Source organism: Choloepus didactylus, chromosome 1, assembly GCF_015220235.1.
Source record: "Choloepus didactylus isolate mChoDid1 chromosome 1, mChoDid1.pri, whole genome shotgun sequence".
NCBI lineage: Eukaryota > Metazoa > Chordata > Mammalia > Pilosa > Megalonychidae > Choloepus > Choloepus didactylus.
In genome coordinates this window covers 68,149,758-68,221,846 of record NC_051307.1, presented here as the reverse complement: position 1 = coordinate 68,221,846, position 72,089 = coordinate 68,149,758, and positions in this window count along the sequence as shown.

The following is a 72,089-nucleotide window of genomic DNA, read 5'->3' as shown; positions in this document are numbered from 1 at the left end:
TTTCTGTTGTTTTTGGCCTCGTGGCATTTGCTGAACTTGATAGGGTTCTTTTAGGGTTTGTAGACCAATTGAAGTCCTTATCTCTAATTTATCAGATCTACAGCTTCGTGGAGTACACTTTCTCTAACTAACCAGCAGGTGGCGTCCACGAGCCACCTGTTCTCCACAAGCCAGTTCTCCCCTGCTTAGCCTTTTTGGTGAGTGGGGGAGTGAGTCTTGTGGGGTCCAATTGGTGTACCAAGCTTGCGTGTGTAGTTGGTGTTGCCTGCCCTGTATATGGGGCGTGTTTCTGGGCAGTCAGGGAGGGGGGGTGGCTCTAACTATCAAACCTCCCTGGTGATCCTAGAGTTTTAAAGCTGCTGCAATAGTCTAATCCTTCAGTTCAGTCCTGCCACAGTTTGTCTCTGTCACTGACCCACAAATCCTTGGTATTGGCGTATGGCTCCTGAGACTTGCAAGTGGGCCCCTCTTCCAGGCCGTGCACCCCGGGTCCTCTGTTGAGGGATGACTGTGCTATGTCACAGGTGAGTGCCGTCCCCCCAGGGCAGTTCTGGGCTGCTGGGCTGTGTAGGGAGGCTCCCAGTCTGCTGAAATGATGGCTGAATGGGTCTTTGTTAATTCACACTGCTCTACCTTCCCAACTCTGGGACAATCAGCTGAGGTTGCAGGGAAGGGTAATGTCCATGCCCAGTTTTGTGGTGTGTGCCTGTTATTTGAAGCACTTCCATCACACTGGGTTGTCTGGGGCTGTTCTGGGCTATGGGGCTGGCGATGGGCAGGAGTGTTTCCTGTCCACCAGGATGATGGCTGTGAGCGGACACCCCCCTTTTCTTGGGAAGTTGTGGTGTTTAGTGAATTTTCTCAGCCACTGGATTATTGCGTTTTGTCTCAGAGCTCTCCTAGTTCTGCTCTTGACTTGACCTGCCCAAATAGTAAGTCTTTGAAGGTTTCTGTATTGGGCTGCTTAGAGTAATTGTTTTAGAAAAAGAAAAAAGGATTAAAACAAAACAAAACAAAACAAAAAAAACGGGCCCTCCTCAGAGATCTAATGGGTTATTGAAATGCTAAGAGACAAAGCAACCAGGGCCTTTAAGGAAAGGTCCACAGGGCAGAGAGATCAGCTTTTCTTCGGGATTTGCATATGCGCCTCAGGGCCCTTCCCCTTTCTATGTTCACCAGAACTCCAAAAATCCTCCGCTTTTATTTTGGAGTTTTTCGTGTTGTTTTTTTTCTATGCCTGTCTCCTCTCTGTTGGGCTGGCTGCTCTCAGATTCTCTGGTGTCTGGTCTCAGTCTATCTATGGTTGGAGTTTGTATCAGTAGAATGAGTTTCCAATAAGGGCTGCCACTGCAGTTCTCCCTTCTCCTTCCCGGAGCTGACAGCCCCTCCTCCCCCGGGACTGAGCCTGGCAGGGAGGGGCGCGGGTCCCCTGGCCGCAAAAACTTACAGATTTCAGTGATCTCAGCAGTTCCACGTTTTCATGAGTGTTGTATGAAGTATGCCCAAAGTCAGATTGCTCTGTGGTGTCCAGTCCACGCAGTTCCTGGCTTTCTACCTACTTTCCTGGAGGAGTAACTAAAACATACAGCTCACCAGTCTGCCATCTTGCCCCGCCTCAGCCTCGGTCCATGTTTGCTTTAAGCTAACTAATCCTTGACTCCCACAGGAAGTCTACTAATCTCCACCCCTAGAACTCAATAAAAACACAAGCCTGCAGGTCCCTCTCACTCTGCCCGTGAACTCCTCTCCTGCTGGCTGAGCCACCAGAAGCAATCACGCTTTCAAGCAACCCCCTCATGGCACCCTTCTCTCTTTGGGACCTGTAAGTAACAAACTATCTTTTCTCATGCACTATTTCCTTGGTTTACAGTTGTGTTGGAACTGACCACCACCTGGACCCAAACTTAAAATCCAACTTAACTAATCTGGAACACGCTATTTGAGAAATACTTCCCATTCTGCTCTGCTTCCCATTCATGACCTTTACCTATATAAGGAGCCCAGAAGGATTGGTGGTTACTTTCTATAGTGAATTGGACTTTGCAATTAGCCTGAGAACATAAATCATTGCTTATATTGACTCTCCTTGGTTATTTGATTTGGGTCATTTGATATTTGTTTTTTAAAAAAATTGCACTGATGTTTTCAGGACAATCCCAATTTAACATATTCTTAGGACTGATCTAGGAAGTGCTGCAATGAATAGTTCCTCTGCTTCTTCTTCTTAAATCTGATAAAATCTTCCTCCTATAACTTAGAAATTCCTCAGATTTTCTGATAGATGACTTTCATTCCACTAGCCTTTTTGTGTTTTAACATGTTTATTAGACCTTGGGTAGGTAGAGAGGTAGATTAGACTCTTGGCTGTCCATGTTGAGTTGAAAGAACAAATCTGAAATTTAGAGCACATTGGCAAGCTTTGTATAAATATGTTATGAAAGGGCTAATATCAGAAGTAGGTAAATAAAAATAAAGATTCTTTTATTAATCTAATTAAGAAATAATAATGACCTGAGCAAAAGCAGGAGTATTAGGGATATGAAAGTATGGGTGCATTTGGGAGACATATGGAAGGAACCCAGCAGGGTAAGATGATTGGTAGAAAAACAATGAGGAAAAGAGGAATCAAGATTTACTTTCAAGTTACCTAGAAGAGTAGTCTACAAGTGAAATAATCTAGACATAGAGTACAGAGTTGTGATAGAGCATTAGTGGTATAACTAGTTCAGTCAAGAAATGTATGGATAAACTTTTGCAATTTCTTGAGTTACATGTGACTTTAGACTATAGGTATTGCTATACAGAAGGTAGTTGAATATATGGTAAACTCTAATACAGTGATTACAAGATGGATGAGTTTTTAGCAAACAGAAACATGCAAGGATCCTATCTGGGCTAGAGAGTTGAATATTGGCCTATGAACTATATTAAGCTCATATGCATTATGATTAATTAGTTAGGATTCTATAGGATGCTTCTGAAATATTCACAGGTATGAAATGTTAGCACTGAAAGAAATAGCAGAACACTTACTGAGATGAGGCTGAAATTTATTTCCTTGACTTAAATTATAAAATAATTTTGCCTGTTGAACTTTATGTAAATGGCAACCTACTTTTTATAATCAGTTGTGTCTGATTTCTTTCACTCAAGGATGTACTTGTGAGATTCATCCATGTGGTTGCAACTAGTTTGAATGTATTTATTTCATTATTATATAGTATAACAACACAATAATCCATTTTATTGTTGGTGGATTTGGGGGTAATTTCCGATTGTTGATATCATGAATAGTACTGTTATGAAAGTTTTTGTATTTGTCATTTGAAGAATGTTTGTACACGTTTCTTCTAAATGAAGAATTGTTGAGTCACTGAAGAAATATGTATTCATCTTTAGTTTGTACTTCTCGTTTTCCAATGTGGCTATACCATTTACTAGTATCAACAATGTTGAAGATTTCCAAGTGCTCCTCATCCTCATCAGAGTGCTGTATCATCATGGCTAATTATTCCACATTACTGAGGCAAGGCCATTCTGAATATTTTCCCCAAAGCTTCTTGTATTATGAGGTTTTCCATACTGACTTGTAGGAATAGGTACTATTTATGAGATCTTAAAAGTTTGAATACTCTTCCCCTTCATAGTTTCGGGTGGTTCTTTTCCTTGCTTCAGTTAGTTCCCAGCATGTCTGCCCAGTATACTGCTGAATCCTCAAAAAGGACCCTATGTCGGACATGACTCCCAGAAGTGTAAATCTTCCTGGCAACATGGGACATGACTCCCTGGGATGAGCCTGGAGCCGGAATCGTGAGATTGAGAAAGACTTCTTGACCAAAAAGGGGAAAAGAAATGAAACAAAATTAAGTTTCAGTGACTGCGAGAATTCAAATGGAGTTGAGAGGTCACTCTGGAAGTTATTCTTATGCATTATATAGGTATCCCTTTTTAGTTTTTAGTGTATTAGAATAGGTAAAAGGAAATACCTGAACCTGTTGAACTGCAATCCAGTAGCCTTGATTCTTGAAGATAAGTATATAACTAACTATACAGCTTATATGGTGTGACTGTGTGATTGTGAAAACCTTATGGCTCACAGTCCCTTTATCCAGTGTATGGACAGATGATTAGGAAAATGGGAAAAACAATTAAATGATTAATAGGGGGGTGTTCCAGTTTGCTAATGTTGCCATTATGCAAAACACCAGAAATGGATTGGCTTTTACAAAGGGGGTTTATTTAGCTACAAATTTACAGTTCTATGGCCTTATAAGAATTCGAACTAAGGCATCAACAAGCAAATACCTTCACTGAACAATGGCCAGTGGTGCCTGGAGCACCTCTGTCAGCTGGAAAGGTGCATGGCTGGCATCTGCTATTCCTTTGCTCCCGGATTGCATTTCAAAATGGCTTTCTCCAAAATGTCTCTGTGTTTCTCTTAGCTCCTCTGGGGCAAACCTTGGGCTTCAGCTCTTAGCTTAGCATTTCCAAATGTCCTTTTGTCTGCTTCTGCAACCATCTCTAAGCATCAGCAAGTGTCTCTAAGCATCAGTGTCAGCTAGTGTCTAGGACTTGGCTTAGCATATCCCAGAGTGTTTTTCATCTCTCTGTTCTCTGTGTAAGCTCCCTTTAGAGGACTACAGTAAAGTAATAAAGACCTACCATTAATGGGTGGGGTCAAATCTCCATGGAAATATTCAATCAAGAGGTCACACCCTAATCAGTAAGATTAATAAATCTGCCCCCACAAGATTGCATTAAAGAATATGACTTTTTCTGGGGGACATTATATATAGAAACTGGCATGGGTGTACAGGATGTTTTAGGTGTTCTTGTTTACTCTTATTTTTATTTTTATTACTTTTTTTGAGTAATGAAAATGTTCAAAAATTGTGGTGATGAATGCACAACTATATAATGATACTGTGAACAACTGATTGGACACTTTGGATGATTATATGGTATGTGAATATATCTCAAAATTGCATTTAAAAAAAGGACCTTATGCAGATCTCCAGAGTTCTCTCTGTTTTCAGGTCTCTTCTCTCTTGTATTGTGCCCTGAGAACTCTAGCCATCTAGTTGCCTTGATATCCCAGGGCAATTGATTCTGACCCCTTCTCAATTTAGAAAGTCTGCCGGGCTCCACCTTGGTACCCTCCCCACCTTGTACCACCACCTGGGAACTTTTCCAAGGCAGTAAGCTGGGACTCTATAGGGCTCACCTTATTTGCTTCCTGTGTCTCAGAGATTACTGTAATTTGTTTCATGTGGACAACTATTGTTTCATACAATTTTTCTATTTCTTTAGTTGTTACAAGCAAGGCGGTAAATCCAGCCCTGCAGTTCCTTTTGGTCAGAAGCAAATATTTGATGTATTGTGTATTAAGTGTCAATCATTTCAATATATTTTCTTTTCTTACATGTGATTTTTTTCCCTTTGATCCACGATTATTTCAAAGTAATTGCTGAAAGTTTCAGTTTGATATTTGCTAGTGTATTTTTAAATTATTGCTTGGATCTTTCCATTTTTTGTTGATTGTGTTGTTCTGTAGGTTAAATTTTTATATATTTTTAATTATTTTTGCAAAAATTTTTGAAAGAGGTGTATTAATGTCTCTTAATGTGACTGTGAGTTGGTCTATTTCTTCTTAAATTGTTTTCAATTTTTGTATTATGTATTTTGAAAACTAGGTTATTGGGCTGAATATGTATTTAGAATCTTCCTAATGGGTTAAGCCCTCAATCATCTTTAAATATACCTCTTTATCTGTAGTAATGTTTCTTTTCTTACATTTTACTGTTTTCAGTACTCTATATTGGCTATTATTCTATGTAGTATTATAGTAATTGCATCAACTCATGTTTAGTTATTTTTTGCATGGAATTTTTATATTTTATTTTTAATCTTTCTGTTTAATGTATTTATTTTGTGTCTCTGTCAAGTGCACATACTTTCTCAGTATAGTCTAAAAATATGTCTTTAAATTTAATTATTTATTCCAATTACATTTAATATTTCTATATGTCATATGTATTAGTTTATATCTTCATGTTACTATTTGTTTTCTAATTGTCATTATATCATTGTTCCTTTCATCTGCTTTCTTTGTTTAATTTGGATTATTGTAGTTTTTATATTTTTTCCTTTAATAACTTGTTGACTATTCATTACTTTTTTGAGTGGGTACTTTAAAGATTATGATTTGAATGCTTGACTTAGTCCCGTATTATGAAAATGTTTACTTTTACCAGACCATGATAATGCTAGAACTTTAGAGCCTTTAAAAACTATTTACCTCCTCCATCCCTTTTCCTATAATTAAGACAGGTTGTGTATATTTTAAAGAATGCAAGACATTGCAGTCTTTATTTTGGACAGTCAATATTCATTTATATTTACTCACTATTTACCTTTCCCATTGTATTCATTCTTCCCTGTGTTTCACTGTTGATGGGGATCAGTTTTTATGCTTGAAGAATTCCTTTGGCCTTTTTTTTTTAGTGCAAATCAGCTAGGGAAAATCTCTCTCTGTTTTTTTATTTTCTGAATGTTTTTAATTGCCCATTTTTTGAAAGATATGTTTTGCTGGGTATGGAATTCTAGATTAGTGTCTTTAAGTAGGTAATTTTTATAGTTTATTCTAATTTTCTAGTTGTTCTCAGATGGAGTATTGGTTGTTTTGCCTCAAGCTACTCCATCATACATGTACCTGTTAAGTTTGAGAGCATGATTTTATCTTCTATTTATACTTTTAATGGAAGAAAGGAAGTCTCTACTCTTCGAAATATAACCCACTATCATTCTTTTCATTATTCTTTTCCTCTGCTGGCAAAACTATTATTTTTGTTTTCTGGGCACATTGTTTTATTGCTACTATTGAAATGATTTTTTTCTTTTAGTTATAATTTCCATCTGGTTACTGTTCTATATAATGAATGATAATGATTTTTGTAGTTTTTATTTTGTGTCTGGCAATGTTTCTAGAGCAATTTATTAATTTTGTAGATTTCCCAGTTTCTCCTTTTGTATCTTTAAGTTTTAACAAACATTTATGTATACATTAAGCTATAAAGATATATACTTATAATTATGGCTCATTTTATCTTATATCTTAATATGTCTTTACCTTATATCTTTTTTTTAAATCATAATATGTTCTCAGAAAGTACTTAGAAGATTATTTCTAAGTACTTAAATATTTTTTCTCTAGCTGTTCAAAATGATTTTTCTCCTATTCTTCTGGGTTGTTAATGATAAATAAGAACATGCTTGATTTTTGTGTACTTGTAAGCTCAGTAATCCTATTCATTATTTTTCATGATTTTCTTGAGTTTTATAGGTAGTTAATTATGTCATTGACAACTATAGTTCAGCTTTTATGGATTTTGATATAAATGACTAAACACAAATATTCAAGATTTTTACATCTGTACATAATTTTTATGAATACAAAATCTGAGTGCAGAGACTCAAATTTGCAAGAATGAGAAATGTTGTCTTGTTCTTAAAGTTCCTGTAACTCAATTTCTATTATAATTCCCAATTCTTCCCAGACATCAGAAAAAGTTAATCCTCATAAATGTTGATATTTTCTACGTTTTTCCTAGAGGTCTTGTCTAATGTCAAGGAATTATTTGGGTATGGGGGAGTAAAGGATGATAGACTTCTTATACTTTCTACAATGGCATCACTTTGAAAACCACTGTTCCTTTGAGTTTCTGTCATTATACAGTGCACATTGCTACAGAGATGTTCTTGTTCCCATGGACAATTTCTGAAGATCCAGAAGGGATTCTAGTTCTTTTAATGCCATTCTTGAACAAACTGGAATCTTCAGTTTTTACTCTATGCTGGGAGTTAGAAACTGTTAACTTTAGGATATCAATAGTTATTTCTTCCAGGGGGTGTTGCTGCAACCAATAACACAGTCCAGGAAGTGATACAAAGATCTCTTTCACTCTTAGATTTCAGAAAATTTTCCAGGGAGCTTCTTCACCAATCTCACTAACCTCTTTTATTTCCCAGGGAGTTCTATTATCTGTTTAGCCTTTGCTTCACCTCAGATTTTTCCCACTCCAAATCAAGAAATCTCTGTTTATTCTTAGGTTAGGGAAACTCTGACTCAACAGAATTCCTCATAATGTATTTTCTATGCCCTAGAAAATTTCTGTTCAATGAAGGGCCTAAATTTTTGAAAGACAGATGAAATCATTTACTTTTTCTTTCCACCTCTGCTTTCCACTACATAATTCTTTCCCCAGATGAATGGTAGACATGTAAACAGGAATTAGGAAAAACATAAAGCTTCTATATTAATAAGTATATAATATATATATGATGATTTCTGATTGCACAGCTATGTTTAACTTACATTTGTTTCTATTTATTTTCCATAATATTTTCTTTTCTTGTTATAGAAGTTGTAGTTTTACAGAAAAAATCATGCATAAAATACAGAGTCCCAAATACCACCCTATTATTAACACTTTGTGTTAGTGTGGTACTTTTCTTACAATTTATGGAAGAATATTTCTATAATTGTACTATTAAATATAGACCATGTTTTATATTAGTTTCATTGTTTGTGTTGTACATTCCTATGTCTTTTTAAAAATTTTTATTCTAGTAAAATATATGCAACCTAAAATTTCCACCTTCAACTACATTAAATATATAATTCAGTGATGTTATATTCAGAATGTAATGGTAGCTGTGCCAGTTTGAATGTATCATGTCCCCCAAAATGCCATTATCTTTGATGTAATCTTGTGTGGGCAGAGGTATCAGTGTTGATTAGATTTGAATTCTTTGAGTGTTTCCATGGAGCTGTGCCCCACCCAACTGTGGGTGATGACTCTGAATAATTTCTATGGAGGTGTTGGCCTGCCCATTCAGGGTGGGTCAGAATTAAAACACTGGAGCCGTATAAATGAGCTGACAAGCAGAAGGAACTCAGTGCAGCTGAGAGTGACATTTTGAAGAGGAGCTACAGCCAAGGGGGACACTTTGAAGAATGTACAGAAGCTGAGAAAGTAGCTACAGATGAGAGACAGTTTGAAGACAGCCATTGAAAGCAGACTCTTGCTCCAGAGAAGCTAAGAGAGGGCAAACACCCCAAGAGCAACTAAGAGTGACATTTTTGAGGAACTGCAGCCTAGAGAGGAATGTCCTGGGAGAAAGCCATTTTGAAACCAGAACTTTGGAGCAGACACCAGCCATGTGCCTTCCCAGCTAACAGAGGTTTTCCTGACTCCACTGGCCATCCATCCTTCAGTGAAGGTACCCGATTGCTGATGTATTACCTTGGATACTTTATGGCCTTAAGACTGTAACTATGTAACCAAATAACCCCCCTTTTATAAAAGCCAACCCATTTCTGGTGTTTTGCATTCATACAGCATTAGCAAACTAGAACAGTAACATAACCGCCATCCATTACCAAAACTTTTCCATCACCCTAAATAGAAACTCTGTACAATATAAGCCTTAACTCACTATTCCCTACACCATGCTGGCTTCTGGTAACCTATATTCTAATTTGTGAAACTGTGAATTTGCTTATTCTAATCATTTCATTTTAATGAAATCATACAATATATGTCCTTTAGTGTCTGGTTTATGTCACTCAGTATGATGTTTTTAAAATTCTTCCATGTTGTAGCATGTAACAGAAATTCATTCCTCTTTTAAGCCTGATTTATATTCTATTGTATGCTTATACCATGTTTTGTTTATCAGTTCCTCAGTTGAGAGACACTTGGGTTGCTTCCATCTTTTGGCAATTGTGAATAAAGCCACAATGAACACTGGTGTACAAATATCTGTTTGAATACCTGGTTTCAATTCTTTGGAGTATGTAGCTAGAAGTGAGATTCCCAGGTCATATGGCAGTTCTGTACTTAGCTTTCTGAGGAACCAAAAACTCTCTTCCACAGAGGCTGCACCATTTTACATTGCCAATAACAATGATTGAGTGTCCTTATTTCTCCACATCCTTTCCAACACTTGTTATATCCATTTATTTAATAGCAACCATTCTAATGGGTATGAAATGGTATTTCATTGTGGTTTTAATTTGCACTTCCCTGATGGTTAACTATGTTGGCAATCTATTAATGTGCTTTCTGGCCATTTGTATATCTTCTTTGTAGAGATGTTTGTTTAAGTCTTTTGCACATTGTTACATTGGTTGTTTGTCTTTTTGCTGTTAAGTTGAAGGATTTCTTTATAAATTCTGGATGTTAATCTTTTATTGTATTTCCAATATTTTTTTCCAAATATTTTTTCCTATTGTATAGGTTGTCATTTTACTTTCATTATAAAGCCTTTATGCCCAAATTTTTAAAATTTGATGAGATCTGATTTATCTATTTTTTCTTTTGTTGCTTGTGCTTTGGGTGTAAAGTCTAAGAAACCACTGCCTTGTACAAATTCCAACAGGTGCTTCACTACATTTTCTTTTAGGAGTTCGATAGTTCTAGCTTTTCTATTAAGGTCTTTGATCCATTTGAGTTGATTTTTATATATGGTATGAAGCAAGGGTCCTCCTTTTTTTTTGCAAAGGGAGATCAAGTTTGCCTAGCATCACTTGCTGAAAGGCTATTCTTTTCCAACTGAGTGGTCTTTGCCAACCTGTCAAAAATTGGTTGGTGATAAATGCATGGGTTAATTTCCAAGCTCTCTATTTGATTCCATTTGTCTGTGTGTCTGTCTGTCTTTGTGCCAGTACCATGTTGTGAAAACTCTGACCTTGCAATAACTTTTAAGATAAGAAAGTGTGAGTTCTCCAACTCTATTCTTTTTCAAGATGACTTTGCCTATTCATGTCCACTTACCTTTCCATATAATAGTGATGATTTGGCTTTTCCATTTCTGCAAAGAAAGTTGTTGAAATTTTAACTGAGATTGCAATGAATCTATAAATTGATTTGGGTAATATTGACATCTTACCAATATTTAGTCTTTCAAACCATGAACACAGAATATCCTTCCATATATTTAAGCCTTCTTTAATTTCTTTTAGCAATGTTGTGTACGTTTCTGTGTATAAATCCTTTATATTCTTGATTAGATTTATTCCTGGATATTTGATTCTTTTAGTTGCTATTGTTAATGGAATTTTTTTCTTGAGTTGTACTTCCAATTGTTTGTGCTTATATATAGAAACACTACTGATTTGGGGTGTTGATCTTGTACCCTGCCACTTCGCTGAGTTCATTTATTAACTGTAGGAGCTTTGCTTTTTCCCCCCCCAAGATTTTCGGTATATAGGACCATATCATCTGCAAATAGGGAAAGTTTTACTTCCTTCTTTTCAGTTTGGATGGCTTTCTTTTTCTTGCCTAATTGCTCTGACAGGAGCTTCCAGTACAATATTCAATAACAGTGGTGACAGTGGGCTTCCTTGTCTTGTTCCTGACCTGAGAAGGAAAGTGGTCAGTCTTTCACCATTAAGTAAAATGTTAGCTGTAGGCTTCTCACGTATGCCCTTTAACATGTTGAGGAAATTTCCTTCTATCTCTAGTTCTAAGTGTTTTTATCAAGAATGGGTGCTGTATTTTGTTGAATGCCTTTTCTGCAGCAATAGAGATGCTCATGTGTTTGTTTGTTTGTTTTTTTTCCCTTCATTCTGTTAGTGTAGTTTATTACACTAATTGGCTTTCTTATGTTGAACCAACTTTGCATTCTAGGAATAATTCCCACTTGACCATGATGACAATTCTTTTAATACACTGTTGGATTTGGTTTGCTAGTATTTTGAAGAGGACTTTTACATCTCTACTCGTAAGAGATATTGGTCTATAGTTATCTTTTCTTGTGGTATCTTCATTCACCTTTGATATGAGGGTGATGTTGGCTTCGTAGAATGAGTTAGGGAGTGTTATTTCCTCTTCAACTTTTTGGAAAAATTTGAGCAGAATTGAAGTCATATCTTCTTGGAGTATTTGGTAGACTTCTCCTGTGAAACCATCTGTTACTGGACTTTTCTTTGTTGGGGAGGTTTTTGAGTCAATCAATATCTTTATTAGTAAATGGTTTGTTGAGATCTTCTGTTTCTTCGCGAGTCAATGTAGATAGTTTGTGTTTCTAAGAATTTGTCCCTTTTACCTATGTTATATAATTTATTGGCATCCAGTTGTTCATAGTCTCCTCTTTTAGTCCATTTTATTTCAGTAGGGACATTAGTAATGCCCCTCTTTTCAATTCATCCTCTCTATTTTTATTTGTCAGTCTGGCTAAAGATTTCTAGATTTTACACATCTTTTCAAAGAACTAACTTTCAGATTTGCTAATTTTTTCTATTTTTTTCTTGTTTTCTATTTCATTTATATCCAGTCTAATCCTTGTTATTTCTTTCTTTCTGCTGACTTTGGGTATAGTTTCCTCTTCTTTTTCTAGTTCTTACATTTTTGAGATTAAGTCTCTGATTTGAAGTCATTCTTCTTTTCTAATGTGAACACTTAGAGCTATAAATTTCCCTCTCAGCACTGCCTTCAACTCATCCCATAAGTTTTGGTATGTTGCATTTTCATTTTCATTCACCTCAAAATAATTCCTAATTTCACTTCTGATTTCCTTTTTAACCAATTTGTTAAGAATATGTTGTTTAATTTCCACTATTTGTGAATTTCTATTTCTCCCTCTGTTATTGATTTCTAGTTTCATTCCATTGTAGTTGGAGAGGATATATTGTATGATTCCAACATATGGTCTGTCCTGGAGAATGATCCATGTGCACTCAAGAAGAACATGTTTTCTGTTTTCACTGGATTCAGTGTCTGTTAGGTCTAGCTGATTTGGAGCATCATTCAAGTTCTGTATTTCCTTATTGATCTTCTGACTCAATGATCTATTCATAATTGAGGGTAGTGTGTTAAAGTCTCCTACTATTAATGTAGAGCAATCAATTTCTTCCTTCAAAACAGTATTTGCTTCATATATTTTGGGAGCTCTGCTGTTATGTATATATATATATTTATGATTGTTACATCTTCCTGTTGACTTGTCTCTATTATCAGTATATAATGATCAACTTTGTCCACATAACTGTTTTTGATTAAAGTCTATTTTATCCAATCTTAGTATAGGCACTCCAGTTCTCTTTTGGTTACTTATTTGCATGGTATATATTTTTTCCATCTATTCACTGTCAACCTACTTCTATCTTTGACATTAAGGTGAGCCTCTTGCAGATGGCGTATGGTTGGGTCATGCTGTTTTATCCATTCTGCTAATCTCTGCTGTTGACTGAAGAGTTTAATCCATTTACATTTAAAGTCATGACTGATAATACAAGACTTTTTGCAATTTTGCTATTTAGCCTTTGTCAGTCTTATACTTTTGAGTCTCTCACTTTCTTTAAAACCTACTGTTCTAGTTTGCTAATGCTGCTGGAATGCAAAACACGAGAAATGGATTGGCTTTTATAAAAGGGGGTTTATTTGGTTACACAGTTACAGTCTTAAGGCCATAAAATGTCCATCAACAAAGGGTGCTTTCACTGGAGAAAGGCCATTGGCATCTGGAAAACCTCTGTTAGCTGGGAAGGCAAAGTGGCTGGTGTCTGCTCCAAAGTTCTGGTTTCAAAATGGCATTCTCCAAAATGTCTGCATCAGCTTCCAACAGCCATCTTCAAAATGTCTCTCAGCTCCAGCCAGTTATGAGCGCCTTCTGTTTGAGCTTATATAGTGCTCCAGTAAACTAAACAAGCTTATGCTGATGGGTGGGGCCATGCCTTCATGGAAATCATCCAATCAGAGTTATCACCTACAGTTGGGTGGGTTACATCTCCATGGACACTGAATCAATACGTTCCAACCCAATCCACACTAATACATCTGCCCCCACAAGAATGCATTTAAGAATATGGTTTTTTCTGGGGGACATAAATACACAAATTGGCACACCTACTTTTCTATTTATTTACTTTTTTATGTGTTGTATCATGCTGAGTGCCTTCTCACATCTGAAATTTTCATCTATTTTCCTTGTGGTTACCATGGGGTTAAAATGTAATATCCTCTATATATAACAATCATATTTGATTTGATTAAAAACTTAACTTCAATAGCAGGCACATATACTTCTCCTATTCCCCTCTGTTCCCTGCCATTTTTTTGTACTTGTTTCCACTTACATCTTTGTGTATTGTATTTCCAAAAACATAGATTTATCATTACTTTTTTATGTATTTACATGTTAGCAGCTGTAGGAAGTAAGAAGAGGAGTTACATATGAGACAATACAATAAGATAATATTGGCATTTATAATTATCCAAATGATTGCCTTTACCACAGATACTAGGTAGATCTTGCAGACGCATTCCAAAGATTATAATACTTTCACTTTTTAATGCCATTAGTGTGTTTATCAGGAAGGCTGTTTTTAGCATGTTTAAAAAGGGATTTGAAAAAGTTATCTTTTTTTGCAGACCCCATCCCTCTCTTTCAGGTGAAGGAAGAGAATGTAGGCCTGCCTCCAACACTTCCTGTACCAAACAACAATCTAGTCTCCAAATATGTAAAAATTCCATAGCATCATGGTAGCAGAATACTGTGATTGATTGTTTACTTGTGTGGACATCCTGCATGTCCCATTCCCATTTATTGTGATAAAACTGGAGTTCTACAGTATGTCATTTTGTATTGATATTCTATAATGTGTATTTTAAAACTAGCTAGTGTCACAAAATTTAACTAGCTTGAGTAATAAAGAATGAATGAAGATTATGGCATTTCTGATTTCTGTGGAGATATATGCTCTTATTCCCAGGCAACTTTGAGATTTATTCAAAATAGAGTAAAAGTAGTGATAAAATATTTAATTGTCATGAGTGATTCATGGATCATTTGTTAATTATATTCAAGTATGTTTAAATGAGAATACCTGAATTAAAATGGATACAAAGGCAGTTGCCTTTAAAATGACTTATTTATTGGAAAAAAACCCTATATTTTAATGTCAAATATTGTTTTAGTTTCCTAGCTACCAAACAAACACCATGCTTAAACAATGAGAATTTTTTAGCTCACAGTTTTGAGGCTAGAAGTCAAAATCAAAGTACCATCAAGGCCATGGTTTCTTGGAAAAGCTTGTGGTGTTCTTGGGCTGGCTGCTGACGATCCTTGGTTCTTGGATTTTCTGTCGCATGACAATGCACATTGTTCACCTCTCCTGGCTTCTCCTTTCTCTTCCAGATTCCATTGATTTTTAAGCTCTGACTGTCCCTTCTTACTTTCTCTCTTTCTTTGGTCTTCCCTGTAAGAACTTAATAGGATTAAGACCTATCCTGATTCATTTGGACCACATTTTAACTGAAGAATGTAATCAAAATTTCGTATTTCTAATGGGTCCATACCCACAGGAATAGATTTCTGGGGTACATAGCTCCAAGCCACCACAAATAGTATTTCTTTAGCAAAGTACCTAGCTGCCATCAATTTTGTTTATGGTTTCAGTTTCTGATTTACTCTGTGAATCAGGCAGAAATAATCTTTCTGTACCAAAGATGATATCTATGTAGATCTTGTTCTTTCCAGTTTGTTTTGTCTTTGGTCAAAACAAAAGCTCATGATAACTGAATTCAAATCTTTTTGGTGAGAGAAATTACTGACCCAAGAAACTGAAGGCTGCAGTGAAACATAAAAAGGAAAAGGAAACTTCCATTGATTTGACATCTTCCTTGTTAGTATAAAATCATTTTTAAGTTTTTTCTTTTAAAACCTGCTCACAGACATAGGGGACTGGTGGTTTGATGGGTTGAGCCCTCTACCACAGGATTTGCCCTTGGGAAGACTGTTGCCTCTGTGCCGGTTTGAATGTATTATGTCTCCCAGAAAAAGCCATATTCTTTGATGCAATCTTGTGGGGCAGACATAATAGTAGGGATTAAGTTGGAACGTTTGGATTAGGTTGTTTGCATGGAGATGCACCCCACCCAACTGTAGATGATAACTGATGGGATATTTTCATGGAGGCATGGCCCCACCCATTCAGGGTGGGCCTTGATCAGTGGAGCCATATAAATGTGCTGACTCAAAGAGATGGAACTCAGTGCAGCTGTGAGTGACGTTTTGAAGAGGAGCAAACTTGCTAGAGAGGAACATCCTGGTAGAAAGCCATTTTGAAACCAGAACTTTGGAGCAGACACCAGCCACGTGCCTTCCCAGCTAACAGAGGTTTTCCGGATGCCATTGGCCATCCTCCAGTGAAGGTACCTGATTACTGATGTATTACCTTGGACACTTTGTGGCCTTAAGACTGTAACTGTGTAGCCAAATAAAGCCCCTTTTTATAAAAGCCAATCCATCTCTGGTGTTTTGCATTCTGCAGCATTAGCAAACTAGAACAGCCTCCCTATAACTGTGCCTAAGAGCCTCCTCCCGAATGCCTCTTTGTTGCTCAGATGTGGCCCTCTCTCTCTAGCTAAGCCAACTTGAAAGGTGAAATCACTGCCCTCCTCTCTACGTGGGATCAGACACCCAGGGGAGTGAATCTCCCTGGCAACGTGAAATATGACTCCCAGGGAGGAATGTAGACCTGGCATCGTGGGATGGAGAACATCTTCTTGACCAAAGGGGGGAATGAAAGGAAATGAAATAAGCTTCCATGGCAGAGAGATTCCAAAAGGAGCCGAGCGGTCACTCTGGTGGGCAATCTTATGCACAATATAGACAACCATTTTTAGGTTCTAATGAATTGGGGTAGCTGGTGGTAGATACCTGAAACTATCAAACTACTACCCAGAACCCTTGAATCTTGAAGATGATTGTATAAAAATGTAGCTTATGAGGGGTGACAATGGGATTGGGAAAGCCATAAGGACCACACTCCCCTTTGTCTAGTTTATGGATGGATGAGTAGAAAAATGGGGGAAGAAAACAAACAAACAAACAGACAAAGGCACCCAGTGTTCTTTTTCACTTTAATTGCTTTTTTTCTCTTTAATTATTATTCTTGTTATTTTTAGGTGTGTGGTAATGAAGGTGTCAGGGATTGATTTTGATGATGAATGCACAACTATGTAATGGTACTGTGAACAATTGAGTGCATGATTTGTTTTGTATGACTATGTGGTGTGTGAATATATCTCAATAAAATGAATACAAAAAAAAAAAGCTTGCAAACTTCTGTTTCTATTTTCCTATGACATTTTAAAACTTTTTATTGTCATAACATATATACAGTACAAAATTTCCTGTTTTATCCACATTCTTGCATACGATTCAGTAGTATTACTTATATTCACAATATTGTGCTATCATCACTGATATCTATTTCCCCTATTTTTTCATCACCTCAACAAAACTACTCACCCATTAAACTAAAACTCCTCCCTCTCCCCCTCAGCCCTTGGTAACATATAAACTACCATGTGTCTCTATAAAGTTTGCTTCTTCCAGGTATTTTGTATAAGCAAGGTCATATAATAATTGTCTTTTTTTCTGCCTTATTTAACTTATTTAGCTCATCGTGACATTTTCAAAGTTCATCCATGTTTTAGCAGGATTCAAAACTTCATCCTTTTATGACTGAATAATATTCCATTGTATGTAAATACCACATTTTGTGTATCTATTCATTCATGGATAGGCACTAGGGTTACTTCCACCTTTTGGCTAGTTTGAATAATCCACTATGAACATTGACACACAAATATTAATCCAAGTCCCTGCTTTCACTTCTTTTGGGTATATACCAAGAAATGTGATTTCCAGGTGTGGTAGGCTCAAAAAAAAAAAAAACAAAAAAACCCCCCAAAAACATGTTCTTAAACAATTCATTCCTGTGAGTGTGAACCATTGTAAACAGGACTTTTTGAAGACGTTATTTTTAGTTAAGGTGCGGCTCGGGTAAATGAAGGTGGGTCTAAATTCTATAACTGGTGGCTTTATGAAGGAGAATGCCACTTGGTAAAGAAGCTGCTGTAAGTCATTGGAACCAGGAAGAGAAAAGAAAGGACATCACCATGTGACATAAAAGTCAAGAAACCCAAGGATTTTCAGCCAGCCAGAATCAGAAGATACCCACACCAGGAGAAAGCACGCCTTCTAGCCTCTGAAACTGTAAGGTAATAAATTCTTGTTGTTTAAGTCAACCAGTTGTGTGGTATTCATCTTTGCAGCCCAGAAATTAAGACAGGGTCATAAGGTAATTATATTTTCTAAGGAATCACCGAACTCATTTCCACAGTGGCTGCACCATTCTAAAAGGCCACCAATAATACATAAGTGTACCTATTCTCCACATCCTCATCAACACTTATTTTATGTTATTTTTGCAAAATAATAATAATCCTAGTGGATAAGAAGTGGTATCTCACTGCGGTTTGATATAAATTTCCTTGATGACCAGTTATGTTGAACATCTTTTCATGTGATTATTGGCATGTACACCTTCTTTAGAGACATGTCTTTTCAAGTCTTTGCCCTTTTTTTAAATGGGTTGTCTTTTTGTTATCGAGTTGTAGCAGTTCTTTATAAATTCTGAATATTGTCACTATCAGATTATTTTCTCCCGTTCTGTAGATTGACCTTATAATTTCTTGATAGTTCTTTGACATACAAAAATTTTAAATTTTAATGAAGTCTATTTTACCTATATTTTCCATTGTTGCTCATAATTTTTGTCATATCTATGAAATTACTGTATAATCCAAGGTTGTAAAAGTTTCTCCCTATCTTCTCCTTTAAGATTTTTATGGTTTTAGCTTTTACATGCAGGCCCTTGATCCATTTGTAGTTAACTTTTATAATATGATATGAGGTGGGGATGTAACTTCATTCTTTTGCAAGGGAATACCCAGTTTTCCCAATACTGTTTGGTGAATAGATTGTTCCTTTCCTCAATTAATATACTTGGCTCCCTTGTCAAAAATCAATTGGCCATAGATATGAACTCTCAATTCTATTACATTTGTATATATATCTACTTTTATGCTAGTACCATTATTGTTTTTATCCTTTGGCTTTGTAGTAAGTTTTGAAATCAGGAAGTGTGAGACTTTCAACTTTGTTCTTCTTTTACAATATCAACTTGGATATTCAGGGCTGCTCGTGGTTCCATTTAAAGTTGAAGATTGGCCCCTCCAGTTATGCAAAACTGTCTGCTGGTGTTTTGATAGTGTTTGTGTTTATTTTGTAGATAGCACTGGTAGTATTGGCATCTCAATAATACCAAGCTTTCCTATCTATGAACACAGATACTTTGCTATTTATTTAGTTTTCCTTTATTTCTTTCAGCAATGTTTGTTGTTTTCAGTGTAGAAGTGCTTCACCTCCTTTGTTAAAATTATTTCTAGGTATTTTATTCTTTTCTAAGCTATTGTGAATGGGATTGTGCTTTAAATTTTCATATCAGAAAATTCTTTGCCAGTGTATAGAAACAACTTATTTTTTGCATTTTAATCTTATAGCTTGCAACTTTGCTGAATTTGATTCTCAGTTCTAAAACTTTTCTTACGGATTCTTTGGAATTTTCAATTTAAAGAATCATGTCATCTGTGAATGGAGATAATTTTACTTATCTTTTCTGACTTGGATGCTTTTTTATTCCTTGCATAATTGCCCTAGCAAGGACTTCCAGTACAGTGTTGAATAGTAGTGTTGGAAGAAGGTATCCTTGTCTTGTTCTTGACCTCAAATGAAAGGTTTTCAAATTTTTTCTCTTTGGTTTTTTTATATGTGCCCTTTATCATGAAGGACATTACCTTTTATTCCCATTTTGCTGAGTGTTTTTATCATTAAAAGTTTTTGGATATTGTTAAAATCCTTTTATGCATCAATTGAGATTATCATGCATTTTTTTACTTTAGTCTATTATTGTGCCCTATTGCATTGATTGATTTTCTTGTGTTGAACCACCCTTGAATTCCTGATATAAATCTCACGTTTTCATGGTGTGTAAATCTTTTAATATGTTGCTGGATTTAAATTGCTAATATTTTACTGAGGATTTTTGTGTATATGTTCATAAGGGAAATTGGTCTGTAGTTCTCTTGTGATGTCCTTATATGGCTTTCATATTAGGGTAATGTTGGCTTGATAGAATGAGTTAGAAAGAATTTCCTCTTTTTCAGTATTTTAGAAAAGCTTGAGATGGATTGCTGCTCATTATTTTTGGAATGTTTGGTAGAAAGCAGCAATAAAGCCATCTGCTTCTGGACTTTTCTTTGTTGGAGGAATGTTCATTATTGATTCAATAACTTTACTAGTTAGGGTAAGTTGAGATCTTCTATTTCTACTTAAGTCATTTTAGGTAAGTTGTGTGTTTCTAAGAATTCGTCCATTTCCTCTACATTATCTAATTTGTTAGCATACAGTTGTTCATAACATTATATTTTAATCCTTTAAATTTCCATAATATCAGTGATAATGTCTCCCTGTCATTTTGGATTTTAGTTATCAATGGCCACTCTCTTTTTTTCTTTGTCAGTCTAGTTAAATGTTTGTCTATGTTATTGATCTTTTAACGAACCAACTGTAGGTTTCAATCATTCTATTTGTTTTCCTATTCTCTATTTCATTTATCTCTACTCAAATTTTATTATTCATTTCCTTCTATTTACTTTAGGTATAGTTTTCACTTCTTTCTCTATTTACCCCATAATTGAGGTTAGGTTATTGATTCCATATAGATTTGAACATAAAAGGATGGGAAAAATATTCCATGCAAATAGTAACCAAAAAAGAGCTGGTCCAGCTATACTAATATTAAGCAAAATAGACTTTAAGTCAAAAGCTGTTATAAAAAACAAAAGACACTATATATTAATAAAAAGGGCAATCTACCAAGTGAAATAACAACCACAAATACTTATTTTTTTCCCATCCTTTCATGTTCAACCTATTTGTTTCTCTGGGTCTAAGGTGAATCTGTTGTAAATAACATAGAGTTGGATCATGGTGTTTTATCCATTCTGCCAATCTGTGTCTTTTGATTGGAGAGTGTAATCCATTTACATTCAGTGTAATTATTTATAAGGCAGGACTTACTTCAGCCATTTTGTACTGTTTTTTACATATCTCAAATATTTTTGTAACATTTTTCTTTCACTACAGCTCTCTTTTGTGTTTAGTGGATTTTCTGTAATGCAACATTATTCCCTTATTCATTCCTGTTTCTGTATGTATTTTAAATCCTTTCTTTGTTTTTACCATGGGATTTTATTTAGCAACCTGCTCTAGTTTGCTAATGCTGCTGGAATGCAAAACACCAGAGATGGATTGGCTTTTATAAAAGGGGGTTTATTTGGTTACACAGTTACTGTCTTAAGGCCATAAAGTGTCCAAGGTAACACATCAGCAATCAGGTACCTTCACTGGAGGATGGCCAGTGGTGTCTGGAAAACCTCTGTTAACTGGGAAGGCACGTGGCTGGCATCTGCTCCAAAGTTCTGGTTTCAAAATGGCTTTCTCCCAGGACATTCCTCCATAGGCTGCAGTTCCTCAAAAATGTCACTCTTGGTTGCGGTTGGGGTATTTGTCCTCTCTTAGCTTCTCCGGAGGAAGAGTTTGCTTTCAATGGCTGTCTTCAAAATGTCTCTCATCTGCAGCTCCTGTGCTTTCTTCAAAGTGTCCCTCTTGGCTGTGTCTCCTCTTCAAAATGTCACTCTCAGCTGCATTGAGTTCCCTCTGTCCATCAGCTCATTTATATGGCTCCAATGACTCAACTTAGACCCACCCCAAATGGGTGGAGCAATACCTCCATGGAAATTATCCAATCAGAGTCATCACCCGCAGCTGGGTGGGGCACATTCCAAAGACACACTCAAAGAATTACAATCTAATCAACACTGATAGCATCTGCCCACACAAAATTGCATCAAAGATAATGGCGTTTGGGGGACACAATATATTCAAACTGGCACACAACCTAAATCTATACTGTACTGATTTGAAATAATAACTTGATTTCTATAATATGTGTGACTGTTTCCCCTATAGGAGAGGATTTCCTTTTTATAGTTCCTCCTCCCAGAGTCCTGGACTATTCTCCTTGCTTTTATACAGCTTTTCTCCCTTTCCGTTGTTAGTTCAGCTTCAATCCCACTCTCTGGTACCTCGTTTTATTCCGGCTTTCGGCCAGGGGTTTGTCCTGCTGTTCAGTGGCTCAAATTCCCCCATTTTGTACAACTTTTTTGCCCCCATAACTTTTGGGCTAAGGGAACTAGATCTGCATCCTGAGTCTTTCTTCTTCAGAACTGGATGAGTGAGGTGTACAAATACATCCAATATTTATTTAGGTACACCAGCAATTTAGCCTCTAACTAATCAGGCTTAGAACATGCCCAGCTTGCCAGAATTCCACCATGGTTCAATCTAGCTTCAGGAAAATGCTCTGAATGTACACACACTGACCACTTAAGCAGCACCATTGGTCCGTTGGGCATCAGAGCCCATGTTAGAATGAGTGTGGGTTACTAAATCACTGCCATAGGTGGATCAGTATTCACAAGCTAGAAGATGCCTGGGACATGGAGTTACTGCTGTGACTTGCATAAGCTGCCACAGGGATCTGATCATGATCAGTAAATTTGTCCCACCACTATCCTATCATTTTTTGTTTTTTAAATTGAATTCATTTTTATTGAGATATATTCACATACCCTGCAATCAGCTGTTCACAGTATCATCATATAGTTTTGCATTCATAATCCCAATCTATTTTTGAACATTTTCCTTATACCAGAAAGAATCAGAATAAGAATAAAAAATAAAATTTAAAAAGAACACCCAAATCATCCCCCCTATCCCACCCTATTTTTCATTTAGTTTTTGTCCCCATTTATCTACTCATCCATCCATACACTGGATAAAGGGAGCGTGATCCAAAAGGTTTTCACAATCACATTGTCACCCCTTGTAAGAGACATTGTTATACAATCATTTTCAAGAGTCAAGGCTACTGGATTGGAGTTTGATAGTTTCAGGTATTTACTTTTAGCTATTCTAATATGTTGAGATCTAAAAAGTGTTCTCTATATACTGTGTAAGAATGTCCACCAGAGTGTCCTCTTGACTCCATTTGAAATCTCTCAGCCACTGAAACTATTTCATTTCATTTCACATCCCCATTTTGGTCAAGAAGATGTTTTCAATCCCACAATGCTGGGTCCAGATTCATCCCCGGGAGTCATATCCCATACTGCCAGGGAGATTTACACCCCTGGGAGTCAGGTCCCATGTAGAGGGGAGGGTAGTGAGTTCACCAGCTGAGGTGGCTTAGCTAGAGAGAGAGGACCACATGTGAGCAACAGAGAGGTACTCAGGGGGAGACTCTTAGGCACAATTATAAGCAGGTTTAGCCTCTCCTTTGCAGCAAGGAGCTTCATAAGGGCAAGTCCCAGATAGAGGGCTCAGCATGCCAAGCCATCAGTCCCCAATGTTTGTAAGAACATCAGCAACAATCCAGATGAGGAAGTCCAACATTTCCACATTTTCTCCCAGCTCCTCAGGGAGGCCCTGCATATATATTTGTATTCCCTGCCCAAATTACTTTGGGAAGTGTCACTATTTCACTCTAACCTATACAAACCTGCCATAGGAGATGAGAAGTTTTAATATAAGAAAATCTGTCATCACCATGGAAAACCAGTTTACCATCCAAATATAGCAAATATAATTTTAGATTGTTGAATGCTTTTCTCTAGTTTTGGTACTAAGATTATGCTGGTTTCCTGAAATGAACTGGAGAGATTTCCATCTTTTTCTGTGGTTTGGAATAATTTAAATCCATGCTTCTCAAACTTGGCTACACATTGTAATCACACAAGGAATTGATAAAAGATACTGATATCTGGGTCCCAGCCCCAGAGATTTTGAAGGGAAAATCAGGATTTTTAAAAGCTCAGCCAAATTTGGGAATCATTGATTTAAATGACATTAAAACTATTTGCTCTTGAAAATTCAGATAGCGCCACTATAAAGCCACATGGGGCCAATGTCTTTTTTTAAAAAATCCATTTTTATTGAGATATATTCACATACCATACAGTCATCCATGGTGTACAATCAGCTGTTCACAGTGCCATCATAGAGTTGTGTATTCATCACCCCAATCTATTTTTGAACATTTTCCTTATACCAAAAAGAATCAGAATAAGAATAAAAAATAAAATTTAAAAAGAACACCCAAATCATCATCCCCATCCCACCCTATTTTTCATTTAGCTTTTGTCCCCATTTATCTACTCATTAATCCATACACTGGATAAAGGGAGTGTGATCCACAAGGTTTTCACAATCACATTGTCACCCTTTGTAAGGTACATTGTTATACAATCATTTTCAAGAGTCAAGGCTACTTACTGGGTTGGAGTTTGGTAGTTTCAGGTATTTACTTCTAGCTGTTCCAGTACGATAAAACCTCAAAAGTGTTATCTATATAGTGCATAAGAATGTCCACCAGAGTGACTTTCAACTCCATTTGAAATTTCTCAGCCTGCGAAGCTTTATTTCATTTCATTTCGCATCCCCATTTTGGTCAAGAAGATGTTCTCAATCCCACGATGCTGGGTCCTGTTTCATCCTTGGGAGTCATATCCTGCATTGCCAGGGAGATTTACACTCCTGGAAGTCAGGTTCCATGTAGGGGGAGGGCAGTGAGATCACCTGACAAGATGACTTAGAGAGAGAGGACTACATCTGAACAACATAGAGGCACTCAGAGGGAGACTCTTAGGCCCAATTATAGCCTCTCCTTTACAGTAACAAGCTTCATAGGGGCAAGCCCCAGGACAGAGGGCTCAGCACATCAAGTCGTCCAACCTTGGTGCTTGTGAGAACATCAGCAACAATACAGGTGAGGAAATCCAACACCTCTGCATCTTCCCACAGCTCGTCAGGAGGGCCCCAAATATGTATTTTATCCTCCACCCAAATTACTTTGGGATGTGTTGCTATTTCACTCTAACCTATATAGACCTGCCATATCTCACTTCCTATTCAAAGTTCCATATAATTGTGGTGTTTGAACAAACTGACTGTAGAAGTTATATTGTTTAGAAAATATAGATCCTACACAAAATAAACATTTCTTCCCTTGGTCTCACATGGAAGTTGAAGTTTTAACACATAGTCAGTTTCAATCTTTACCCTTTGGCCCAATTTGCCCTCGTCTTGACCAGTTCTGCTTCATTCATATCACTAATTGAAGTCTGGGCTATTTTTCAGCTTTTTTTTTTTAACAGTTGCTGTATGCATTAATACTGACCTTCATATTTGCTGAGCTCTAGCTCTGAGTTTCAGGTGTCACACAGATATCCAGTGTTCCAGAGGCAAATCAGATTATACCAAGGGATCAACATCTCAGAGTTTGGAGACAGTCATTATAATTCAGGAATGGATTTGACTGCTGTAAGACCTTACAATCTAGGGACCATTACAATAATCATTTCCCTGTTAGGGTATGCTCTAAGATTCAATTCTGAGTTTACACATTGCAGTTAGTACATATTGGTGAGATATTATAGTGTTCGCCTTTGTTTCTGGTGTACTTCACTCAAAAAGCTGTCTACAGGATCCATTCAACACCTTGTGTGTCTCACAACTTCACTCCTTCTCTTGGTTGCTCAATACTCCATTGGATGTATATACCACAGTTCACCATTCTGTTCCTCAGTCAGTGTACCCTTAGGCCACCTCCACCCACTGCAAATCATGAATACTGCCTCCATAAACACCAATGTGCAAATGTCCATTCATGTCTCTGCTCTCAGATCTTCCAAGTACATACCCCATAATGAGGTTGCAGGACCTTATGGCCCCCACATATTTAGCTTCTTGTGGAACCACCACAGTGACCTCCAGAAAGGCTACACCATTCTGCCTCCTCATCAACAGTAAATAGGTACATCTCTCTCTCCATATTTTCTCCAGCACTTTTACCCCTATTTATATTTTTTCTTACAATTTTATAGAGTTATATTCACATAACATACAATTATCCACAGTGTACAATCAGTTGTTCACAGTATCATCATATAGTTGTACATTTATCACCAGAGTCAGCACTTGAACATATTGATTGCTATGAAAAAGTTTTTTTTTTTTTGGGGGGGGGAATAATAAAACAGATAATAATAAAAAGAAAAATAAAGTGTCATACAATACAATATATTAGTAAAAACAGAAAACAACACCACTACCAAAAATCCCATATCCCTTCCTTATTTCCCCCTCTCATACACATTTAACTTTGGTATATTGCCTTTGCTACATTTAATGGAAGCATATTACAATGTTACTGTTGACCATAGAATCCAATTTTCTTTGATTAGGTTTTTTTCCCAAATACAATCCCCTTTTCAATTCTTTGCATGGTTGATATTCATTTGTTCTCCCACGTGTGAGAACATTTTTGTATTTGTACATTTAGTAACAGTCTTTGGCCGCTCCAGTTTTTGCCATTTTATACAGTTCCAGTCTTCATCATCTATCTTTACCTCTGGGTGTCATACATTCCCCTCTCCCACCTCTTTCAGCCTTACTACAGATATCTTTGTTCACTGTACTTACAATATTGTGCTACCATCACTCAATATTATGCTATCTATTTCTGGGTCTATACAATCAATCCTGCTGAACATTCTGTAGTCCTTCAGCATCAAATGCCTGATCTCTACCCTCTTTCTATATCCTGGTAGCCTGTGTTATCAGCCATTAACTCTCAAAGTTTGCTTATTAATGTTAGTTCATATTAGTGAGACCATACAGTATTTGTTCTTTTGTTTCTGGCTAACTTCACTCAACATAATGTCCTCAAGTTTCATGCATGTTATTATATGTTCCATGTCTTTGTTCTGTCTTACAGCTGCATAATATTTCAACATGTGTATATGCCACAGTTTGTTTATCCACTCCTCTGGTGATGGACATTGGGGCTGCTTCCATCTCTTGGCAATCATGAATAATGCCACAAAAAAACATTGGTTTACAAATATCCATCTGTTTCTTAACTTTCAGTTCCTTTGAGTATATACCTAGTAATGGAATAGCTGGGTCATATGGCAGGTCTATACTTAGCTTTGTGAGGAACCTCCACAGTCTTCCAGAGTGTAACTAAAACCCACAACTCACCCCTCTGCCATCTTGCCCCACCCCTCCCCTTATCATTTTAAGTGTTTTTTTTTCCTGAGTCAGCATTAGTTGAGTAGTTCTCCAGTCTTGATCATCCTCTAGAGTTCTGAGAGAGTTGAATCTGCCCTTTTATTTAGCTGTCTCTACGGGGGAACATTCACAATCATGTCTTACAGCACCATCTTGATGATGCCACTCTCTTCATGCCATTTTGAATTATACATTTGCAAAGATACTGTGATTCTTGAAGGAAAACTAAGCTTCTCTATGTTTTATCCCTCCCTACACAACTACTACCAAACCTGCTATTTTGTCCTTAGTAATAAATGTTGATTCAAAGTATTTCTTCAAATTTATTTGGATTGATACAAATATGATATGATGTAATATACCAATTGAATATTAAAATATAGGTTTAACAACATGAAATTGGTTTCCATTATGACTGAGCTTACAAACAAAACTATTTTGTTGACCAAGAAATCACTCTTTGAATTTAATATTCAATCAGTATATCTGTCAAAATAAACAGAACATTTAGTAGCAAGTACTCAAAGTGAAACATTGGTGACATTTGCTTTAGCAGCCAGCAGACTAAGATACCACCTGTCTTCATTTTCCAGGACTGTGCTATAACAAATACCATAAAATGAATTGGTTAAACAGAAGGAATTTATTGTTTCACAGTTTTGTAAGCTAGAATTGTAACATCAATTTATCTGCAGGCTGTGCTTTTCCCTGGAGTCTGTAGTGTTCTGGTGTTGGCTTGCAGGCAACCTTTGGGGTTCTTTGGCTTGTAGCTGCATCTCTGCCTCCAGTATATGGTGATTTCTCTCTCTCTTTATGGCTTCTTCTGACTGACAAGTGCCTCCCTGAATCATCATCAAAACAGGGTCTTCAAACGTCTTACTTACAAATTAGTTCAAATACACAGGACCAGGGTTTAGGATTGAAACTTTCTTTGTGGAAGACATTACTCAATCCATCACACTACCTCTTAAGTGAAGTCACCCTTAGATTGGACAGTGTAATGATATATTTCAGTGCAATGAAGAATAATGTATCAATTTGAAGTACAGCAGGGATTTTACTGGATAGAATGTTATTTTCTCTCTTGAAGTGGAACCAAAATGCTGGGGCTAAAATCATTCTATATGCTGAAAATAGCATTAATTTATCTGGTTAATAGGAGTATAATTAAACATTGGCTATTAATTAATTATCAGCCAAATTAGCATATTCCACTAGATGAGAAAAGGTGTATTACTGCCTATTACATTTGGTGCACCTGTATCTCTTGGCCTTTGATTGCATCTAAATATCTTAAAATACAGTTTAGGGATCATAATCCATAAATAGCAACACTGATAAAAAGTATATATACCAATTTAGCATGATATTTTGAAAATCAGTAGTAAAGTTGGTAAATGTATATAATCAAATTTTAAAGAATAGAAACATGGCAAATAATTTATTTTTCTTTTTGTCTTTTTCAACTTGTGCCGACATAAGAAAATTTGATCATCAATTCCTCATAATTCTTTCTACCTACTAGATAAATGAACTAGAGGGCAATGCCATTTGTCACCATGGTCTACTGTCTCGCCAAATAAATTTTGTTGAAGTCATGATGAGATACCTCTATTTTCCTTACATTTGTAGATTAAGCAAACCTTAATATATAGCGAATGTGTAGTACTGGATGACATATCAGTGAAATACATAGGATCAGCTACATTAAACTAGGTTGGCTCCAAATTCTTTCTGTCTTCACCATTAAATCTCATGTTTTCTTTCACATATATTAAAGATTTGAATATTTTATCATTAGCAATTCACTGACACATCTTTACTCAAAAGTGTGAAACTCTTTTTTGTCCTTTAGGATTCCTTCCCTCCCTATCTAGTATTAATATTTTCTAATGATGGGATTTTGATTCCTACCATTTTGAAACACAGTTTGATATGTATTATTCATGAAATCAGAGTGAGTTTTAAACTGGATAAAGAATGTTCTTCCCCCCTTAACTAAAATTTCAGTTATTTATATCATTTTCAGATTGTAGAATATATGTACAGCTTATTCTATTCAGTTATATACATTATAATTACTAAGTCATTTTATACTTGCCCACTAAGTTTGTTTTCTCTCTCTCACTATACATATATACATATATATATTATATATGTAGTGAAGAATAGATTATATATTTTATGATGTAATCATAAGAAACCTCCATGTTAACAGACTATGTGATTTCTAAATGTATTATTCAGATTCATCAGATTTTGACATAATTCTTTTGATGGTATCAAAGCCACACCAAATTAGTAGAAAGCAAGATATATATCGTTTTCATAGAAGCTGACTCATTTACATCAGGTCTTAACAGAGGTATCAGATGTTTCTGCTCAAAATGAACTAGGGATAGTAGTTGGTGATTGCTCATTAACATGAATTAGACAGCTCTTCTGGAAGCCATTTAGTTTCCTTGCTTCCTTTTGTCTGGACAGAGAAATCTAATTTAGTATCTAGAAGCAAATTAGTCCTTGTCATTTAATTTCCTGATCTATCATCTTATATTAGATAGACTTGGAGTTATATTCAAAATGATATTGTGTAATCCAATGAAGCAGAGCATAACCTGTCATATCCAAATATAATAAGATATGATGTATAGGAAATCATTTAAAAGCAATCACTTCAATTCAGGTTGGGTACCTACTATTGATTCATGTGGTTTCTTATCCTGAATTAATTTTAGTAAGAGTGAAACAATGCTATTACAATGAAAACTCCTCTCAAATCTTTGCAAGTTGACTGAATTGTTTCATGTTTTTTTTCCTACAGCTTTATTATTCCCTTGAATGGATGTAAACACCCACTTTAATAGAAGCATTTTGTCTGAAATATTTATATCCATTTTCTTCTTGCCTTCTTTACGTCTTTCTTTGTTTTAATTTTGGTTTAGAGATTTAAATAGGACTTTGCAAAAATTCACTTAAAAAAAAAAAACAATGGAGATATGCCCTATACCAATATTATTTAGGAATCAATAATTTTAAAATATTGCAATCCCATTGGACTTAGTATGACAGGAGAAAGCTTATTATATCATGGTGACAGCTAAATTATGGTAAAATAATAAATCCTTTTAGAAAGAAAGAGCCAGCACAAGGCAATTTTCCTGGCAACACTTAAGTAAAGACACTTACTATAAATAGTTTAGTATTAAATTTTATAAAATCATCTTATGTATACTTTTATATGTTTGACTTATATTAATGAGACTTAGCAACTTTTTAGCAACTTTTCAGACCTGGTATTTCTCATATGGAATGAATGTGCAAGAGTTTTTAAATGATCGTGATATCCCTCAAATAATTTATTTTGCTTTATTTTACTGTTTTTTGTTTTTGTTTTTGTTTTTGTTTTTCATCAATATAGTAAAAATGCAGCAGACTCTTCCTCTGCATTTGACATATTTTCAGATGAAGATATGTGTTTCTTCATTTCTGGAACTAACTATAGAAAGTAGTCTGTATTTATTTTATGCTCTTGTCTCCCTTTCCAGTTCAGTTCATTTGTGTTCAAAGACAAGCATACATGCTGAATAACCATGAAAATTGAAGTGTATTTTGGTTGTATACACAGGATTTAAAAGTTTCTCAAGTTTCTTCAAAAATAGACACATTGTGAATTTTTTAATTCTTTTTTTCCTTATTAGGTGATGTTTCAGTTTGCTAAAGCTGCTGGAATGCAATATACCAGAAATGGGCTGGCTTTTACAATGGGGGTTTATTAGTTCACAAATTTACAGTTCTAAGGCCATGGAAATACCCCAAATAAGACATCAACAGGATGATACCTGCTCTGAAGAAAGGCAAATGGCATCTTGGTTTCCTCTGTCACATGGGAAGGCACATGGCTGGCTCTGCTGATCCTTCTTTCCCAGGTTTAGCTTCTGGTTTCAGTGGCTTCCTCCAAAATGTGTCTCGGTTTCTGTCTTAGTTTCTCTCAGCTCTGAGTTTCATCTGTCTTTTATCTTCTCATAAAGGACTCCAGCAAGGGGATTAGGGCTCACCTTGAATGGGCTGGGTCACATCTCCATGGAAACAACCTAATAGAAGGCCCCACCCAACAATAGGACTGCTCCCACAAGAATGGATTAAAAGAACAGTCTTTTCTGTGGTACATAACAGTTTCAATACAGCTCAGAGTCATTGAGGGTTTACAGAACAATCATACATAAAATACAGTGTTCCCATATACCACCCTAATATAACACTTATATTGGTATAGGACATTTGTTACAATTAATGATAGAACATTTCAATAATTGTACTGTCCACTGTAGTCCATGGCTTAACTTAGGGTTTGTGGAATGTAGTTTCATGAATTTCATTTTTAATTTTTACTCTGTAACTATATATTCAATCTATTTCCCCTGTTAATCACATTCAGACATATATTTCTGTGTTGTTAATTATGTTCGCAATGTTGTGATACCATCACCACCATCCATTACCAAAACATTTCCGTCATTCCAGATACGAACCCTGTGCATTTTAAACCTTACTTTCCTATTCCCTATCCCCACCCTGTCCCCTGGTAACCTATATTCTAGAGTTTGACTCTATGAGTTTGCTTATTCTAATTGTTTCAAATCGGTAAGATTATACAGTATTTGTCCTTTTTGATGTCTTCAGGGTTCATCCTTGTTATTGCATGTATTTGGATTTCATTCTTTTTTATGATTGAAAAATATTCCATTGTATGTATATGCCACATTATATTTATCCTTTCATCACTTGAGGGACACTTGGGTTGCTTCCATCTTTTGTCAATTGTGAATAATGCCATTATGCTCACTGGTGTGCAAATATCTGTTTGAGTCCCTGCTTTCAATTCTTTTGGATATGTACTTAGTAGTGTGACTGAATTTTCTGGTGCAAAAATAGGCTCTGTGATTTTCATCATTTGTTTTTTTCCAAGAAAATAATACTCTGTTGTCAAAACAGATATGACATGGTCTGAGATAACCTCACTACTTTTGGTTGCAACAATTTACTTATATTTAAATGCTATACAAATCAAATTTCAGCTAGATATTGTTTTATCAAATTCCTTAATCAGATTAATAAAACATCTGAAAATATTTTTCTCTTTTATGTTTTAAAACTTTAATATGCTTTTTCCTGGTTTAATATAATGTTGTAATAAATAATGTTAGTAATGATAATTTACTCTCAGAACATTCAAATTACTGAGAAGGCTTATTTTGTTGTCTGGTAGACTCTGGAGTTAATATGCTCAGGGCCCTGGTGCCCATGAATAAGCATAGTGAAACACTAAGGCCACTCTCCTCCTGAGCTCAAATCTAAGTGAGGTAAGCTATAGATACAATAATATTTTTTCTGCTCTATGGCTTGTTAATTCCTCTTTTGTCCAAATATAAACAAATAAAAATAAACATAAAATAGGCAGGAATATTCATTTACAAAATTTCATGTTGTATGTACATAAGACGGATGATTGGTTTTCTGCCCAGAAGAATACATTTTTGAAATTGTAAGAAATGATTCCCTCCTATTTTTTATATCACATGTATTAATGGTTGAAATGATAGAATTGGAGGGGAATGATAATGAGGGTCCATAAATTGAGTTCCAAAAATATGATGTACGGTTATTGAGGAACTAAACATGAAGGGCAAATGATAATTCTTGAAGAATAAAGGAAGTAAAGAAGTTGGCACAGTCATATAACTAAATGTTTTCATTAAAATTGTAGTTGCTAATTGTATTCAGATGCTCTAATTTTATTGAAATTTCAGGATGTCCTTCAGCAACTGAACCTGCCAATACACTCCTTGAAAATTTCAGTAACACTCACTGTCCATAACCTCAGAAATGGCATTATGAAATTATTTCACATCTTCACGACTACGGCTTTAGTCTTAACAATAAATTAAATTACACAAACTAAGGGTTCTGTTTGAGAGTCAATTCTTTTTATCAAATGCACAAATCTTAAATGTAGAGTTTAATGCATTTTTACAAAGTGAATATACCCATATCATCCAGATCAAGAAGCAAAATTACCAGCACTTCTGATGCCTCCTCTTTACTCCTTTCAAGTAGACACTCTTCACTAAAGGTAACTGTAGCCTACCTTCTATTTATATAAATTTTATTCATCATTAATTTTGCTTTATTTAAATGGAGTCATATAGTATGCATTGTTTTACTCAAAATCATGCTTTTGAGATAATCCATTAAATGCAGTTTGTTAATTCTCCTGTCTGGATATTATTTTTATATAAATAGCCACAGTTTATTTATCCATTCTAGTTGTTGGTTGACATTTAGATGTTTTCCAGATGAAACTATTACAAATAATACTGTTATGTATGTTATTGTGCATGCAATTTGTTGGAAAGACACATGCATTTGTATTGAATACATATTTAAAGTTGGAATTGATGGATCATAGGCTATACACATTTAGCTTTACTTGATATCAGTGAGGAATTTTCTGTAGTGTATATAATAATTAAAACCCAGCAATTAAATTTCTACCAGCAGTATGAATGTTATGTCTTGCTATTTTTAATTAAATCATTTTAGTAGTATAAAATTACATTTATTTATTGAAAAATAAAGGAGAACACATTTTCATATGTTTATTGATCAAATGGGATCTTCTTTTGTGAAGTGCCATTCACAATGTGTACTGCAAATAAGTTCTCCTACTTTATGTTTTATCTTTATCAATTTCCTAATAATATATTATTTCCTGTTTCTGAAGTATTTGCCAAACAAAAGATAGTGAAGACATTCTCCTACTTATATTGAAATTTAATTGTTTTGACTTTTCTTTCTTTATCTGCTAAATATCTGAGATAACTGTTATGAATTACTTGAGGTAGTGTCCTAGATTTATCTACTTTCTAAGCTGAAAATTTCTTTGATGCTAATTGACTATCCTTTCCTCTACTGCATTGCAGTATCACCTTTCTCATCAAACAGATATTTCTTCTATTTCTGGACTTTCTATTTTGCTTCAATTTTCCATCTGTCAGATATTTCCACCAATAAGACAGCTTTGTAACTACTTCAGTTTATTAGTTCTGATAGCCCATATTAAAAATCTGTCAAACATTATTCATCTTCCAGAATGTTTTAGTTATTTCCGACTTTTTGCTTTTTCATAATTATTTATTATAATAAGATTAGCAAAATTAAAATTTAAAAAACCTGCATAGATTTTGATAAAGGTAACACTGAAGCTAAATATCCATTTGGGTATAATGACATATTTGCATTATGGAACTTTCCTTTATGAACATGGTATAAACTTACATTTATTTAGAGTATAATATAATTTTATAAGTTGAGGTAATATATGCTTTATTAGATTTCTTTCTCAGTATTCCATGCTATTTGAAGCTATTTTAAATAATTTGGTGTCATTTTATTATCTTTTTTTCTGTTATAGAGAAATACACTTGGTTATTGATATTGATCTTTTATCCAATTAACTTGATAAATTCACTTGTTAATTCTAATAGTTTATAAGTAGATTTATTTTGATTGTGTACATAGAAAATCATATAAACTATGATATTTTTCTTTTTACAGTTTTTTTTTCATTGTTGTGAATTGAATCATGTCTCCCACAAAAGGAATATTTAGGTCCCAACCCCTGATTCTGTGGGTGTGAACCCATTTGTAAGTAGGACCTTTGAAAATGTTATTACTTAAGGTGTGCCCTAACTGAATGGGGGTTTACCTTAATCTAATATGGCCATGGTCATTATTAGCAAAGGAAATTGGACACAGAAGGAGAAGACATTGGAGTAGCTGGAAGCTGGAAGGCAACAGAACCTGGAAGAAAAAGATCCCACCATATGTATTGCCATGGAACAGAAAAACCAAGGAACCCCAAAGACTTTTGGCAACCAGATGGTACCAATCCCAGGAGTCGGTGAGTCTTCTAACCTCTGAAACCATGAACCAGTAAATTCCTGTGGCAGTAGCTGCAAGGAAATTAAGACACTCATAAAATAATTTGGCTTGACATCCAGTAAAATGTTAAATTGGAATGAGATTTAGGACATCCTTTTATTGTCTCCAGTCATCTATAAAGCTTCCACTATTATTACCATTGTTTATGATATTTGCTGTAGGGTTTTGCAGAGACTTCTTCCCAGTACATTTAAAGATTTTTTTTTTTAAATTAGCATGAAGAGATATTACATTTAATCATATCAATATGTTGAACTTTAAATGATCTTAAATATTTTTTCCTTTATTCTCTTTAAATGACAAATTACTATGATTAGTTTTCAAATGTTATAACAATCTCGAATTCCCAGAATAAGCCAAATTGATACTGATACATTATTGTTTTGAAAAGGCAGTATGGAGTAGTGGCTAAGAGCACAGGTTCTGAAACAAGATTCATTGGGTTCAAATACTAGCTTCAATATTTACTAGGTTTGATGAACTTGGAAAAGAATTTAAATTTTGTCCCTCAGTTTCATTATTTGCAATATGGCTATAATATTAGTACTTATGTCAGACAGCTATTATGAAATTTAGCTATGTTAGCATGTACAGTATGTAGCCAATATATATACATGAAACATTTAGAATGGTCCCTGGTGCATAGCAAGCCCTATTTAAGTGTTAATTATAATAATTATATTTATTATTTAGTAATATTGATGATTATTATTATTTCCTATAACTGCTTGTTCTCCATAGCCAAATATAAATAAAATAACGTCTACAATTATCTTTTAAAGCAAGTGAATTTGGGAATGTATTTTTTTCAACTGGAAAAAATAATCAGCATGGGTTCTCTTAAACAGTGAATTAATTCATATATAAATAAATATGTATTATATTTTCAGTACAATTATCCATAATTATCCCATATCTGAGATTATAACAATTACAGGAGCTCAAACCAGAAACAAATGATTCTAATGAATTGTAATACAGAGGAAAAGTCTTACATGCAGATTAGGTGATTGGTTTGAAGATATTCTGGTGCTATAATTTTGTCATAGGTTAATTTTTGTGGGTTTGTTTAGGGGGGAGATGTAAGGATATTATCTATACCTGCAGTTTAATTGAACTAAGTATTTAATCCTTACAAAAAATTCCCGTGCTATTAGAGCTCACTCAAAAGGTACTATGTTTATGATTCTTTGTTTTATAAAGCAGCATTTTATTTTTCTCACACTTTTACTTTTAATATCTTTTGATGTAGTAAACTTTATACTCTATAAAATTAATTTGTTCTAGTCAATGAATAACTGAAGGATTATGTTGAGAATTAGAAATATTTAGTGTTTGTTTACATCTTGACAATGAAAATCATACAAAGTATAACAGAATTTTCCTTGCCATTGCAAGCTCATCAGCATCAGAGGACAAGAGTTCGGTAGATTGGTCATTTTGACAGATAAGGTGTCTAATGAGGGGATGATTAACTGTAAAAACAAGGGGAAATATTTTCAGTCTTCTTTTAACATTGTGTGGTGATATTCAAGCAGATTCACTCTGGTAAGAATTTTTGATTTCATTATGTTTTTCCCATTCCCCAAATCATGCTTTCCTTATTAAATTTTAAACTTGCTGCCTTCCTCCATCCTCAGTATGTGAGACTCCAAGGCTTTTAACAATACCTTTTGCTTTATATTGGGCAAAATTCTATCAATCCTGTTAATTTTGTAATATTTCTATCTTTATTGAAATTTGTAGTACTCATAATTTTATCTTTTTCAGGTTTTCATTACTTAGAGAAAAACAATGTGTAAATATAACATTGTCTTGACCGCCTGTGCAGGAGTACATGAGTAATGTACTTTGCAGCAAACTCTTGAAACAGAGGTTAGCAAGAACGAAGTTTGGGGCCTGCAATATACCAGAAAGGCTTTTTTCTATTTTTAAATAAACTCTCTGTGTATTTCTATTTCTTACAATCTGAATTATCATTGCTACTTTCAGACTATATAATTTTCTATTATTCTTTATTTGATTTTAACTTTTTAAAATGGATTTGGTAAATGAATAATAGGGGAGAGGAGGATAATGGGATGTTTTAAGTGCTCTTTTTAACTTAAATTTTAATTTTGATTTTGATTTTTTGGAGTAATGGAATATTCAAAAATTGATTGTGAAGATGAATGCACAACTATATAATGATACTGTGAACAACTGATTGTACACATTGGATGATTGTGTGGTATATGACTGTATCTCAATAAAATTACATTAAAATAAATAATAAAATGGATATGGAAACTTTCAATATATGCTCCAATACTTGTATTCTAATCTCCCTTACCATCTCATTAAAATGCTCATGAAAACACAGACACAGATTCAGAGATTCAACTCCCCAGGAATACAGGTATACTGGCCAATTATCTGCCACAATCCATGAGAAAATTTTATTCAATCAAATTAAAGCTGTATTAGCTACTTTAAGTTATACAACTTAAAGTGTCATTCAAATGCATAAGTATCTAATTAAGTCATAACATTTGTGGGAGCTGTGTGTGAAAAAAAAAAAAAAACTTGTCTAGGGAATATTCATAACTTTGAGGATCTGAGGGAGATTTCTAACAATCAATATGTAAACAGGGAGGAAGAACAAAGAAAATTTAACTTCACTATGTAACAATAACTTGTAGGCCTGAATAAGTTCACTTTCATTTTAGGATCAGTTACTAACATGAACTATTGCTGATTTTAAAAAGTAAAAGTCAGTTTTCAACCAGAAGATAAAGAATGTTGTTTTCATGAATGTATCACATAGAAATGAGCAGTAACTTTTTAAAAGTGTATAATTTGTATTCTAAATAAAAATGAAGAAAATATGAAGGACCATTCCAGCTCCAGAGCTTCCTGTGAGATAAGATGAGGCCTTTGTTTGAGTGTGTAGGTCAAGTCCTTCCTTGCCCTATCATAGGGCAGGTCCTCCATCACTTCCTTACAGATTTTTTTTTCTCAGTGTACTCCCCCCAAAATGCCATGAACACAAATCTCCCTTTCACAGCTTCTTTCCCAGGCAACCTTCAAGTTATCAGGCTGATAGAGCATTTGAATGGTCTTTAGATGGTGCAGCTGAGGCTTGGATTATGATAACATAATCCTCCAAAATAGAGAAGTATACACTCTGTGTTCAATGGCCATCTTATAGTGTTTGTCACTAATCTGATATCATGGGAATGTGAACCAAGAGGTGGAATAAGAGTGGCACCGCTTGGCTACCTTGTGCTTCCCTTACAGACAGCTAAGGCCCTGCAGGTCTGAACATGCTTGTTCTTAGAGAGGAAATTATTTCTCCAGGGAAGTTGCAGCTTCCACCCTGTCACTTCAGAATCATAATGCCAAAAGTCCAGCAGGCAGAAAAAAAGATTTTATTCTGATTATCAGAGGGAGGTAGAGATATTATTACATTCTAGAGATACATAATTTTGAACCCAGAGAACACTGTAGGTTTCCTAAATGTACCTGAAGAAAGTTTGACAGTAAATAGACAATGAAGTACCTAGAGCTGAGAAACACATCATGTCCATTTCCTCAGACTCCTCAGGAATATGTGGCTGGGTCAGCCAACAAGTAGCCATCTAGATTGTAGAGGGTCTACCTGAAGGTAAGGAAATCTAAATTCTAGGTGTATTTAGGTTAGCAATGAATATCAGTTGAAGCCCTGATGTCAGGTGCAGTAGTAGGGGTTATAGTTTCTCTCATCAAACTTTCTTTTGCAAGTTTCATCAGAAAAAGAGACCAATCAAAATCCTGGAAAAGTTGTGCCAAATAGGGTAATTTTGTTATGCAAAGGGAATTGTCCCAATTACTACTAGTGGACAGTGTTGACAGGGAATTGTCCCAATTACTACGAGTGGACAGTGTTGACGTTACGAGCTCTGCCTGGATCCCTGCCTCTAGGGCTGAAGCACTCATTCCTGTGCCTTGGAGTGATGTCATCTGATACCTCACAGCTATGTCTCCCTTCCGGACTAGGCATTCGTCAATGGGATCTTCCTAATTCAAGGTTACAGCCCGTCTTTGAAATCGGCCCACACCCAATGACTGGTCCAAGACAGTTCAAGTACTTGTTCTCATACCTTTTCAAAAAAAAAAAATTAAACTGACTACTCCACATACTTTGGAAATGGTAACTTTTATACCATGAGGTATGAAAAACTATTTTTTCTGTGTTTTCATAGGATTAGTTATTACACTTTAATTCACCTCATTCAGGAAACATAGGCATTACTTAGAGAGACTTAATTCCAAATAATGCCAAAGTAATAAATTAGTTAGGGCTATTGTGTTAAATCTACATTCCTATTTCATGATGTGATAACAACCTCCCACTTACATTCTAAGCAAGATCTTTCTCTCAGTTAGTCATGGAAAATTATCTAAAAATTGTAGCTAAAAATGGTTTTGAAACCATTCTTAAAAGAGGACAACGACAATTTTATTTGTTTTTAAAGTGTTCATTGTTGTTCTTATTTTTTTCAATGAATGTGTTGGCTAGTATTATTTTATCCGCTAAAAATATAAAACCCCAAATCAACTGACTTAAACAAGGTGTGAACTTAATATCCCACATTATAAGACGTTCCACAAAAGGGCAATATTGTTTTGTTAAATGAATTGGCTAAATAAAACTATTAAAAGCTAATATTCTTATTGTCTCTTCATTTTATCATCTTCATGTTTTGACTTAGAACCCTTCATGATAGCTACTCTGGGCATCATATTCAAGAGTAGCAATGTCCAATGGAGTAAAATAATTTTTTTCTCTCATCTCTTATATCTTGATATCAAGAAGGCTTTTTTCCAGAAGACCTACAGCAGCTTTTCCATAATTTCTTCCCAGTCACTCAAAGGTATATGATACTACAAAGATTAGCTTTAAGCATTCTTAATTCATCTTCTCAAATAGGAAATGAGGTCCCTCTCCCAGAAGCCTGTGTCCACACAAAAATAGATTGGGTAATTAAATAAAATCAGGATTCTAATTAAGGAGAAAGGGAAGTTGTCAATAGAGTTACAGTACCATAACAGGAGAATTCATGTCAGGGCAATTCAGCAACCATATACTCTACATCCTACAAAATGCACTGTAAAACTGCACATGCTTATAGAAAATGTACCATCAAATCTGCAATGGGACACAACTTCATATCCTATCCAGTTAAAAAATTCATCTCCACTGTTTTCTGCATTACGACTACTCTGGTTCATGTAAGCATCATCTCTCATTTAGATAAAAAATTCTTGATAAATCATTTGTTTTTATTGGCATGCTAGTCCTTGGACTATATAATTGCAAAGCTTCAAGAGCAATAATTTGAAACATAAGATATATAATATGATTCCCTTCCTTAAAAGCCCCCAGTGCCATCCATTCATATCAGAAAATCATTACAGATTCATAGGAAAATTAATCATTATCTTTCAAAAGCATTTATTGAATACCTTGAGCACATTTCCAAGTTCAGGGAAGAGAGTGGTTAACATGATAGACAAGATCATTGATCTTCAAGAATTAACATTTTAGTAGGGTGTAAAAATGCAATAAAGCCTTCAAATTCCTGCAGAAAAAAAATACTTTAAGCTAGAATTTTATAACCTACCAAATTATTACATGATACTAAGGTGAACACAGAAGTTGATATACAAAGACTAAGATTAAAAATTGAGTTTGATGAAATTCATGAAATGTATCTACTAGTGAATTCATGAGTCCAGAATAAATTTTTAATGTTTTGCAACATCATTACATTTAAATTATTGCACAACATTGTTAATTATTAAAATAAATAAGTTAAAATTTTTGAAATAAAGCTATTTATTTATAAAAATTGACAGGACAAGCATATTTCATGCAATACATATATTTCCAGACCTTTTCTCATCTCATCTCTCCTCCTCCTCCTCTCCATCCAATGTCAGCAGAATACACATTTTCAAGGGTACATGGAAACTTCACTAAGATAGCCTATGTTTTGGGTCATAAGAAAACCTCAATATTTTTTAAAGAATTAAATATTATCAAAACTGTGTTCCCTGATCACAATGAATTAAATTAGAAATAAATAACAGAACTCCAAATTATTTGGAAATTAAGCAACACAACCCTAAATAACCCATGGGAAAAGAGTAAGTTACAAGGATAATTAACAATGTTTTAAATTGATAAAAAAATAAAATGCAGGATACCAAAATTTATGGAATGCAGAGAAAATAGTTTGGAGAAGGAAACTTATAGCATTACATTTTTATATTAACAAAGAAAAAGGTTTTCAAATCAATGATGCTATTGCTAACATTAATAAATAGGAAAAAAAAGCCAAAAAAAAAAATCCAAACTAAGCAAAATGAAGGATAAGAGATGAAATTGAAAACAAAAAAATAAAAAAAAGGGAAAGAGAGGAAGGGCAAGATGGCAGCATCGGGAGGTGTGGAATTTTGTTCATCCTCTAGGAAAGATTGTAAATAGCCAGGAACTCTCTGGAACAACTGTTTGGTGGACTTCTGTGACCAGATACACATCATTTACAAGTCTGGAATGGGTGGAAGGGCTGAGATCACAAAACGATAAATCTACCAATCTGTGGAAGCTGGCACCCTTACCCCACTAGCATGGCAGGCTGGTCTGGAATCAGTTTCCAATGGGGAAAAGAAGCAGTCTCTATTAGGAACAAGGGAAGGTAGCCCAACCAAGCTTCAATTTCAGATTTAATTAACAAAATCATATTGATGAATACAAGCTCTGAGGACAGATGAACCCAGAGAAAGCACAAAAGGAACGCAGAGCTCTCTGTGACAGAAAGGAGGTGGGATTGATTGAAAAAAAAAATGAGGTGTTTGGAGTGGACTGGGTGCAGAACACTAGAAAAAGTTTGTGCCCAAGAAAAGAGACACATAGAAATGGGTACCAACTCTGACTCTTGACTGGTGAACTGAGAGACTGGGGACCAGCTCTGAAAATGATTTTCATTTTTTACTTTTTAACATAAAGCAGCAGGCTTTTCCAGTTGTCAGGATTGCCCCATTTCAGATGTCATGTCCTCTAGTTGGCTAATCTTTTCTTCTTCTTCTTCATATCTGCTGTTTTATGTCTCCATTGTATTTTTCATCTCTTCTATTGTGCCTTTCATTTCCATAAATTCTGCCATTTGTTTTTCAAGCTTTCAACTTCTTCTGTATGGCCACTTAGTGTCTTCTTTATATCCTTCATCACTTTTGCCACACTGATGGAGTTAAGAAATATCTGAGAGACAAACTAACTAGTCAGGTGAAAGAGACAATTCCCTGAAGGGTATATCTTCCTCAGGAAAGGGGAGCAGGGCCCAGCACAATTGGTGGCTTTCGTTCAGAGTTTTCATAACCCATGGGCAGAAAAGAGAAACAGTTTAAGCCCACCCTCTGCTTTAACCTCAGTCTAAACCATGCCTGTGGAAGGGACAGGGTCTGCTGAGAATTAAAGTCACCATGTCACTTTATGAAGGTGGGGAGCTGCAGACAGATGAGCACCAACTTCTTGGCAGGATACAAAAAGCATCAAATCAAGAAGTATTACAGGAAAGTCTGGCAACCTGCTGGGTCTTATCCCCAGGGAATCTTGATATTAATTTCACCCTCTTCCTGAGTCCTGGGTCTGTCTTGTCTGGGAAAATCTGATTGGGGTTGATCCTATCTGGGGAGACCCTCCTCAAAAAAAACTTCCATGTAGGCAGGGCAAGAACCAGAAAAACAAGAGCTAAAAAGATCTGATCAGTTAAAATGAAACTATACTAGAGGTCTAGAATATGTTGAACTGCATGTGAAAGAATAGATAGAAAACAAAATCAGCCAAAAAGGAAACAATAGAAAAAATGACCTCCAGAATAATCAATCAAAGAAATCAGGTGTCAAGACACCAGCAAAATACCATGAGACATATCAGAAAGTATGAAGATATGGATTAGGCAAAGGAACAAAATAACACTCCAAATGAGATACAAGAGTTGAAACAACTAATTAAAGATGTTCAAACAAACCTTCAAAATAAACCAAGCAGTTGAAGGAAAATGTGGCAAAAGTGATGAAGGATATAAAGGAGACACTAAGTGGCCACATAAAAGAAGTTGAAAGCTGAGAAAACAAATGGCAGAATTTACAGAAATGAAAGGCACAATAGAAGAGATGAAAACCACAATGGAGACATAAAACAGCAGATATGAAGAGGCAGAAGAAAGGATTAGCCAACTAGAGGACATGATGTCTGAAATCCTACACACAAAAGAAAAGGTAGGGTAAAGAACAGAAAAAATATGAACAGTGTCTCAGGGAATTGAATAACAAAATGAAGTGCATGAATATAAATATTATGGGTGTCACAGAAGGAGAAAAGTAGTGAAAAGGAGCAGAAAGAATGATGGAGGAAATAAACACTGAAAATTTCCAAACTCTTATGAAAGACATAAGATTATAAATCCAAGAAATACAGCATATCCAAAAAAGAATAGATCTGAATAGACCTACTCCAAGACACTTACTAATCAGATTGTCAAATATCAAGGACAAAGAGAATTCTGAAAGCAGCAAGAGTAAAGTGATCCATCACATACAAGGGAAGCTTGAAAAGACTATGTGCAGATTTCCCAGCAGAAGCCATGGAAGCAAGAAGGCAGTGGCATGATATATTTAAGACACTGAAAGAAAAAAACTGCCAACCAAGAATTCTATATTTAACAAAACTGTCCTTAAAAAATGAGGGAGAGCTTAAAATATTTTCTGGCACACAGATAGTGAGAGTGTTTGTGAACAAGAGACACACAGTACAAGAAATTCTAAGCAAAGCACTGAGGTACATAGGAAAAGATGGGGATGGTAGGTTTCGAGAAGAGTGTAGAAGTCAAGATTATCAGTAAGGTTCAAAAGAGAGGGAAAAAAATAAAATATAACATATAACATCCAAAAACACAAAATGGTAGAAAAAAAGTACTGCTTTTTCAATGATAATATTACATGTTAATGGAATAAACCCTCCAGTAAAAAGACATAGACTGGCAGAATGGATTAAAAAATAGGGCCCATCTATTTGCTGTCTACTAGAGACACACTTTAAACTTAAAGACAAAAATAGGTGGAAAGCGAGAGGCTGAAAAAAGATATTTCACACAAGAACAACCAGAAGAGTGTGGGGGTAGATATATTAATACCAGAGAAATTGGACTTCAAATGTAAAGCAATTAAAAGAGTCAAAGAAGGACACTTTTATTAATAAAAGAGACAACTCATGAAGAAGAGAAAACAATCATAAATATTATGCACTGTGCCAGAGTGCCCCAAAATACATGAGGCAACCACTGACAACACTGAAGTGAGAAATAGACACCTCTACAATAATAGCTGGAAACTTCAATGCACCACTCTCATCAACAGATAAAACATCTAGACAGATGATCAAGGAAACAGAGATTTTTAGTAGTATGATAAATGAAATAGACTTAACAGAAAATTAAAGAGCATTGTGCCCCAAAACAGCAAGATATACATTTTTCCCAAGGGTTTATGGATCAATCTCAAGGACTGACCACATGTTGGGACCCAAGGCAAGTCTAAATAAATTTAAAAAGTTTGAAATTACACAAAACACGATTTTGGATCATAATGGAACGCAGCTGGAAATCAACAGCAGGCAGAAGGCTGGAAAATACACAAACACATGGAGGCTAAACAACACACTGTTAAACAAAAGTGATCAAGGAAAAAAATTTCAATTGAAAACAGTGAATATATGTAGGCAAATGAAAAAGAGAATGCAACATATCAAAATTTATGGGATGCAGCAAAGCAGTGTTTAGAGGGAAATTTATAGTCCTAAATGCCTATATTAACAAAGAAGAAAAAGCAGAACTCAAGGAATTAACTGCTTACCAGGAGAATCTAGAGAAAGAATAGCAAACTAACTCCAAAGCAAACAGAAGGAAAGAAATAATAAAGATTATAGCAGAAATAAATGAAATGTAGAATATGAAAGCAATAGAGATAATCAACAAAACCAGAAGTTGTTCTTTGAGAAAATCAATAAAATCGATGGGCTCTTCACTAGTATGACCAAGAAAAAGTGAGAGTTGATGTAAATAAATAAAATAAGAAATAAGAGGGAGGACATAACTTGACCAGAAGAAATAACGAGAAAATGAGAGGATACAATGAGCAACTATATACTAACAAACTAGATGAGTAATAAAATAAAGACAAAAACATATAAATAATAGGAGGGAACACAGGTTATATGATATTTTGTGTGTTCTTTTTTATTTTTTCTTTATTTTGAAGTAATGAAAATGTTCTAAAATTGATTGTGGTGATAAATGCACAAGTATATGATGATACTCTGAGCCATTGACTGTATACTTTGGATGGATTATATGGTGTCTGCATATATCTCAATAAAATTGCATTAAAATATTATGGAAAATACTGCAAATAACTGAATTAAATTTTTTAAAGCTTAAATATTGTCACACCTCTATTCAGACTTATCAGGAACAAAGAGGGACAGACAAAATACAAATGTAGGAATGAAAGAAAAGACATCACTTCCAAGTCTAAACATTATGTGTGTAAGAGGAGAATATTACAAACAACTTTGTGCACATAATTTTGACAACTTAGATGAAATAGATGAATTCCTCAAAAAATACAAACTACCAATGCTCATAGATAATTTGAATAATCTGATATATAGTAGAGAAATTGAATCCATCCTGAAAAATCTTCAAAAGAGATAAAAGTTCAAATGAACTTCACTGGTAGATTATACCAACAATTTTGTGAGGAAATAATACAAAAATTTCACACAATCTTCTGGAAAATTAGAAGTGGGAATAATTCCAAATCATTTTATGGTGACAGAATCATCATGAAACTTAAAGCTAACAATTATATTTCAAGTATAGGAAACTACAGAACAATATTACACATGACAAAAGATGGAAAAATTCTCAAAATTATTAGCAAATTTAATCCAGCCATAATAATAATAAAAAGATGATACACCATAAACATGTTTGAGTTTTCCTGGAAGCATTAGAAAAGCAACCAATGCAATTCATCAGTTGAACAAACTAGGAGGTAAAAAGAAAGAGATCATTTCAATATATACTGTAAAATAATTTGGGAAAATTCAATTTTCAAGAAACTAATGACAGAAGGGAACTTAGCATGATAAATAGCAGCTACAAAACCCAAAAAGCTCACATCATAATTAATGATGGAAGATTGAAAGTTTTTGCTTAAAGATCAGGAGTAGTCAAGTATATTTGCTCTCACTATTCAAAATTTTACTGGATATTATAGCGAGTGCAAAAATACAAGAAAATAATTAAAGATATAGACTGGAAAGCATGAAATGAAACTGTCTCTAGTCCCAGAGGGTGTTAGTATCTGCATGAAAAATACCAAAGAATTCCTAAAAAGCTGTTAGAACTAATATGTGTGTTGACTAAGTTCACAAGACAAAATAGGCCATCATATTTCTATTCATTAGAAGTGAACAATTGTTAACTGAAAATCTTTTAAAATACTATTCACAAAGGCAACCCAAAATATAAAGTTGGTAAGAATTTAACAAAATGCATTTTAGATGTACATGCTAGAATTTCTAAAACAATAATGAATTAAATTTTTAATATCATAAATAAATTAGGGAACATACCTTCAAGTTTTGAAAGACTCAACATTATAAAGATGTCAGTTCTCCCAAACTGAACTATAGAATCAATGTAATCATGTTCACAATTCTAGCAGATTTAAATTTAGGAACTTGCAAGCTAATTTTATAATTTAATGTAAAAGGAATTAGAATACCCAAAATAAGTTAGAAAAGGAATATATTTAAAGGACTCCCAATACTTTATTTGAAGAAGTTCTTTAAAGCTACGGTAATCAAAGCTGCATGGTATTGAAAGGATAGACAGAATAGTAAGTTCAGAAATTGATCAGTTATACAGTCAATTGCCTTTTGACAGTGGTGCAAAAATAGTTCAAAGAAGAAAGAATATACCTTCTAATGAACGGTGCTTGTAAAATAGGACATTCATAGCAAAAAAAAAAAAAAAAAGATCTTGACCCCACCCATAGCTTGCAGCATATGCAAATATTAATTTAAAATGTATCATATACTTAAATACAAAACCTAATAAATCTTTTATATGTAAACATAGGAGACCATTTTATGACCATGGATTAGGCAACTGTTTCTTAGATAATGAAACAAACATCATTCATCAAAAAAAGATAACTTTATCAAAATTAAGAACTTTGCACTTTGAAAGACATTAAGATAATGTAAAGCCAAGCAGCATACTGGAAAAAAATATTTGAAAACTTTTCTGATAATATTCAGAATATGTACAGAACTCTGAAAAATATCTCAAGCCAAATGTCATAATTAAAAAGTTGCAAATAACTGAAGAGACTTTTCATCACAGATTTACAGATGGCAGACAAGCATTTGAATATTTGTTCTTCATTTGCTATTAATAAAATCCAAATTAAAATAAATATGAATTACCACTATATACTTATTAGAACAGCTAAAATAAAAACAAAAGAAAAACCTGGTAGTAACAAGAGCACACAAACTGATGGAACAACTGGAAAATTTTTATGCATGTTTTGCTTTTTGGAATGCAAGATTGGGAAACCTTTTAAGAATACAGTTCTGCTATTTGCATACAAAGTTTCATAGCAGCTTCATTCATGTTTGCCAAAAAATGAAGAAAAACAAAACAAAACAAAAGTGTCTCTCAACTGTGGGATGGATATACATTCATAAAATGGAATTCTATCCAGCAGTAAATGGAATGAACTTCCAGGACCTGGAGCAACATGGATAAATCTACAAAGCATCATGGTAAGTAAATGAAGTCAGACTCAGAAGTGATTATTGATTAAAGGAAATGTTCTTTTTAGGCTCTTTATATATATCTATATTCATCTCCTATTGCAGCTGTAACAAATTACCTCAAACTCAGGAGCTTAAAAGAGCAACAAAAAAATATTTTCTCCCAGTTTCAGAGATCAGAAGTCTAAAGTGGATCTCACTAGGTCAAAATCAAGGTGTTGGCAAGGCTGCATTATTTTCTCTAGTATCTAGAAAAGAATCCGTTTCCTTGCCTTTTCCACCACCCAGAGGACATCAGCAAGTCTTAGATAATGAAACAAACATGATTCATTAAAAAAATAATCTTCAATACCCATTATGACCACATCTCTGTAACCTTTTCCATGGTTAACCTCTTTCTCTGTTTATAGCCGTGAAAAATTCTCCATTGTTATGGATCCATGTGTTTAGATGAGGCCCACCCAGATAATCCAGAGATCTTCACATTCTTAACCTTAATCATGCCTGCAAAATTCCTTTTGCCGTGTTAGGTAACATATTCAAAGGTTTGAAAGATAAGGACAGAGACATCATTTGGGGTCCATTATTCACTCTACACTCAAGAATGATTCCCCTTAATCCAAGCAAAGGTTCTTAAAATCAGATAAAATTCACAGTTGAAAAATAAATGGAGAATTTTCATCTCTAAAAGAAAATAAACACAACATTTTTGTAAAGTTCATTCTGCAATGGTGTGTATTATATTATTCAGAGGTAAAAATTTTGGGAACACCTGGTCACTAAAAAAATATTTAAAGACATCAAACAATTAGTGTCACTGCTTTGAGTTTGGGAAAAGTAGAGACTTTTTCCTTACTGAATTACTAATGTGTACAAAATATAGGTGCTTTAGCATGACCAATCAATGGGCACCTCTGCTATACAGGAGAGCTATAAAATAAAGGGATTTTTGATATACTTCTGAATACAATAAGTTTAATATATTTGGGGGGAATCAAGGTACCTAATATATTTGATTTAAAATTGTTGAGTGATTTGCATACTTTCATAATGAAGATTTCACATTTTGGGCATAACTGCACAGAGTACTCTCCAAAGCACTATGAATTTATTGAGCACTAGTAAATGTGATTTTCCTTAAATTAGTTGTAATTCAAATTATTCTAAGTGTCTTCATTTTCTAGGCCTTCTTTAATGTAGTATCACAAATTGGGCAGTTAAAACAGGAATAAACCAATGTGTCAGAAGGATCATCCTTCCTGTGAATTCTGCAAGGAATTATCTGTTCCATGTTTCTCTGGCAGTGGCCATCAGTCCATGGTGTTCTCTGTCTCAGTCATCACATGACTTTCTCTCCTTTTGTATCAATCCCCCTTTCTTATAAGGATGACTATCATATTTAATTAGGGCTAACCCTAAACCAGTTTGGTCTCATTTTACAAATAACATCTTCAAAGACACTATTTTCAAATATGTTCACAGTCACAGAACCATGAGTGAAGACTTTAATGTGTCATTTTAGAGGACACAATTCAACACATAACATTAACAACCTGTTCTAAATTTTTCCAATGATGGCTTATAGAGAAAAAATGATTAATTCATCTGTGTATACTTGATGCTGGGGCAAATTCTTCCAAAATTCTTCATTGCCCACAGCTCTCTGTGATGTAGTAGGGTGTTGCTGTTATTATATACAGTTTGAATGTAATAGAACCTAAGTACCTTATTGTAGTGCCAAAGTTTATTCCCAATACCCTTATAAAAATATCACACTTGCTTTCCTACCCCCTATTCCTTTCAATTGTTTTGAAAACACAGATGATGAATTGATCCTGCAATATGCTGGTAGAAGCAATAACTGCTCATCATTCCTGAAAATTTTTGAATTTAGTAAGTCATTGAACTACTATTTATAAAATATTGATAGTTTTGCAAATGATTCTGGCTACAAGAATAACCCAATTATGCACAAATGCAAACAAGCAGTGAATTTTGAAAATTGAAAAACACACTCAGCATCCAAGTTACTTCTTCTGAATGTGTCTTTGCTTAACATGCCAAAGAAAATAAATTATCTGGTGTGGGCAAAAGATAAAGCAGCACAAGACAGAACTGGGAAGAAGACTAACTAAATGTCTGATTTATCAAACAATGATTACTAGGAGTGTAAAAGGCACATCAAGCTTGAAAGATATACAAATTATGCAAAAAAAAAAACCCACTGTATTATTGCTTCAGGGTATTAGAATGAATTAGAAGTTGAGGGTATCTTATTACAAACAGAGTGGAGAATGGGCAAATGAAGGATTCAGTCAATAATATTAAATTTAATCATATCTCCTGCCAAATTCACAAATACTTATGTAGTATATGACTCAGACACCCAAGAAATCAGTTAGAGGAAAGTATCAATTGAAAAGATCACCCAAAGAGGGATGTACAGTTTTGCACATGTATTTTCTGGGTTTATAACCAACAATTTGGAAATACCATGTACAATGACATGGTAGAGGGGGATAATTTCTTTTTTCCAGAACATCATTTTGTAGTTTTTAAAGAACCAAGGCCACCTTTTAGAGTTAAATCACTGAATATAGTCTGGTGAAGAAAATGTTTTTCAACAAAGTATTGACAAAATTCTTATTCTTCTTTGATGGTATAGAGTAATGTGTCAAAAACCATTGGCTCTTTAAGGAAATAATTACTTTATAGTTTCTAAAAGTATATTCCTGTTGGTGGGTGTTCTTTGAGTCATATGTTATGCTCACTGCCCCAATTCAACTGCAAAACCACCTACAAAGAAAACATAATTCTTATTTTTATTGAGAAAAGAATAGGATGTGATTAATTCTTTCCCTTTTGAAGTGATCTATCAAGAACATAGTTTAACATCACCCAATTAAAATGTATATAATTAAAGATATCAATTACTTTAGTCAACATATCTCCTTGATTTATAAATAAATTATATAATATAATTTTGCTCTTATACAGGGTAGTAATATTTTAATTTCTAAATAACTTTCTATATGACATAAAATCAAAGTGGAATCAGATTTTTTTCAGTTTTTATTTGCTCAAATATGAACATAGTTTTAATATATATGACATTAAAATCATTAATGTGTTTTGTTAGATATGTTATGCTTATCAGGTTTAGGGTCTTTAAATGTGTTTAACATTGGAATTGCATTACACTTTCATTTATATGTGACTTTCTGATAGAATACATGGGGAGAGATGAACAAAGTGAGAGGGAAGATTTAAATAGTTGTGCCAGTCCATTTCAATGAGTATATACCTGTAGAAATAGATGTATTAATAAGGCTTGAAATAGCACAGGTTGCTAAAACTATGAAAAAATCTTGAATTGCTTTAAATGTTTCCAAAATATTGACAGAAAGAGGAAAGGCTTTGTTTAGATTCTCAAATTAATGTAAATGAAAGCATCTTTCTTTTCTTGAGGAAGAAAACTATTAATTGAAAGCCAATGAGCATCACTAATAAAGGGTTGAGAAACTGATGAAATATGTTTACAGATGTGAGTAAAAAATCCAAACCCCAAATGAGTGTTTGTTTTAGTGTTAATAAATCAATATTTCCTTTAATATATAAGCTTTCTAATACAAACATAAGGCTAACAAGATGTTGATTGGTCTCATAGTGTATAGTTTCATTTAAGGGACTCATAGCTGGTTTTTGTTGCAATTAAGTTGGACTATCAAAAATGGCAATAACCAGTCCAAGTGATTAAACACAAACATAATTTCCATTCCTCCACCACGACCCCATTGTTTGTTAGCACAGAGGATGAACCATGCTTATTGTTAAATAATAAGAGTAATGATGAACCAGACTCACTATCTCCCTATGAAAGAGTATGACGGTTATTCTGAGCAGAAAATTTCATCTACTAGATCAGATTTCAGGTCCATGTGTGTTTGTGTATGTTTACATATTGCATTTATATATTTATATATAAAGAAATCTCTAATGTATCACCATGAACACATGACCCATACCACCAAATCAACATTTTGAAATCTTATTTCATCCATTCCCCTGAGGAAAAATGTGGTTGTTTTCTTTTTTTTTGGTTAGAATTTTCAAAAGAACACAAGCCAAGTTGGAGTCAAGCAATATAATTTACCACCTTAACAGAAAAAATTGAGGAAAAACACAGGATCATCTCAATGTAGGCAGAAAAGGTAACTGAAAGATTCAAAATTTCTTTTAAAAAACTTCAGGAAACTAAAAATAGAAAGAAATCTCATTAAACTGAAATTGTATAATTGTGGTTATAATTTGCAGTGACTTGGACGAAATAGTTCAGTGTCTATTAAGGGGACAGAAATCACAGTAAGTACTTGAACAGAGAGTTTAATAAAAACATTACTAATTTTATATAAAATCCTTGACTAGGTAGTTGAATATCTAGAAAGAAAGCAATGAGGTATCACAATGGGAGCAGCTGCAGGAAATGGCTGCCACACTTGAAGCTGAAGAAGAGAAAAAAGAGATTTGAATATCAAATTAAAACTTGTAGGATGGGTCATGTGGAATTAAAAGGGAATGCTGAATTTTGTTAGTCTTCTGGAACAACTAGTGTATAGCCAAGATTAACTAACAAATAGTCTGGAACAACTGTTGGCGAATATCTGTGACCAGTCACACATCTTACGCCAGACTGGAATGGATGGAACAGCTGAGATCACAGCAAAAGAACTTGAAGCAAAGCTCCCCAAACTATGGAGCTGGCAACCCTCCCCTACCAACATGGCAGGTTGAGCTGAAACACTTCTCTGTGGGAAAAAGAAGCAGTTAACTAGGAGGAAGAGAAGGTAGCTCAACCAAGCTCCAACTGTGGTTTTAGTTAACAAATTTGGACTACTGAATAAATGCTACAGGCACAGATAAACCTGTAGCAAGCAGGAAAGGAACCCAGGTTTTCTCCCAGCAGAGAGAAGGCAGGACTGAGAGAAAGAAATACATAAACAAATAAAAACAGAGGCTTTTGGAGGTGGCTGAGCTTAGAAAACTGAACAAGGACTGTATGCCAAGAAAAGGGGCACATTGAACTGGGCATCAAAACTAGTTCTTGACTGGTAACTGTGGTAAATGGAGGGCCTAGGAACTGGCTATGAAAAGGGGATTTCTTTCCTTCCTTCTTTTTTTTTTTTTTTTGCATTCTAAGTAGCTCATTAGAGAAAGCCTCTGGCATTTTCAATAGTCAGCATTGACCCAGACAAGGGTGGAGTTAAGTTAGGTAGAGAGAAAAAGGATGAAGTCAAATATAGGAGATAAATCCCTAAAAGCCTTATCTTCCCTAAGGAAAGGAAGAGGTGGTACCCAGTACAAGTGGCTGCCCTCCCTCAGAGAACTCAGACCCTAGAGCTTGGAGAGAAAAAAAAAAAAAAAAAAGAAACAGAAACAGCTTAAGCTTGTCTTCTGACACTCACAGGCCCTGGCAGAGACAGGGTCTACTGAATTAAAGGCAACACACCTCTTTATACTGGTGGGGGGCTGCAGGCTGACAAGTGCCACCTGCTGGGCAGGATAGGAAAATCACAGAGTCTAGGGGCCTCAAAAGAAAATCTGAAAATCTACTGGATCTCATACTGAGAGAAACCCGATACTAATTACACCATCTACCTGTGGTCTGGGTCTGTCTGGTCTGGGAAAATATGAATGGGGTAATCAGGGGAACCAGATGTCTAGACAACTAAAAATTATGAATCACACTAGGAAAAAAAAAACTGAAGATATGGCCCGGTCAAAGGAACAAACTTATACTTCAAATGAGATACAGTAGTTGAAACAACTAAAGATCATCAAACATATATGCTAAATCAATTCAAAAATTAAATTAACAAGTTGAAGGAAGATATGGTAAAAGAGATGAAGAAAGTAAAGAAGACATTGGGCAAACATAAGGAAGAACTTGAAAGTTTGAAAAAACAATTGGCAGAAATTAAGGGAATGAAAGGCACAATAGAAGAGATGAAGAACACAATGGAGTCATATAACAGCAGATTTGAAGAGGGCAGAGAAAGGATTCAGGAGCTATAGGATAGGACATCTGAAATCCTATACTAAAAATGAACTGATAAGAAAAAGAATGGAAAAATATGAGCAGGGTCTCAGGGAATTGAATGACAACATGAAGCCCATGAATATACATGTCCCAGAAGGAGGGCAGAAGGGAAAGGGGGCAGAAACAATAATGGAGGAAATAATCACTGAAAATTTCCCATCTCTTATGAAAAATATAAAATTGCAGATCCAAGAAGCACAGCATACCCCAAAAAGAATAGATCTGAATAGACCTATGCCAAGACATTTAATAATCAGATTATCAAATATCAAAGACAAAGAATTCTGAAAGCAGGAAGAGAAAAGTGATCCATCACATACAAAGGAAGCTCAATAAGACTATGTGCAGATTTCTTGAAAGAAACTAAGAAGGTGAAAAAGCAGTGGCATTATATATTTAAGATACTGAAAGAGAAAAACTGCCAGCCAATAATTCTGTATTCAGAAAAACTGTCCTTTAAAAATGAGGGAGAGTTTAAAATATTTTCAGACAAACATACACTGAGAGAGTTTGAGAAAAAGAGACCTGCCCTATGAGAAATAATAAAGGGAGCACTACAGGCAGATAGGAAAAGACAGAGGAGAAAGGTTTGGAGAAGAGAGTAGAAATGAAGACTATTAGTGAGTGAAAAGAGAGAAAGAGGGAAAAGAAAATAAAATTAAATAAGATATGGTATATAAATTCCAAAAATCAGAATGTAGACAGTAGACATTATGTTGAGTGAAATTAGCAAGAAACAGAAGGCTGGGTACTCTATGGTGTCACTAATATGAACTAACATAGATGAGCAAAATTTGAGAGTTAAAGTTGAGAATCAGGTTATCAGGAGATAGAAAGAGGTTAGAAATTGGGCACTTGATGCTGAAGGAGTATATAAGGGTAAACATGATGGATTGCATAGATCCAGAAATGGATAGCATAATGCTGTGTGATGGTAGCACAATATTGTAAGTACTCTGAACAAAGATGAGTGTGAGTACAGTTGAAAGAGGAGGGCTAGGGGCACGTATGACACCAGAAGGAAAGATAAAGACTGGGATAACTTACTGAAACCTAGAGAGGTCAATGATGGTAATTAAATGTACAAATATAAGAATATTTTTTAAAAAGGGAGAACAAATGAATGTCAGTATTGCAAAGTGTTGAAAATTGGATGGTACAAGGGAAAACATACAGTCAATACAAACTAGAGTCTATAGTTAATGGTGACAGTGTAAGATGCTTCCATTAATTGTAACAAATGCAATATACCAAAGGTAAATGTCTATAAGAGGTGCATATAAGGGAGTGATATGGGATTCTTGGTGGTGATGTTGTTTGATCTTTTCATTGCATTTTATTTTTTTCTTCTATTTTTAATATTTTTATTCTTATTTTTTTCTCCTTTTCCTCTTTCTTTGTGGAAGAAATGGAAATGTTCTCATTTGGGTTGTGGAAGTGAATGTATAACTATGTAACTATATCAGGAATCATTGATTGTTTACTTACAATGGATTCTATGGTGTGTGAATTAAACTGTTTAAAAAATAAGCAGAGGGATACAAATGCTGGACAAAATGTGGAGAGAGGGATGTACCTATTCACTGTTGGTAGGGAAGTAGAATGGTGCAGCCCATCTAGAGGGCAATGTGGTAGTTCCTCAGGAAGCTAAGTATGGGGTTGCCATGTGGTCATGCAACCCTGTTATTGGGTATATACCTGGAAGAACTGAGATCAGGGACATGAATGGACATTACACACTGGTGTTTATGGAAGCAGTATTCATGAATCACAATAGATGGAGGTGACCTAAGGGTATATTGACCAATAAATGGAATGGTGATTGTGGTGTATGCATTCAATGGAATATTGAGCAGCAGCAAGAAGAAATGAAGTTGTGAGGTATGCAATGAGGTGAATGGACCTTGAGGATAGTATGTTGAGTGAAATAAGCCAGAATCAAAAAGATAAACAATATAATGCCTAACTAATATGGACTAACTATAATGTGAAAACTCTGAAAACTGAATCTGAGAGCAGAGGTTATCAGGGGAAGGCTTATAGTAAATGTTCCCTAGACTGTAAGCTCTTATAATCAATCACATGTATTCATGAGTTTTAGTGGTTACTTCTAAATTCTGAGATGATGAGGTGTTTGTGTATAACCTGGTCAGTCCATGGAACTTCAGGTATCTGTGTGACACCTGAGATTCAGAGCCAGAGTTTGGCAGCTATGAATATTAGCATTACCCCATAGACCAAATGTTAAAGAAACTAAAAAAGAGAGAGATCAGGCTTTAATCAGAGATATGAACAAAATGGACTTGGTTGGTACTAAGGAAAACCAGACTAAAGGGAAAAGGATCATATTGACTGTGTTTTAGAACTTTAACTTGCATGTGAGACCAAAGGAATTGATGTTTACTTGGTGGAGAATCTATATTTTCTCTAGCTTTCTATATAATTTAACTTGTATGGTCAGTTTTTTCAAACACCATAATTACATTGAACTTTAAATGGGGTGGGAGATCTGGTTGTTTTATACAGGTTAGCATGAAGCCTCAATGCATTCCAGAGTAATTTAGGCAGTGAATTAAAATGTATTTTCAAAGTCCCCTTGAGGGACTGGGGAAAATTGGAAATATTAAGCTTATCCCACCTGGGGAATTCCTGATATTCTCACAAGCATTGGGGACAATCATTGTAGAAGGCCAAACCCTCAATCTTGGGGCTTGCCTTTATGAAGCTTGTTACTGCAAAGGAGAGCCTATTTATAATATTGCATAAGAGTCACCCCGGGAGAACATCTTTCACTGTCTCAGATGTTGCCTTTCTCTGTAAGCCAACACTGCAGATAAATTAACTGCCCTCCCCCTAATGTGGGTCATGACTCCCAGGTTTATAAATCTCCCTGGCAATGTGGGACATGACTCCCAGGGATGAGAATGGACCCAGCATCATGGGATTGAGAAAGCTTTCTTGACCAAAAAGGGGAAGAGAAATGAAAGAAAATTCAGTTTCAGTGGCTGAGAGATTTCAAATGGAGTTGAAAGGTCATTCTGGAGGTTATTCTCATGCATTTTATAGATATCCCTTTTTACTTATTAGTGTGTTAGACTAGCTAGAAGGAAATACCTTAAACTGTTGAACTGCAATCCAATATCCTTGAGTCTTGAAGATGGTTCTATAACTATACAGCTTATGTGGTGTTACTGTGTGATTGTGAAAACATTATGGCTCCCATTACCTTTATCCAGTGTATGGGCAAATGAGAAGAAAAAAAGGGGACAAAAAGTAAATGAACCATGGGTGGGGGGAGGAATTTGAGATATTTTGGGTGTTCTTTTGTACTTCTATTTTTATTCTTATTTTGAATTTTATTCCTTGGAATAATGAAAATTCAAAAAATTGTGGTGATGATTGCACAACTATATGATGATATTGTGAACAACTGATTGTACCCTTTGGATGATTGTATAGTATATGAATTACATATCAAAAAAATTGCATTTAAAAAAAGGGAATGCTGTTTGAATGATATTGATGTCTCTGAGCTTGGAGAAGGGGTCCTGTGAACCTGGGAACCATGCCTCTGAGGAGAGAGCACCAGCCAGCTGTTACTGGAGTGTCTGATGAGGAACATCATTAAATATGTTTTGCATGTATTGGATAAAATGACATAATGGACCAAGATGGAACTATGGGAAGGAACTGTCATTGCTAGTGTAAAGAATCTTTGCTTGGGTAATACCCAGGAACTGCAAATAAATTTTACCTCAATTTTAAAATGAGAAATATATCTGTATACTGAAGTGAGATGCAAGATATATTTTTAATTGAAAAAAGTATAGTGTGAAAATACATGCTTAGCAGTCTCCCTATTTTTAAGATAATAGTCCTCAAAATGTGGTTTGTTGACATTTGGGTATTATGAAGACATTTTCAGAGGGTCAGAAAAACCTTTCCTTCTCCAAATATATAGATGTATATCAGTGACAGTTGATTTTCTTCTTGTACATATAGCTCAGAAGATTGAAAGTGGAAGCAGATAGGAAACCCAGCTTTCATCTTTTAAGCTAGGTATAAAAGAAATGCTTTGTTTTTCCCATTGCTTTGCTGTATTTTGTTTGGAAATTTTTTTTATTTGATAAATAATCTTAAAATTAAAAAAAAAAACTGTAAAACAATGCCACTATTCTAACTGTTTTGTTTTGGTAAATATATTATTGTCTATAACATTATTTATATTAACATGCAATAGGGTTATATGGGTTATTTTTAATTGATTAATAAATATTAAAAATGTCTTAGTTTTCCTTTATAAGGCAAGTTATCAATAGACATATACCTCAGAAGCAAAGCTCTTTAGAGTTCTTAATCATTTTTAGGTATTTAAAAAGGTCCTAAGACAAAACTTTGACAACTGCTGATACAAGAAAAATGAAAACATATAAATAAAAATAGATAGAGAGATAGATATAAATGTGCATACATGCATGATTTTAATATCTGTATTTGTTTTTATCATTCCAAAATATTCTGAAAGTAGACACTAGTTTGAGTCAGGGACAGATTTATTATTATTAAAAACAGCAATAATTGTGCTCATCCCCACCACCACTTCATTTTTCTAAGACAATGTGATGAGAGCCAGATTTTATGCTAAGCATACCAAGGTCTTTACTACAGGCCAGGAAGCCTAAAGTTATGAAATTGAGTGGTTCTTTTGAATGGCTTGTACAACAGCATCTCTTCTCCTGAAGGTGAAAAACCTTACTTCATTGTTTTTGATCCCCAGCTGCTAAAACAAATACTTTACTTTGGTTTGACATAAACAATGGAATTTATTGGCTCACAGTTTTGAGGCTAGCAAGGTGGTGCTTTCTCCCTGAGGTCAGTAACATTCTGGTGCTGGCTGTCAGCCATCATTGGGTCCTTGGCTTTTCCATCCAATGTCAGTGCACATGTTGCTGTTTTCTCCTTTTCCTTCTGGGTTCTGCTGATCTCCAGCTTTTTGATTCTCCTTTGCCTTCCTCTTCATAAATCCTCCAGTAACAGGTTTATGACACTGTCTCATTCACTTGTACCACTTCTTAACTAAAAATATCTTCAAAAGGTCCTATTTAAAATGGTTTCACATCTACAGGAATGAATTAAAATTAAGAGCATATTTTTTTCTGGAGTTGAAAATTCAACCTATCACATCTTCCAATGTAAACAAATTTCCCTTGGGAGGATGGGGAAAAGAGTCTAGGTTCTTACTGTTTGGAATTTAAATGAACATCTCCAGAGGGAAGTATGACAAGTGTCTCTATGTTGACAGCCCCTGGGATGTCTCCCTGGTCCAGATCTCACCCTCCTTGAAATGTACTCATGCACATCTAGGAAAGCAAATCTTTACCTATTAAATAACTTCCAAGGTTTTCTTTTAACCAAGGTTCCAGCTTTCTTAGTTCAGAAAGCGCTAAATATACAACATAAACATTTTTCTCTAGAAACATCTGACATGGCTGTGACAATGATGCATAAATATTTTGCTCACATTTTCATGAAATTTATGAAAAATAAATATAATTTTATTATAAAATGGTAATTTATGGGAAATGATGGAATAATGAAAAAGTGTTGATGGGAAAGGAGTAGAAGCTAGACTTTTCTAGATGTAGTTTATCATGCAATTTTAACCTTGAGTTCACTCTTTTTTAAAAAAAATTCTGCAGTTGGACTTTTTGGTGATTATTCACAAAGAAACAAAATATTCACATCTTTTGACTATATTCTGAGATATCTGTTCACCGACTTCTCCCCTATATCCCAAATCACTACTCCTCTATTAATTTTGTTTTAAAGCATGACTACTCAGACAAAACAAAACAAAACAAAACAAAACAAAACTAGCATTCTATTCACTGCTTATGAATTTATCTTGATACTTATCTCAGGAAAACTCTTATTACAATCAATAGATAAATAAAATGTAAGGGCTGAAATTATGGTCCCTGGAATATTTTTCTTTCTTCTATTATTGTGACTCTTGTTGGTATAGCTCCTGATGGTCCCAATAATTATTTTTCCTTCTCAGTCCAGAGGTTACAGGAAATTCTTCATGAGAAAAAAAAAAATATGTAAATTAAAAGGGGGTTGCAAAGAGGAAAAATGAGGCATGGTGAGAGTGTGAGTATTTGCTCCTGTAATTTCTGGTTTCTTTACATTTTGCATAGAAGCATTGCAAGATCAACTGCTGACCAATGGTCAACATCTCAGACTCAATAAATATCTCTTGATAAACTGAGAGCTATTTCTCAAAAAGAGAACAGTTGCTATCTTGAGGAGAGTAGAGTTATAACAAAATCTAAGGGAAAGCCAAAATGGGCTGCCACAAGCTTCCTTCAGTAACACCTTCTGTCACAGTCACTCAACCAGCCAGGGTTCTCCAGAGGAAAAAACCCAACAGGTTACATAAAGAGATTTTTAAAGAGGAGTTGGTTCATGTGATTGTGGGAGCTGACAAGTCCAAATTCCAAAAAGGGACTGGAGACTGGAAATTCCAGGAGGACCAATGTTGAAATCGTCAGTCTAAGTTTTTAGGGGAGTCCAAGGAGAAGTGGAGGATATGGCCTTGAGGCAGAGCTCCATATGATTATGGAGCCCCATTTTCTTTGTTTTTTAAGTCCTCCAACTGATTGGATGAGGCCCACCCACATCACTAATTATAATTTCCTTTACTTAAAGTCAACTAATTGCAGAAGTTAATCTCATTTATAAAAATGCCTCTACAGTAACAACGAGGCCAGTGTTGGGCAATCAACTGAACACCATAACCTAGCCAATTTAACGTAAATTTAGCTATCACAGTCACTGTGACTACCGCTGTGTCTGCTGGTCATGAATGTCAAGTGGCAGTGCTTCTATCACTACAGCTTAGATCACTTTCAGAGTTTCCTTGCCTCATCCACATTCAAACATGACAAACATTTTTTCAATTATGTAATAAAGGAGCTAAAAATGCCCAGGTTTTCTTAAAAATATAAGTAGTTTAGCAAACATTGTGCTATGCAATTGGTCTTTCATTGGATCACCATAAATTTTTCAGAATTCGCAGAGGCCAGTATTTTGCGTTTTTTTCCTCCCATGTATTGGGAAATATATTACAATGGTACAAGACACTTGACCTCTCTTGCTTTCTGGGGATAAATTTCTTGATGTTGCTAATGATTAGAACCAGCATGTTCTGTGGAATAGGTAATTAAGGTCTCTGAGAACTAAATTAGTGCTCAATGCCAGAGAATTCATTTACTAATTAAATACACTGAAAGCCTGCTTATGTTTTTATTTCCCTTGTAAAAGCAACTACTTGTGTCTGCTTATGAAAACTGTGTGTGTGTAGGGTGGGGGTATGACCACTTTTTTGGTTTATACCCATTTTCATCAGCTATGTAGATTTGCTCCAATAAAGGGACTGCATCTGGGATGTGACTCTAATCTCTGTCTCCAAGACTTATCTGTCTTCTGAAGTAGACAAACTGTAAAATTAAATGAAAATAAGAATCATCACCAATGCAGCTTTCCAGTTGTTGGTGGTGTTTTTATCCCTGTGGTTCAGCAGGAATACTGTATTGCTTTTGATTTATACTTGATAGAGAATGGGAACTTCAATGCCCCACTGAAATTCTTATAGTAATTGCCCATAATCCATGGATTAGGAAAACCAATATATGGATTGTGCCTACTGCTGGTTTGAGCTAATGAAAGATACACATAGATCAATACAAATGAACATAATATGGTTTGAGATCCACTTGACTCACTTTGGATTTATTTATCACAAGAAGCTTAGAGGCCCATATTTTGACTGATTAGCCATTGTAATTTTCACTGCCCCAGGAATTAATATTATTTCAGTCAATGAGAACTACCCCCCTCCAAATTCTGAACATTTTTCTCTCACAAATGAGTAGTTACCCTATTGATTGCATATAGGTCAATTTTGGGAAAGCTATGAGGAACATTCCCCATTAAAACAGGTGGGTCTTCCCTCAATTCATCCAACTCCCACATTATGGTGATCTGGATCTGTGAATTGATTCAGATCTGGAATTCGATGAGGGTTTACAGATCTCTATTTTATTGACTCGCCAAACCTAATGTTTTTGTTTTTCTTTTGTTTCCTTGTTTTTGTAGGATAATAATAACATTTATTTTCTAAATGGGGTCTATTATCACTTAACCAATTTCAAAATACCTTCAAGTTACCTTCAATGTAACTTCATTCATTGTACTTGTATTAGTTTAGTGTTAAATGTTCCTGAGATGCCCTTTAAATTCAGGGAGCTCTTTTCAAACCCGATATTTCCTACTAGGAGTCCCAGTCAACTAATATCATCAGTAAATCTATGGCTCATTTATGTCATCAAGAATAAGTAACCTAGCATGTCTCTTTGCTAAATAAAATGATACAATAGAGAGAAAAAGTGGTAAGGCAAAATAAAAGGAGATAATTGAAGGATCAGATTTGTTTCAGGAGAGAGAAAACTAACCAGTGACTATGTTGATGTGTTGACGAGCATATGAATGAGGGACCTAATCCCTTACATCAGGGAGGAATGGAGAATATATGGAGACAGATGGACAGAGGTCAGAAGATGGCTTAGGGCTTTTGGGATGGGGTGAATGCATTTTTCATGTGGAAAGAACATGTGTGTGTTATTTTTTAGGTTCAAACGGAAGACTGTAGTAGATTGAATCTTATGCCCAATGGGTCTTGTGGATGTAAGCTCATTTGTCAATAGGATGGTTTAAAAACTTAAAGCCAAACATAATCAAGGTGGCTTAATCAATGTGACTGAAAACTTACAGGCATAAGAAACCTAGACAGAGACAGGAGAAGTAGAAGCCAGAGGAGGAGGAGATGGAAACAGATCACCACATGATTGAAGTAGAGATTGATTGCCAGTAACCAACACCAGAATGGTACAGACTTTGTGCAAAGGATGGTCTACTCATACCTTGCTTTTTTAAAAAATTCAATTTTATTGAGATTGCTCACATACCATACAATCACTCAAAGTGCACAATCAATTGCCCATGGTACCATCATACAGCTGTGCATCCATTACTCCAGAAAAGAAGTAAAAACAAGAAAGAAAACTCAAATCCTCCCATACCCTTAAGCACATCCCCTCTATTATTGACTCATAATATTGGTATAGTACATTTGTTACTGTTGATGAAAGAATGTTAAAATACTACTAACTGTAGTACAAGTACATAGTTTGCAATAGGTATATATTTTTCCCTGTATGCCCCTCTATTATTAACTCCTATTTATAGTGTCATGCATTTGTTCTAGTTCATGAAAGAGATTTCTAATATTTGTACAGTTAATTATGGACATTGTCCACCAAAAAATTCACTGTTTTATACATTCCCATATTTAAACCTACAACTTTCCCTCTGGTGACATGTGACTCTAAGCTTCCCCTTTCCACCACATTCACATATCATTCAGCACTGTTAGTTATTCTCACAATAATGTGCTACCATCACCTTTGTCCACTGCCAAACACTTAAACTCAACCTAGCTAAACATTCCGTTCATAATAAGCAACCACTCCCCCTTCCTTAGCCTCATTCTATACCCTGGTAACTTATATTTCATGTCTATGAGTTACATACTCTACATATGTCAGTGAGACCATACTATATTTGTCTTTTGTGTCTGACTTATTTCACTCAATATAGCTCCCTCAAGGTTTCTTCATAAACCTATTTTTTTCTGTTTTTTTTTTGACAGTTTTGTTTACCCAACAAAGATTCCATCCTAAGTAAACAATCGATGTTTCCCTGTACAATCATATATTTATTTATTCACCACCATCACCCCTATCTATATAAGGACATCTCCATTTCTTCTACAAAGAAGGAGGAAGAGTCAGAGAAGGTAGAGAGAAAAAAGAAAAAGAAAGAAAAAAAATGACAGCTAAAAAGCAACAAAAGGAAAGATAGAATTAAATTAAAGTACAATAAAAGAGTCAGACAAAATCACCAATGTCAAGAGTCCCATACCCCTCCCTTATATTCCACCTCTTATAGGCATTTAGCTATGGTATATTGTCTTTGTTACATTAAAGGAAGCATAATGCAAAGTTTCTGTTAACTATAGTCTCTAGTTTGCATTGATTGTATTTTTCCCCATTTTTAACACCTTGTAATGTTGACATTCATTTGTTTTCCCTCATGTAAAAACATATTTGTACATTTTATCACAATTGTTGAGCACTCTAGGTGTCACTGAGTTATACAGTCCCAGTTGTTATCTTTCCTCTTTCCTACTGGTGTCCCACATGCTCCTAACCTTTCTCTATCAACCACACTACAGTTATCTTTGTTCAATATGCTTACATTGTTGTGCTACCATCACCCCAAATTGCATTCCATACCTCTCATTCCTGTCTTTTCCTATCTTCCTGTAGTGCTACCTTTTAGTATTTCCTGTAGAGCAGGTGTCTTGTTCACAACCTGTCTCATTGCCCGTTTGTCAGAGAATATTTTAAACTCTCCCTCATATTTGAAGGACAGTTTTGCCAGATATAGGATTCTTGGTTGGTGGTTTTTCTCTTTCAATATCTTAAAGAAATCACACCACTTCCCTCTTGGCTTCATGGTTTCATGAGAAATCCACATATAGTCTTATCAAGCTTCCTTTTTATGTGATGGATCACTTTTCTCTTGCTGCTTTCAGGATTCTTTGTCTTTGACATTTAATAATCTGATTATTAAGTGTCTTGGCATAGGTCTATTCATATCTATTCTGTTTGGGGTATGCTGTGCTTCTTGGATCTGTAATTATGTCTTTCATAAGAGATGGGAAATGTTCATTGATTATTTCCTTTATTATTGCTTCTGCTCCTTTTCCCTTCTCTTCTGCTTCTGGGACACCCATGACATGTACATTCATGTGCTTCATGTTGTCATTCAATTCCCTGAGCTGTTGCTCATATTTTTCCATTCTTTTTCTTATCTGTTCTTTTGTGTGTAGGATTTCAGTTGTCTTTCTCCAGTTCCTGAGTGTTTTCTTCTGCCTCCTGAGATCTACTTTTGTATGTCTCCATTGTATTTTTCATCTCTTGTGTTGTGCCTTTCATTTCCATAGATCCTGCCAGTAGTTTTTTCAAACTTTTGATTTCTATCTAATGTTCACCCAGTGTTTTCTTTATATCCTCCATCTCTTTTGCCATATCTTCCCTGAACCAGTTGACTTGGTTTTTGATATGATTTAGTGTATTTCTTTGAAAATCTTCAATTGATTGTTTCATTAAAGTGAAACACTATCTCAACTCTATCTTAATTGAGATGTAGTTTTGTTCCTTCGACTGGGCCATATCTTCATTTCCCTAATGTAATTTGTAGATTTCTGTTTTCTAGACATCTGGTTTCCTTGGTTGCCCCAATCAGATTTTCCCAGACCAGACTTGGTTCAGGTCTCAGAGTGGGGCTATATTCAGAGTCAAGTTTCCCTGAGGGTGTGTCTTAGAAGATTGACAGACTTCTAAGATTTCCAGTTACTGTGCTTTTCCCAACCTGCCCAGCAGTTGGTGCCTGTCAGCCTGTTGCTTCTGACTTGTGTAAGTAGGTGTGGCCCCTTTAACTCCCAGCTTAGTTTGTTTTTGTTTTGACTGTTTTTCCCCCAGGCCCTGGGGTCTGAGTTCCAAAGGATGGGCCGGCAGTAGAGCTGAGCTCCAAGTCCTTCCTCTTAGGGAAGATACACCCCCTAAGGAGTTATCTTCAGCATCTGAATAGCTCCTTTGTCTCTCTAACTCTGTAACTCCACCCCTGTCTGAATCAGAGTGCTGTGAACTGAAAATGGCCACTGAGGTTGAGAGAGAGAAAAGGGAAAGAACCCTCCGCCCCTTTCAGAGCCAGTCCATGACCCCCTGTTTTGCCCTTTCGTCAGATAGAGCACCTGGTCCTCTGGGCTCCCTCTCCTGGGGCCCTGGTGCCCTCTGGCTTTCCATGGTCAGTCTCATTATTTTTTTCTGTCAGCTCCACCTCCTCTCCACTGGGAGCAACCTCAGGGTACTTTGCTGCTTGTTATGGTTTTGTGTTTGTAGCTTGTATTCAGAAATCCACTTTTTTTAATTAAAATGCCAGTTGGAGCCACACTGATCTATATTCACCTGCTCCAAGAATGCTGCTTTCTCCCACAGTGAGGTCCTGCAGTTCAGCCTGCTGTGGGAGGAGGGGGCTCCCCACACAGGTCCATAGTTTTTACTTACAGATTTTATGCTGCAATCTCAGCCATTCCACCCAATCCAGGTTGGTGTACAATGTGTGGACAGTTGCAGTTGTCCCCCAGCAGTTGCTCCAGATTATTTACTAATTGTTCCTGGTTGTTTATTAGTTGCTCCAGGGGACTAACTAAATTCTCTATGCCACCATCTTGCCCCTCTCCTATACCCTGCTTTTGAAACTCTAGTGTCCAAAACTGTGAGATAATAAGTTTCTGTTGTGTGAGCCAACCAGACTAGTGTATTTGTTAAAGCAGCTCTGGCAAGTGAGGACACACAATAAACCCAAGACAAACATTTATTTTGAACATATTTGAAACATTCACAAAGAAATACAATAGATTATGTTGCATACAATAAAATAAAATTTGAAATAAAGAATACAATTTCATTTCAAAAATTAAAATAAAATATACAATTATATAATTGATATTGAAAATAAAAGTTAAATTAAGAAATATGTGCATTTAATAGCAAATAATTTAGTAACATGTCAACATCTGTTGGATGCATTTGAAATATTATAAAGGAAAATGTTTGACTAGAGTGCAATTACAAAACAAGAAAAACTAAAACCAAAACTAAGTTTTTAACTAAAGCAAAAAATAAAGAAAATAACTTAAAAGCCACAAGCAAGTGATAAAATAAATAATAATACAGCATATGATATCAACAGGGTAGAGAATAGACGAAAATCAACAGGGCATAGAACAGAAGAAGGAAGAAAGATGATAAAGTTAGTTGCTGAAAAACTGATAAGATAAACTAAGTTCTAGAAAGACTAATCAGAAAAAAAAAACAGAAGGAAATGATACAGTGAACAAAATATAGAACAAGAGAAGAAATAATCATTAAATCACTAAAATTATAAAAATACTATGCTGATTGCGGTAGGTTGAATTATGTACTCCAAAAGAACACATTTTCTATTTGAATCTTCTTCTCTGTGGGTACAAACTTATTATAAATACTTATTACAAAATACCTTTTGAAGTTTTCTTTTCCTTTTTTTTTTTTTAGTTAAGGTGTGACCAGCTGAATCAGCCTGGGCCTTAACCTGTATTCCTGGAGGCCTTTTAAAGAAAGGAAACTTTTTAGGCTAGAATTCAGAGACACATGAGAAGAGTTAGAAGACAGGAAATCAGTGGAAAACCAGAAGAGCAGAGGGAGGACATTGACAGGTGAAAAGAGGCAACAAAAGCCAAGGAACCCCAAAGATTGCCAGCAGTCAGCCCCGGAATGCTATAGACTTTAAGACAAAGCAAACTTTTCTGATATCTTGATTTTGAACTTCTAGCCTCAAAGCCATAAGCCAATAAATCCTTGTTTTTAAGCCCAAACTAATTTGTGGTATTTGTCATAGCAACTTGGCCAACTAAGGCGCCAAAATTTAGGTGATTCTTTTAAGTTGGAAAAACATAAAATTCCAATGTTGGTCCAAGAAAAAATACAAATCATAAATGCAAAAAGAATCATTAAAACAATTAAACAGCAATTTTTGAAATTGCCCCCTGAGAAAGCACCAGGTCCAGACAGTTTTAAAAACAAATTCTATCAAATATTAAAGGATAGGAAACTATTCTATACTTTCTGGATATAAAAACAGAAAGAAACATAAGAACAACTTATATGATGTAAGTATAACCTTGATAACAAAACTTGAGAAGTAGAAACTAAGAAAGTAAAATTATGGACAATTTTATTTATGAATATAAATGCAAAAATCCTAAATATTTTAATGAGTTCACCTGAATATCAAAATTAATGATGCATCACATGAAATAGTTTTTGTTACAGACATGCAAATATAGTTTAACATCAGAATGTCTCTCTCATTTCCATCACCACAGTTTTGGACCTAATGAGACACAATACTTGAGTATCTCCAAACTCAAATTTCAAGTCATGTATAGCAAAAGCTCTGAATAATGCTTCAGAGGAAAATGTATGAGAACACCTTCATGAACACAGAATAAGTAAAGATTTTTAAATAGGACACCAAAATAGTAATAAAAAGAAAGTTGATAAATTGGACTATTTTAGGGCTAAGACCTTCAAATAATCAAAAGAGGGAAAGTGTAAAACTTAAAGCAAAAGAAGTTTAAGTACAAGATATATATCTGGAAAAAACTATATAGGAAAACAACTCCTACAAGTCTATAAACAAAAAAAATCAGACAACAAAATAGAAAATGATCAAAACACCTGCACAGACATTTTAATAAAATGATAGCTTTATGGCTTATAAATATATGAAAATGGGTGCAAATATTTCAGAAATGCAAACCAAAACACATTCTGAAGCAAACACTGCATAATCAGTAGAAGAGCTAAAATGAAAAAGGCACAAAACTAGTAGGACTAGGAAACAATTCACTAATTTGGAAAATGCAAGATTACCATTTAAAAAAATAAGCATTTATCATTGTTAAATATAAGGAGTAAGATATTATCCTCAATAGCAGTGGAAATATCCAGTAATTATGTAAGAAGGACTAAATAATACTGTTATTAAGAAGCATTTTAAACTATTAAAATAATTAAAAGACCTTAATATAGAGAGATATCTTTCAACAAATACTAAGGAAAATGTGTTAGCAAAAACTGACCTAGTGATTCTCAAACACAGGTGGACATACGCAATCTATGCAATCTATGAATATCTAAGGCAGTTTTGCAAAAGAATAACAAGAATAATAAGATATATTTCCAAGCCATATTAATTAAAATATTGGATTATTGACAGTCCTGGGACTTGTCAGATATACCAGAGTAATGCTTTTCACCATGTGTTCCCAGAACACAGCACCAGCATCTACTGAGAAATCATTATATATGCACATTCAAGTCCCATTCCAGAACTCAGGAGTCCGAAACTCTGTCAGTGGACCCCAACAATCTATTTATAACAAGCTGTGATGTCTTTGTAATGTAGACATTTGACTAGTTTGAAATAACTTCCCAGAATTCCCTTTCCTGTGTCTAGTTAGGGTGAGTCATAAAGAGAATCCTGTATGAAATCTGGAGGGTAGAATTGAGGCAGTAGTCATTTTGTAGCTCACATACGTTGTGGCTGATCTACTGGCTTACCTCATTGTTTTGAGGCAGCAACTGAGCCTTCACTGGCTCTACTTCCACCTGGATCCGCCTTCAGCTTCTCCAACTCCTGGGCCAACTATGTGTATTTATTTCCATGATGATGTCCTAGCTTCTTCACAGTACCACTCCAATCATGGTGACAGCAACAAGAACTAATACGGGTTTCAGGCCCTCCTTGTGATCTACTGCTGATATTTGGGGTATCCCATCTGTTCTTGCTGCTCCCCACCCCTACCTTTACTTTAAAAGCTTTTCTTCATTGCATGCCCTGTGGACTTCAGCTTCAGCTTCAGACACGGAAAAAACAATTTTACAATGACTGTAATCATCTTCCCAATTATGTAAGGTCAAGTTCCTGTAACAATTCCCTGTTCCTCTGATTAAACCAAGACAAGTACACAAGCCATCCAGATGATTTTGAAGCATGCTATTATTTAAGGAATCCCTGCTGTAGAAATATTAGCAACATTAGAGAGACTTTTAGTAAAAATTCTTTGGGGGAAATGGCTCATGTGTTGGGTGAAAATTAGACTGCAAGTTTACAGAAACAAGCTATGAATTTCAGGTAAAGACTTACACATGAAAATCAAATTATAATACCAACAAGGATATAATATAAGAGAATTTCTTTGCCATTATTGTGATAAAGAATTTCTAAACAAAAACCCCAAAGCACAAATCACTGTAAAGGAAAAAACATGATGAATTTGACTTTGTAAAAATTAAAGATTCCTGTTAAGTGAAAGATACATTAAGTTAGCAGAGGGGTGGCAGACTATATTTAAGTTCATAATGGCTAAAGAATATATTTTTAAAAGTATATGAGAAATTTTACAAGTTTATGAGGTAAAGGCAGAAAATCTCATTTGGCACATATGTGAATCAACAATTTATAAAAATATAAATGATTAATAATTATTTGGATACATGCATAAACTTAGACATTGGAGAACGTAAATTAAACAATAATGAGATACCATTTGGATTAGTTTTCTCTTGATGTTAAAGCAAATTACCATAAATTTCATTCCTTAAAAGAAGGCAAATATATTATCTCACAGTTATGTAGGTCAGAAGTTGTCAGCTCACCTGGCCTCTCTGCTCTAGGTCAAAGGGCAAAATGAAAGTGTCCACAGGCCAGTGTCATATGGGGAGACTCTGGGAAGAATCTGCTTACAAGCCCATTCAGGTTGTTGGCCAAAGTCATGTTATCTGTGACTGTAGGACTGAGGTTCTTCTTTCCCTGTCAGCCATAATCCAGTGGGCTACTCTCAGCTTCAAGAGGCCGCCTGTATTCCTGGTTCCTGATCCACTTCCTTCTATCACCAAAGCCTGCAAAGGCAGGTCAAGTCTTTCTCGTGATTCAAATCTCTCTGACATCTGTTCTGCCTCATCTCTTATCTACCTCCCTTTTCTGCTGCATCTTTCAAACTCAATCTGTTGCCCTCTTCTTCTGCTTTTAAGGCCTTAGGTAGTTACACTGTCATCTGGATAATCCTAAATCATCTCATTTTAAGGTCAGCTGTTTAGGAAATTTAATTCCATCTGCACAATCCCTTCACAGCAGTACCAATATTAGGGTTTGCTTGAATAACCTGGGGAAAAAAATAATGGGGAATGTTTAGGGACATCTTTATAATTCTGCCAACCAGACCAATTTACATCCAAATAATAAAAAAAAATTAAGACGTTAGGGCTAAAATGCGCCATATTATGAATCCTCAAAGCATTTCTGTTGGGAATGCAAACTCTTGCATCTATTATAAACAGCAATCTGGTGGTATTTTAGAAAATAAGAAGAGTGGCAGCATAGCACATGACCTAACATATCTACCTCCAGACATACCAATCAAGAAAAAAATATCCTCTACAAGAATGATAGTGCACATTTTAGTGTTTTTTGGAAGTTAAAATTTGAAGGCCCCCAAGCATCCTTCAATTCAATGAATTATTTCATCTGTTGAGACATAAGTCGGCCTTTAAATTATAATTCTGTCTGAGTGAAAGTGTAAGAAACAGAATGGGATTGGCAGCACAACAAAATTTATGTAAATTAAAATGCATAGAAATGTACCATATATTTTTCATGGATGCAATATACATAACAGGAGTGTGGGTATGTGTACATTCATATACTAAAAGTAAATTTACAATATGTGTATTAACTATACAATAATGTGTATGTATTGGAAAGAAGGAGGAACAAAATAAATAACATACAAGGAGAGGAACTGTGGTATTCTGATAAAATACTTGAACTGAGAAGTATGATTAAAATAATTCTGTGCACCTGAAGTGAACAAATAAACAAACAAAAAAGACAAAAGCAAATCTTCCTGGCAATACAAAATAATGAAAACAGAATGTGATGGGATGATAATTAAAATATTTTGTCTCCATCTTTCATTCTCCCTCCCCCTATCAGTTGAAACATTTATTTATTCCTATGTTCACAGACCCAGGGAGGGGAAAACAAGAAATATATCTTGTGTCATTCTTACTTTTTGTCTTTCAAAAGCCAAACCTAAGGAAGTCAAAGTCAGGGAGTCTGTGGGGATAGAATCAATTCCTTGAAAAACACAAAGGGAGAAATATTTTCCCT